This window comes from Nicotiana tabacum, chromosome 20, assembly GCF_000715075.1.
Source record: "Nicotiana tabacum cultivar K326 chromosome 20, ASM71507v2, whole genome shotgun sequence".
In the NCBI taxonomy this organism is placed as follows: Eukaryota; Viridiplantae; Streptophyta; class Magnoliopsida; order Solanales; family Solanaceae; genus Nicotiana; species Nicotiana tabacum.
This window is the reverse complement of record NC_134099.1, coordinates 132,100,479-132,172,567: the sequence shown is the minus strand read 5'-3', so window position 1 is coordinate 132,172,567 and position 72,089 is coordinate 132,100,479. Positions and strand designations below refer to the sequence as shown.

The 72,089-nt window shown below is 38.0% G+C and overlaps 1 long non-coding RNA gene across 2 annotated transcripts; it reads left to right on the top strand.

The window, feature by feature from the left end:
- The first annotated feature begins 50,562 nt into the window (after positions 1–50,562).
- Positions 50,563–56,983, top strand: LOC142174922 (uncharacterized). 2 transcript variants are annotated; one of them, XR_012704033.1, is made up of 3 exons: positions 50,572–51,055; positions 54,542–54,611; positions 56,755–56,983. It is a non-coding gene; the product is annotated as an uncharacterized LOC142174922 (long non-coding RNA). The 2 variants fall into 2 exon arrangements; XR_012704034.1 differs by lacking the exon at positions 54,542–54,611 and having other exon boundaries at positions 50,563–51,055.
- Positions 56,984–72,089: the final 15,106 nt, after the last annotated feature.

Genomic DNA, 72,089 nt, shown 5'->3' with positions numbered 1-72,089 from the left:
ATCCGAAGAAGATAGAGGCAGTCAAGAACTAGCCTAGACCAGTATCAACTATAGAGATCTAGAGTTTCTTAGATCTGGCAGGCTACTATTGTCGGTTCGTGGAGGGGTTTTCGTCCATTGCAACCCTGATGACCAGGTTGACCCAGAAGGGTGACTAGTTTATGTGGTCGGACGAGTGTGAGGTTAGCTTTCAGCGGCTCAAGATAGCTCTGACTACGGCACCGGTGTTGGTCTTGCCCATAAGTTCAGGACCTTATACGATTTATTGTGATGCATCTTGTATTGGACTTGGTGCGGTGTTGATACAGGATGGCAATGTCATTGCATATGCTTTGCGGCAATTGAAGATTCATGAGAAGAACTATATGGTTCATGATTTGGAGTTAGTAGCCATTGTTCACGCATTGAAGATTTGGAGGCATTATCTGTATTGCGTGGTATGTGAGGTGTTCACGGATCACAAGAGTCTTCAGTATTTGTTCAAGCAGAAGGAGCTAAATTTGAGGCAGAGAAGGTGGTTGGAGCTATTAAAGGACTATGATATCAACATCTTATATCATCCTGGAAAGGCCAATGTGGTAGCCGATGCTTTGAATAGGAAGTCAGCCAGTATGGGCAGTCTTGCATATATTCTGGTCGGTAAGAGGCCGCTTGCTTTGGATGTTCAGGCTTTGGCCAATCAGTTTGTGAGGTTGGATGTTTCTAAGCTCAGTCATGTGTTAGCTTGCACAGTATCTCATTCTTCATTATTGGAGCGTATCTGAGATCGGCAGTATGATGATCCTCATTTGTGTGTCCTTAGAGACACGGTGCAGCACGAAGATTCTAAGCAGGTCACCTTAGGAGATGATGGAGTTTTGATATTTCAGGGTCAAGTTTGTGTGCCTAATGTGGATGGACTCCGAGAATTGATTTTAGAGGAGGGACATAGTTTCCGGTACTCTATTCATCCGGGCGCCACTAAGATGTATCAGAATTTGCAGCAACATTATTAGTGGAGGAGAATGAAGAAGGACATTGTTGCTTATGTGGCTCGGTGTTTGAATTGTCAGCAAGTTAAGTACGAGCATCAGAGGTCTGGTGGTTTGTTTCAGAGGATTGAGCTTCCCTAGTGGAAGTGGGAGCGGATCACTATGGACTTCGTTGTTGGACTCCCACGGACTTAGAGGAAGTTCAATGCAGTGTGGGTTATTGTTGATAGGCTGACCAAGTCAGCACATTTCATTCCGGTGGCAGTCTCCTATTCTTCCGAGAGGTTAGCTGAGATCTATATCCGGGAGATTGTACGTCTTCATGGTTTGCCCGTGTCTATCATTTCGGATCGAGGTACGCAGTTTACCTCACATTTCTGGAGAACAGTTCAGCGAGAGTCGGGCACACGGGTTGAGTTGAGCATAGCGTTTCATTCTCAGACGGACAGGCAGTCCAAGCGGACCATTCAGATTTTGGAGGATATGCTCCGAGCTTGTGTCATTGACTTTTGAGGCTCGTGGGATCAGTTTTTGCCTTTAGAAAAATTTGCCTACAACAACAGCTACCAATCGAGTATCCAGATGGCTCCTTATGAGGCTTATGACTCCAGTGTTTTAAAAGGCGAGGGCGTGAAGCGGGGTGTTTTACTTAATACGGGGCGAGGCGAAAGCCTCGAGACATGAGGCGTAAGCCCTACTGATCTTTAATTTTTTAAATTTATGAATTAATAATATAGTATTATAATACAATAAAATATAAAAGATGCATTAAAAGTTCAAGAAAACTAAAAAAAATTAAAAACTCATATAAAATAAAATATTTAGCATATTTTACATGTATAAATAATACTACTGTTAAAGTTACTACGAAATATAAATTAACTCCAACCTATTAACTTTCAATCAATTAAAAAATATAATTTCTTAAAAAATATTATCAAACTGCATATATTACCTCTTTAAAAGTAAATACACAATAAAATTTTCAATACTGTAATTTAAAATACTACTCCTTCATGAATAATTACAAATTATTTTTAAATAGTAAAATAAAAAATGTACGATAATTTTGAGAGACACATATTTAAGACATGAAGATCTATCATGTAAAGATACAAATTTTGGTTATCTATTTTTAGAAGAAATATTCACCCTTACGATGTTCTCAATTAGTAAATTTGTATGCAATAATATGTTTCATTATTTGAGTTATTCACAATTTTCATATTTCTATAGATAAAAATAACTTTAATCATTCATTTATTAAATAATTTTGAGAGTTAACAATATAAATTAGTGAATTCAACACATGATTTATATAGGAATTGTTGGGCGAGTCCCGAGCGTTAGGCATGTTTAGGGCGCATCGTCGGGTGCTTGGGGGCGTAAGCCTCAGAGAACTAAGCCCCACAAATGAGTCTCAAGGTGTTTTGATAGTGCCCCGCCCCAGGGCGAGCCCCTGAGGTGAGTCCCAGACTAGCCTTTTAAAACAGTGTTTCTAACTCGTTTTCTTCAATCTTTAACATCTTTTCACATGATTTCAACTCAAAATCAAAGGTTTTCATGAGGGAAATTGGGTGTTTTGAGTAGAACCTAGGTTTTTCAAATTTCGGGGATTTGGACCTCGATTTGAGGTCTGATTTCAAAACAAATTATATATTTGGGTTCATGGGGGAATGGGTAATCGGGTTTTGGTTCGAACCTCGGGTTTTGACCATGTGGGCCCGGGGGCAATTTTTGACTTTTTGGAAAAAACTTTAGAAAACTTACTTTCATGCATTAGAATTGATTCATTTAGCATTTATTGATGTAATTAAGTAACTTGTGGCTAGATACGAGCGAATTTGTGGTGGAATCAAGAGGTAAAGCGATAGTTGAGACTTGAATTGTGTTCGTGGCATTGAAGTAAGTGTTTGGTCTAACCTTAGCTTGAGGGATTAGGAGTTGTGTCCTATTTGTTGTGTGTCATTTGTTGAGTACAATGTATAGGTATGGTGACGAGTATCTATACGTTGTTATCAAGCATGCCCGTGAGTCTTAAATTGAAATCGTTGTGTTCTTAATAAGTACTACGAATGCCTAAGTTGTTGATTTTCTGTGTTGGGCAAGAATCATGATTATTCTCGTGGAAGTTGCTTATGGTTGAGTATTGGTGCTAGTTGAGGTTCTTATTTGTTGTGAAGTTAAATGTTGGAACAAGATTGGTTATAGCTTACTCCCTTGCTGGGACGTATTTACTTATATTGTCGATTCCATTGTCGGGATAATGTTGTTTCCTTATTGTTCCCTTGTCATGACTCTTTTTGTGATTAGTGTTGATTTGTATATTGGGATCGGGTTGCATGCCACAACAATATGATATTTGGATCGGGTTGCACGGCGCAACAATATTATATTTGGATCGGGTTGCACGCCGCAACAATATTATATTTGAATCAGGTTGTACGCCGCAACAATATTATACCTGGATCGGGTTGCATGCTGCAACAACATTACAATTGGATCGGATTGCACGCCGCAACAGTATTTTTTTATAATTTGGATCGGGTTGTGCACCGCAATAATAAATGATAAAAGTGGTTATTGATTGGTTACAGTATCCTTATTGTTTCTTCCGCAAATTTTAGATTGTTCTTTATGCTTTTCTCCTGAGTTACTGTTGGTAAATGATATTCCCTCGCGGCATGCCCCCTACCATCCTTAATTGTATATTTCTATTTTATTTTCCGTTGTATATGATATAATTGCCCAGGTTTATTTGGTAGTCTGATCCTAGCCTCGTCACTAATTCGCCGGGGTTAAGCTAGGCACTTACCAGCACATGGGGTCAGTTGTGCTGATACTACACTCTGTACTATGTGCAGATTCTGGAGCAGCAGCATTCGAACCTTAGCTTGGGTGGCTGCCTTCAGTCCAGTCGAAGATTCCGAGGTAGTCCTGCAGGCGTCCGCAGACCTTGGCGTATCCTCTTATCCTTTAATTTGTTTCTTTACATATTTCAGAGACAATATTATAATAAATCTTTCAGACTTCTATATGTAGTAATCTTAGACAGTCTGTGGAATTGTGACACCAGTCTTGGGTAGTTTGTATGTTTGGATTGGTATTGACATCTTTTTTAACTTATTATATTTCCGTCTTCCGCTTATTAGATTTTTCGTTGTTATCAATTGTTGTCTATTAATTGTAAAAGGACTAAAAATGGGGAAAAGACAAATATTTTCAATGGTTGATCTGCCTAGTTTTCACTAGTAAGTGATATCGCGACTTTCAAGGATGGAAAATCCGATCGTAACAGTGATTGACAAGACTAAAAATAACTATTCCAAGATGTGCAAACGCAAAAAAGAATATAATGACGTATAGTATATACTCCCACCTTTAATTTCTAGTAAGAGAAGGAGAAACTTTTAAGTATACAGTAGTTACTTGAGGAAGCCATGTCAAGGAACAAGGCTATATTTCCAATTCCATAAACTGTACTAAGTGGACCTTTTCCATTTCCCATGTGTTGTAAGTGAAAGATTGAAGTGAAACAACATACAGCATTGGGAAAAGACATAAGAATGACAATAACCTGCAGAACCAATCATGATGCATTGTGCAGAAGAAAGAATATTACATTTGTATTTGAAAGCAGGAACTCAAATGAAGAAGGAATCTGGAATCCAATTGTGGTTCTTTTGGAGTCAAAATACATAAATAGGTGGAAACAAAAGATGACATTTTTATATATAGTGCCAAAATATTTGGCGCTATACATTAAAGTTAACTGTGTCGTTAATGTATAGCGTCAAGTATTTTGGCACTATACTGAAAAAGCTGACACGCCCAGATATAGCGCCAAAATACTCGGCGCTATACCCCTTTTTAAAAATCGTACCGTCTTCTTCATTGTCGTTCTGGTTCTTCTTCCTCAATATTTTACTCCTTGTTCTTCTTGGTCCCCCCCCCCCTCCCATACCCGCTGCCCCACACATAATTAGTAATTTGTATAATTAAGTTATTAAAAAATATGAATTTAAATTATAAAAAACACATAATTATTAATAATAGTTTGGTGCTACTGGGCCTCAAAATATCGAGCCCGGAACCCATAGGTATATATATATATATATATATAATTTGTACAATTAAGTTATTAAAAAATATGAATTTACAGTTGACGACATGGACACGACTATACATCATGGGCCTCAGACGTTGGATCTATTAGCCCTACAGCCCCAGCGTAGATCCGAGTATATATGGGACGAACAGTTGCTTACGCAGACTTTTCGGGCCAGGAAAGTGGATCTATTGTGAGAGTTTTTGAGTCCTCCTCGCGTTCTACATCCCCGCGTGGTCCATTACCTGAGGAGATGGGATTATATATAGGATTATTAGGATTGGCCGGATACAACTCGACTATGCTTTGATCACGGCCTTGATTGAGCGGTGGCTACCGAAGACGCACACTTTCCATCTGCCCATCGGCGAGGCCACCATCACACTCCAGGACGCTGAGATTTTATATGGCCTGTCCGCTGATGGCTTGCCAGTTTTACTGCCTGCGACCATGAGATATTTTTTGCGGAAGGCATATTGGGATATGTTGCACATGCTCATGGGTTTCACGCCGGAGGACGAGGAGGTAGCGTCTGGGTCCAGTCGTATGCAGTTGGTCCCCATTAGAGACCACCTGGTGCAGATCCACCATACTATCACCGATGAGTCAGCGGAGGTGTATGTACAGCAATATACAAGGTTGTTGTTGCTCCTTCTATTTGGGGGGGTCTTGTTCCCAAACACTTCAGGAAACCTAGTGAGCCTCTGTTTTCTGCATCATATTGCCCGGTTCGAGGATACAACCATTTACAGCTGGGATGGTGCTGTCATCTCATATTTGCACAGGCAGATGTGTCGGGCTTGCATAGGCACACAAAGAGATGTTGGTGGCTTTCTGCCGCTTCTACAAGTGACAACATATTCAAATAATATGTCCATTAGTTACAATTCTACGTAGTTATAGTTAATTTTATACTTTACGTCAACTTTGTATGTTAGGTTTGGGTCTGGGAGCGATTTCTGCAGTTTTGGCCACCTCTACCACAACTACCGGCTAATGTAGAAATTCCGCAATTCCCTCTAGCATGTAGGTGGGTTATGCGTCGTACTCTTGCACGAGAGTATGATGCCCATCATAATCTCCCCCTTTGCAGGGATGTGTTGGATCTGCTGGAGGATGCACAGGTGAATATCTAATTAAACTTACCTGTTATAGATTAACTTAGTATTGCGCATACTAACTGTTTGTGTTCTTATTTGATAGTTCATCTGGGCGTCGTACAACGATGAGGTGATAGGTACCCTGCCAGCGTATTGCACGTTCGGCCGACATAGTTGGAGGGCTTCTGTCCCGCTCATATGCCTCGATAGTGTCGAGCATCATGCCTCCGAGCGGGTATTTTATCTGTTTGGCCTGCCGCAGCCTATACCGATTCCACCTGCATGGCATGCTTTACATTATGAGACGGATAATCGGTCCAGGGCGGATGACACATTTATGGCATGGCTTAACGAGCAGTTGGGTACTTGGGACAGACGAGGGGACTTGACCCCACCTCCGCAGCACTTTCCTATTCAACGTTATATGGCATGGTACCGCACTGTTTCCTGACTTTTTATCAGGAACCCAGTTCATCAGGCACACGTTCGGTACGTCCCATACGCCGGAAGACACGAGGCCCTGGTATGTTTTCTGTTATTATTAACTATATACCTGTAATTTAGTGCCAAATATGTAGTTTATATTTTTTACTTTGTGCAGGCGATTGGATTGCATACCGTCTATCATATGGGGCAGCAGATGCAGAGCCATGTCCACGATCCTGTGGCCATGCAGGAGTATAGTCGTCGATTCATGGATGTGGCTGCCCAGACACTACAGCCTGCCTGATCGGATCAGCGTTTGGTACACGAGGCTGATTATATGGACCCAGCGCAGTACCATTGAGGTCGTGGTATCCCACGAGCTGGTGGTGCCCGACGAGCTGGTGGTGTCGGACGACGTGGTCGTGGGCGGAGAGGAGGTGGTCCCCGGCAAGGGGGCGTTGAGGCTCCTGCTGATGATGTCGCTGCTGATATGGCAGGTGACATGTATGAGACGGACATGCCGTCTTACAACCTTGGAATTTATCGCACTCCAGTGCCATCGCAGGTGACCCCATCGGGTCAATTATTGATCACGGGCTTGGATATTCAAGAAGTGGATTGGGGTAGATACTTTCGAGGCCCGTCTACTACTGTTGAGGATCGACCGACCCGAGATTTTTATAGTGGGCGCCGACTGAGTTATGGCTCCACATCACATGCGCAGGTATGAGTTTATTAGTATTGAATTTGAATTTGATTTAACTTTATTAATTTCCTTTTTAAGGATTCATGTGATGCTGCGACAGATGACTACATTCAGGATCTAGACACGATGATGGTAAGATAATATAAATTGTTGTGAATTGTTATGTAGTTTTCTATACTAAGTTTCATATTATTATGTAGCCTTCTACTGGAGCTGACAGCACCACCGATACATGTCATCATGAGCCGCATCCGGCTATAAGGAGATTACTTGATGATGATGATCCTGATAGCGTACCCGGGCGGGAGGGGATGCGCCTCAGGCCAGCGGCTGCATTGAGACACACCGAATGTGCCTCGTACACTCTTCATCTAGGGGGGTCTCTCTTCAAATCAGGTCCTTCCTCCTCATCCTGGTCATCACCATCCTCACAAGAAAAGGGTGTCTCGTCTCCGGATTCATCGGCATTGTTATCGTAATCACTGTTCTGTTCCTCACTCTGTGCATCTGCCAGATCCCGATGTAATACGTCATTTTCGGTCAATTGAGTGAGTACGGGTGGTTCAACTTGCTCGTTTTCACTGCACAACCAACAAAAATATAAGCTACTGAATTAATAAATGATTTCCATATGGCTATATCACTTCACTTACAAGTCGTAATGTGATGAAATTCCATGATGGACGTTTTCAATTAGGTGATGACTACCGGATGGGCCACTTGTAAAATTCATATCCGGTCGGTACCCCTATTAAATATATGAGCGTTAATACAAATTCAATAAGCCAAAAATATACATAATTAACACAAATGAAAATTGAAGTTTACCACTCGTCTTGTGAATTATGGAAAGCAGGGTATAAATTATTTTCTCGCTATTTATTCGCCGGCGGTGATAAGTTTAAATCAAGGAAAACTTTCATCCGGAACCTGTCCGGCAAAAACTGCTCCAGAATAACCACCCGATGACTGGGGGTTATCTCTACTACGCACAACCTCTTTTTTGGAATGTCTTCGACCTTCACGTACATCTCCAACATTGTGATTACAAGAAATTCCTGGCATTCGTCCGGAGTTTTCAGAAAATCACTCAAAGTTTCATCATCGTCGATGTTAAACTCCGAGTAAAAAGCAAACCCTTGCGGAGTGACAGAATACAGATATCTTTCGGTTACTTTAAGTATCACTGAACGTTTTCTCACACTCATTTTTTTGTATAACAACGATATCAGTTTATCGTACTCCATTGTAAGGCCCAATTTAACATGACACCGAATAGGTAAATTGTAGCCCACAGAGTTATTCTCCATCACAACCTCACAACCTCACTCCCCCAATATAATGAAACTCTTATTCTACGCTCTTCAAACATAATGGAAAAATGCTGGAGAATTTAACAACAATAAACGTTTCAACAAGAGTTAAAAATTTTTTTGAATGAATTTCTATACAATCCTAACCTCTTTATATAGGAAATGGCTAGCCGGGATTTGTTTTTTATATATAGCGCCCAAAAAGTGGGCACTATACGCTTTTGAATTATTGAAGTCAAGAATTATTGTTGGGGCCAGGAAAAAGGAGTATAGAGCCAAAATAGTGGACGTTATACCTGGGCGTGTCAGCTTTTTATATATAGCGCCGCGTATTTTGGCGCTATACCTGGGCGTGTCAGCTTTTTCAGTATAGTGCCAAAATACTTGCCGCTATACATTAACGGCACGGTTAACGTTAATGTATAGCGCCAAGTATTTTGACACTATATATAAAAATGTCATATTTTTTTCCACTTGTTTATGTATTTTGAGTCCAAAAGAACTACAATTGGGTTCCAGACTCAATGAAGAAGGGGGAAGCAAAAGGACAGTAGGCATGTGGGCAGTGTTGTTTATAGTCTGTTTGGCCAAGCTTATTTTTGGCCAGAAGTATTTTTCTTTTTTTTTTTTGCCAAAAGTACTTTTGGTCAAAAATTGAGGTGTTTGACCAAGCTTTTGGAAGGAAAAAAAGTACTTTTAAGGAGAAGCAGAAAAAAGTAGTTTCTCTCTAAAAACACTTTTTTGAGAAGCACTTTTGAGAAAAATACACTTAGAAACAGTTTTTTTAAAGCTTGGCCAAACACTAATTGCTGCTCAAAAGTGCTTTTCAAACTAATTAGTCAAACACAAACTATTTCTCACCAAAAGTACTTTTGAAAAAAACACTTTTGAAAAAAACACTTCTCAAAAGCCAAATGGGCAATTACTCTTCTAGCAAAAGGAGATATCCAAGACAGGATGGATTTAACAACTGAATGCATATGCGCATAATAATGACTTACTTGAAGAAAATAATTCAGTGTACTTTTTTTGAATAAATAAATTTCACTTTTAATAGCACTTAGTTACTACTTTTATTAAATTATGAGTAATTAGTAAGTATATTTTGTGAATGTAATATCTCGATTTACAAAATAGGATATATTGTACGATATAGAGAAATCTATTGGGTATATATGTCTCTAAATTATTCCTACAAATTAACTAGTTTCGAAATATAAAATAGTGTCAACTTTCTTGTGACTGGCATAAAATGGAGAGTATTTATATTCTTGAAATGACAGTACTCTTTCAATATATTGCAAATGTTTATATTTTAATTTTTTTATCCAATTATAGTAATAACCCCTTTATTATTGGTTTCTGAATTCTAATAACCAAAATGTGGTTCTTTTGGACTCAAAAAACAAAAATATATGAAAAAAATATAGTGACAAAAATATGTATAGCGCTTTTTTGAAAGACGCTATATTTGAATTAAAAAAAGCGGGAATAAGACGTTATACTATAGCGTCTTTTGTTAAGACGTTATACTATAGCCCACCCGCAAAACAGAAACGGTCCCCCCAAAATTAAAAAAACAATCTGCCCCCTCCCCTCCATTTTTAAAGTCAAAAAGCTTGAGTAGAGCCCACCCGTCTCACATAAAGTAAAGATTCTCGGTCTCACGTGCTAGCTAAGGAATTATGATCTCGGATGTTGTTGGTTGTTTCGGCTCAAAATCACAAAATTTTTGACTTTCTAAAAACCTTAAATTGAGGTATTTCGACTTAGTTTTTGATAAAACTTGTATAAGAAATTCATATTAGTTATTTTTTATGTGCTCTATGTTATTTTGTGATTGTTTTGTGATTTGATTAATTTGTTGCTTTTTATCCGGACTATAGTGTTAGAGTGCTAAAAAAATTTGTAAAATAAGGAAATTGCTATTAGTTTTTAAAAAAATGCTAATTAGTTACTTTTTACTATGGTATATGTAATTTCGTGATTGTTTTGTGATTAATTGGTATATTACTTTTATCCGATTTAGATTATTAAATTGCTAAAAGACTAGTAAACTAGATAAATTTTTACTTTAGTACCTGTAGACATGTAATTTTTGACCCGCCACGTCTTCAAGCTATATTAGCAGTTTCGCATATTTTATATATTTATTTGAGTTATTTGAATTTTTCTAGGATTCTAATACACTAATTTTATTGTTATTTAGTATACAAAAAATATCAAAAAAACACAAAAATAATTTCAAATCCATTTAATTTAAGGTTAATTAGTACTTAATGTAGTAATGTTATTTTCACCCATTTTTATCTATTTTTATTTTTTATTTTTACATAAACTTGAAAAATATCAAAAATAGTTCCACAATATAATATTATTATTTTAACTAATTAGAGTTAGTTATGTATTTTAGTATAGCTTTTACATTAATTGTAGAAAAGAATTAAGATTTTGGATTAGAAATGTCCAATTTCAAATAGCCCAAAACATTGAGCTCATACTCATTTCTCATTTTACCTAACCTAATTCCTACTCACTATAAAAGAAGTCTTAATTTCCTAAAGCTAGGAACGAACTCCCATTTTTCAAGAGAAACGGCAGAAAGCTGCTGCCTTCTTCTACATTTCCTTCACTTCCAAATACTTCACCGATTCCCAACAAACCCATTTTCACATTCACTCATTCTTCTGACTTTTCATCCTTCAACTCCACCTCCCAGAAATCGGTCTTGTTCCACTTTGTCAATCAACTTTCAACCCCTTACATCGTCCCTTCTTCTCCCTATCTCTCCAAAACACCATCATCTCAGCTCAAAAATTCAGCAAGATCAGCCTCTGAATTGCAGCTCGAAACAGCCCCATTTCACCCAAAAGACTGGTTTCATATCCTTCAAAAAATAGCAGCAAAAATCCATAAAAACTGCTCCGAAAATAGCTCAAAACAAACCCATAAAAGCACAAAATGAGCAGCTCCAAAGTTGAGTGAAGCGAAGTCGTCGAGTCTTCCGATCCAGGTCTTTATTTGATGCTTATTCAAGAATTAGAAGTTGTTCCTGTTTAAAAAGGGTTTATTTCTTAAACTCTTAAGTTTTGGATATTTATTTTGGCATATGACTCTGTTTTATCCATTTGTTCTTCACTCTTATCATGTTAATTTATTTCTAATATCATTTCTTGTTTGGGAGCGTGATAGCTTAGCAACTTCTTTTTGCTATTGTTGTTTTCATTCTTAGTTTTCATAGCCAGCCTATAATTTAGTTAGATGTAGTTTAAATCTTAAAATGTGCTACTAAATCTTATAAGTGTGTTATTACATTAATATGCATAGTGGACACTTGGTTTGGAATTTAGGAAGATAATAATTAAATTACACATATACTTAGTTGCCTATGGTCCACTAGAAGGGAGCTATTCCACTGTTAGACCAAATTCACATGAAATCTGAACTCAACAATTCGAGGTTAATCACTATGTTAAGCATTCAATAGTTTGACTAAGAATCACTCCTGTTATTATTCTCATAAAAACAATGAATGAGTTGAACGTATAGCAAAGACAATAAAAGAAAAAAAACTAAATTTTGTTAAAAGCATTTTTTTCCACGTGAATGTGTTATCCTTAATTCAATAGCTTCACCGGTAATCTCAAAGATTAGTAACATAATTTAAGTGTGTTAGTGGCTTTAGGCATGATTAATATTAAATCTTCACAACTATGGGTATAGTTCTCGTGGTATAGTCGTGATACGTAAATCTTCAAATTCGGGTGCGCATTTCATATGACCCGACTTCAATTTCCAACAAGGTTAAATACAACGTGTCGTGAACCACAGGTGCATTTCATGTAGCGTGGCTTACGATGTGTTTTAAATAACCTTGAATTTTTTCGAAATATTAAAAGCGGCTAAAAAGTTAAAAAAAATGCACAATAGGTTTAAAACGTGTAAAAATCAGATAATTAGGCCAATAATAATAGTTGAGCGACCGTGCTAGAACCACGGAACCCAGGAATGCCAAACACCTTCTCCCGGGTTAACAGAATTCCTTACCCGGATTTCTGTGTTCGCGGACTGTTATACAGAGTCAATCTTTTCCTCGATTCGGGATTTGAACCGGTGACTTGGGATACCATAAAATTATTCCAAGTGGCGACTCTGAATTTTAATAAAATGATCTCGTTTCGATTGTCACTTTAAATTGGAAAAACTCCCCTATACCCTTTCGGGTAGGTAAAAAGGGAGGTGTCAAGCTCTGGCGACTCCGCTGGGGATCGAACACAGAATCTCTAGTTCAGGGTTCAAAAATTCGAGCTTAGAATATTTATTATATTTGGCTTTATTTATTATCTGATTTTATTTACATGTTTGGGCCTAATGTGCTAAATGTTGCTTTTTACCGCCTTGATATTATCTGAATTGTATATATAAACTACTACGAAACCCCTCTCTTCTCTCTCTTGAGGTGTGCATGCTGGCGTGACTTCTTTCTGTTAGTGTCATATCCCAAATAGAACGAGGTTCGGGCAAGCTGCAAAGTCGGATGATATTTTGGTTACCGGTACGCAGCTCCCTCTCGGCTCGAGTTTTTCGCTCGAGTAAGCCAGGTCTAGGACAATAAACCCAGGTTTTAAACCTAGTATAACTCAGCCTCATGTCGGATCCCTAGTAGGAACGCTTGTTTGCATCATGTGCATTTGACTTTGGGGAACCAACACAAGAGTTGAGTCCGTCTAGGACGGGTGTACCCGAATTAAAAGACCATCCTGATGCATCTTACGTGCTACTTGTGTATCTGTCTGTTTCGGCTTGCATGTTGACTGGCTTCTAGAATAGGGAAAGAAATGAAAAAAAAAAGAGAAAAAAGGAAAATCAAAAAAAAAGGAGAAAGAAGAAAAAAAAAGAGAGTGAGAGGTAGGTATTTGAAATATCCTGAAACTCTTCCGAAATTTTGAAAAAAGAAAAGTCATTTCAAAATAAGTCATATTTTTCTTGTTCCGTCAAAACGGGCGAACTACGCGAGTCTGATTCTTACCGGATGTGAGATACGTAGGCAAACCTCATCGGTTCCGGCCCATAATTTTCAAAAATCCAAAAATATTTTCCTTTACTTCCTTTCTAGAAAAGTATTTTTTTTTGAGACCTCAATTTTCAAAAAATCCAAAAATATTTTCCGTTACTTGCTTTAGAAAGCCTTTCTTTTAGACCCTAATTGTTTTTTAAAAAATATACAAAAATATTTTCTTTTAATTTCTTCCAAAATCCAAAAATACTTTCATTCTTTTTTCAAAATTGAAAAGAAATTCAAAATTCAGAAATATTTTCTTTTTTAGAAGTATTTCTTTTATAAATTCAAATAAAATTCCAAAAATATTTTCTTTCTTCTTTAGAAGTTTTTCTTTCAAAATTCCAGAAAAAAAATTCAAAAAAAAAATTATTCTTCTTTAGAAGTCTTTCTTTGCAAAAATGCTGAAGAAAAATCAAAATCCAAAAATATTTCCTTTCTTCTTTATAAGTCTTTCTTTCGACAAAATAAAATAAAAAATTCAAAAAAAAAGTTAGTTTATTTACTTTATTCATGATCTTCCCGAACTACGCAAGATTTGATTCATGTTCCCACATGATACGTTGGCAACCCACATCAGGTTCGATCACCACTAAAAAAAATGAAAAAATATTGATAATAATAAGGACCGACTGAGTCCATTCTAACATGTCTTTTGTTTTGAATTGTGAAGAAAGTTTGAGGTGGTCGGTTTGTGGTAAGCGGCCAACACAAGATCTAAGGAAAAATGATAACTGACATCGAAGCTGTTACAAGTGCTCAAGAGACTCAGGGTCAGAGGGTTCAACAAGAGTCTACTTTGGTTGAGGAAAATAGAATACTGAAATAGCAAATGACCAAAATGTGCCAAGCATGGGCCAATAACCAAAGACAGCCTTGTCATGAGTCACAATTTGCTACTCGGCAAGAGCAGTACCACTTTCCTGAGTACCACTCATACCTATTTGATTTTCCTGCAAATATTGAGAAGCCTGCCCGAAAGATGGTACATGAAGAAATGACCCAAAGAGTGAAAACTTAGAACAACGGTTGAAAAACATGCAAGGATTGGCAGGTCAAAAGAGTGTTGCCTTCAAAGATCTATGTATGTTCCCCGATGTCCAATTGCCGCATGGTTTCAAGATTCCCAAATTTGAAAAGTATGATGGACATGGAGATCCTATAGCCCACCTAAAAAGGTATTGCAATCAACTGAGAGGTGCGGGAAGAAATGAAGAATTGTTGATGGCTTATTTTGGGGAAAGCCTTACAGGAGTAGCCTCCGAATGGTTTATGGATCAAGACACGTCTCGCTGGTATGTCTGGGATGACATGGCACAGGCCTTTGTCAAACAGTTCCAATACAACATTGACATTGCCCCAGACCGCAATTCCCTTTCAAACTTGAAGAAGAATCCAACTGAAAGTTTCAGGGAATATGTCATTAAATGGAGAGAGCAAGCGGCCAGAGTTAAGCCACCCATGGATGAACACGAGTTAATCACCGACCTAGTGTCAATCATCTTGAAATCCAAAAACCTTGCAGCCACGAACTTCTTAAGTCCGGCATCCTCAGTCTTGTACTTCTTCTCAAGCGCATTCCATAATGCTTTTGAAGTTTCCATGATACTATAGACATTGTACAAGCTATCTTCCAAACAACTCAAAATGTTTCCATGCTTCAGTTACCACAAATCGTTCGTCATCTAGAGTGCCTTCAGCCAGGACCGGAGGATCTTCCTTGATGACGCTGCAAACTCAACGTAGTCAGATAGAAGAGCATCTTCATTTGCCAACGTTTGAAGTCAATACCGGAAAACTTTTCGGGTTTTTCTGCTGGTTCCATAGCATGAGCAGGAGTTGAAGGCTTGACGAGGCAGCAACACTCGTAACAGTAGCACCCATTCCCGCAATATTTCCATTAGTTTGGTTTTCATTCGACATGTTTCTGTAGAGTTGGAAACAAAACAGAACTTTGTTAAATCAGTGAAGTTTTGATATCTTCAAACTGAATACCAAACCAAACACACAACACGTAACAATGGTGAAGTTTTTATATACTTTAAACCGGACAGAACAATTATTGGAGTAGAAAGCACAAAGGCTTTAGTCTCCAAACCAGTATACAAAATATAGATAACAGTTTAATATATATATATATTTCAACACAGAACCGTTAGATTATTAAAATTCCTTAAGCTTGTTATTAATTATGTGTGGAAACACAAAATTAGGAGGAAAATAAAGAAAACTGTTAGAAGAAAAAACTGGAAAAAAACAGTAAACTATAAGAAAATATTCCGAGTCCACAATTTGCTTGTGCGTCCTTAAGGAATTTAACCCCCTCACACGTTGCCAAGGTAATGGATTAAATCCTCCCAGGATGAAACGGAATAAACCTTCCTGCAATAGTGGCAATACAAACTGCAGGATACCAACGAACTCAAAGAACGGAGCAAAATCACACTTACGAATTTGAGAGAGAGATACTGTGAATCAGAATGTAGTATTTTCAAAAAGAAGAAAGTTATGTAATGTTTTTGGTGTCTCAAAACCGACACCACAAAATTAGGAGGAAAATAAAGAAAACTGTTAGAATAAAAAACTGGAAAAAAATAGGAAACTAAGAAATATTCCGAGTCCACAATTTGCTTGTGCGTCCTTAAGGAATTTTAACCCCCTCACACGTTGCCAAGGTAATGTATTAAATCCTCCCATGATGAAACAGAATAAACCTTCCTGCAACAGTGGCAATACAAACTGCAGGATACCAACGAACTCAAAGAACGGAGCAAAATCACACTTACGAATTTTAGAGAGAGAGACTGCGAATCAGAATGCAGTATTTTCAGAAAGAAGAAAGTTTTGTAATGTTTTTGGTGTCTCAAAACCGAAGCCATGCCTCAGAATTTATAGGCAATTATTGGAAGAGGTGTGATGTTTGTTCTGGAAAAAGTGCCTTTTCAGAAGTTTACGCCGCCTGCCGCGGTTATGCCAGGACCGCGGCCAGAGTGGCCCTCTGAATCTGCAGAAGGGTTCTGGCGCGGTCCTACCGCGGTTACGCCAGGACCGCGGCCAGACTATACTTCTGAATCTTCAGCAGTGATCTGGCATTTGTTCCAAAAATAATCTTATCGATCCATCATTTGACAAATCCAAATCCAAAGCCAAAGCCAAAGCCGAGCCGAGCGAGCGACGACGACGGCGCGAGGGTTCATTCTCTTCAACTCCTTTTAAGAGCTCTAAGAAGTGATCCTATATTTATACACACAAGTGTAGTTGTCTTTCACCAATGTGGTACAAAGTTCATGACAAAAGCTCACTTGATTCAAATTTTCATTTCCCTCCATTTTATTTCCCACCATTTCCCAATTCACACTCTTAGACTTTAAAGCCCAATGCTTAAAGTCTTTAAAGCCCGATGCGTAAAGTCCAACAATCCCCCACATGAATGGGAATGGCTGTAACAAGAATGATCATCGATGAAAGTTATGTGATTTGCAAGTAAGGATTAATTGTATCTGGATAAGTAGGTTTCCCTTTGAACTTTCTGTAGTGAGCATATGTCGGATATACTCGGTCAATCGGTAGATTTGATATCTTTGAACCGTCGAACTTTAGTGTATACCTAGACAACCATATGTCACACAATCAACACTTAACCGTCTTTTGGTTCTCATTGTTGTGTTTGTTTCAGCCATGAACACCTCCTGGTTTCATAAGTGCGTAGAGAATTGGCCTTACAGAATTCTCATTGAAGCGGCTTCCACTTCACACTTACATAGGTGATTCCTAAATATGTAATCCTCTAGATTGACACTATTTGATAAATACCACATCAAACTTAGGTAATCATTAAAGAACGTGTAAAGTTCTATCCTTGTTACTGAACATTGTCTTCATCACGAGAAGGGACCAAAGACTTTACTTTGACAATGTTGAACCGGTCAATCACAACTTTGTTTGAGCTCCTTGAACCTAGATCTCGGAAAATCCAAAATTCTAGGTAGAGTTACCGCCATGTTGACTTGTCCTCGGCCATAGTCCCATTCCCTTAGATGATTTCTCAACTCCCTCTCTAGTTAAGCCTTTTGTAAGCGGATCCGCCACATTATCCTTTGATCTTACATAATCAATAGTGATAATTCCACTAGAAAGTAGTTGTCTAACGGTGTTATGTCTTTGTCGTATATGACGTTACTTTCCGTTATACATAACGTTCCCTTCCCGTCCTATTGCAGCCTCACTATCGCAATGTATGCATATAGGAGCCAAAGGTTTTGGCCAGAACGGAATGTCTTCTAAGAAATTTCGAAGCCATTCAGCTTCTTCGCCAGCCTTATCCAAAGCTATAAACTCTGATTCCATTGTAGAGCGAGCGATGCACGTATGTTTAGAAGACTTCCAAGATACTGCTCCTCTACCAATAGTAAAAACATATCCACTTGTGGACTTTGTTTCTGTTGAGCCGATTATCCAATTCGCATCACTATATCCTTCGATAACCACAAGATATTTATTGTAATGTAAAGCGTAGTAGTCTTGGGTATATTCCAAATATCCCAGAACTCGTTTCATTTCCACCCAGTGATGTTTGTTGGGATTACTTGTGAATCGACTAAGTTTACTTATTGCACAAGCTATATCAGGACGTGTACAGTTCATGATATACATTAAGCTTCCCAATACACGAGCATACTCCAATTGAGACGTGTTTTCACCTTTATTCTTTATAAGATGATGGTTTAAGTCAATTGGAGTTCTTGCACTTCTAAATTCCAAGTGTTTGAATTTTTCAAGTACCATTTTCACGTAATGTGATTGAGACAAAGCTAGACCCTGAGGAGTCCTCTGGATTTTAATTCCTAGAATTACATCGGCAACTCCTAAGTCTTTCATATCAAACTTACTAGCAAGCATACGCTTAGTAGCTTGAATGTCAGCAATGTCTTTGCTCATTATTAGCATATCATCAACATATAAGCAAACAATTACTATATGATTTGGAATGTTCTTAATGTAAACACACTTATCACATTCATTAATCTTAAAGCCATTTGACAACATTGTTTGGTCAAATTTCGCATGACATTGCTTAGGTGTTTGTTTTAGTCCATAAAGGGACTTAACAAGTCGACACACCTTCTTTTCTTTTTCTGGAACCACAAACCCTTTAGGTTGGTTCATGTAAATTTCTTCCTCTAGATCACCATTTAAGAAGGCTGTTTTTACATCTATTTGATGGATTTGAAGATCATACAAATAGAAATTTATAACAAATTATTCTGTATGCAGTATTTATAGGCAATTATTGGAAGAGGTGTGATGTTTGTTATGGAAAAAGTGCCTTTTCAGAAGTTTACGCTGCCTGCCGCGGTCCTACCGCGGTTACGCTAGGACCGCGACCAGACTATACTTCTGAATCTTCAGCAGCGATCTGGCATTTTGTCCAAAAAATAATCTTATTGATCGATCATTTGTCAAATCAAAATCCAAAGCCAAAGCCAAAGCCAAAGCCAAAGTCGAGCCGAGCGAGCGACGGCACGAGGGTTCATTCTCTTCAACTCCTTTTAAGAGCTCTAAGAAGTGATCCCATATTTATACACACAAGTGTAGTTGTCTTTCACCAATGTGTTACAAAGTTCATGACAAAAGCTCACTTGATTCAAATTTTCATTTCCCTCCATTTTATTTCCCACCATTTCCCAATTCACACTCTTAGACTTTAAAGCCCAATGCTTAAAGTCTTTAAAGCCCAATGCTTAAAGTCCAACACCTGCTGCTCATATACTTCATGTCTAGCCATACATGTGAAGCTTAGAGGAATAGTAAACTATTAAAGGGCGGGGAGCAAAGCATCTTGCATTTACGCAGGGTTGGGGAAGAGCCACATCCCAAAGGATAATAATGTAGACAACCTACCTTAATGCAATTATTAGTGGCTGCCAAAACCTATCATTCGCCATAGGGGGATTTGCATTTATACCCGCTTTTTCGGTCACGTTTTAACTCGTGCCCGCTTTGGATAAACAATTGCAAACGTGCCCGCGTTTTCGCGTAACTGCAGCATACGGGGCTGAAGTAGCAAAGGCAATCACGCAAAACTTCAACATTCTAGTAGACGGACATGAAGTAGCAAGTGTGTTGAACCAAGTGTACTGAAGTTTTTGTTTGTAATTGTTGAACTTAAGCATAGTAGCTGAAGTTTTATTCTCTATTTGCTGAAGTTTTTGTTTGTAATTTCACTAAATAAGCTGATTTTTTTTATCATGGATTCATTAGTTTTGTCATTAAGCTTTTTCAAAAACTTCAGCAGAAGATGCTGAAGTTATTTAGTTCATTCATAAAAACTTCAGCACTAAATAAGCTGAAGTTTTTTTGTCCTGGATAAGCTTTTTCAAAAACTTCAGCAGAGATGCTGAAGTTATTTAGTTCATTTGTAAAAACTTCAGCACTATATAAACTGAAGTTTTTAAAAAAGCTTTCTAACATACTAGCCAGATTGAAACACTAGTAACTCATGGTTCAATTTTCTTAACACAGGATTATTATGGTGTCTGTACCCTACTGGTGCAGAAGCTATATTGTAAAAACAAATTAATGATGAGCAACTGAGAAAGGGAAAGATACAATACAGAAAGCAAAAAGAAGAATAAAGAGAGAGAAGCTTCATAAAACCCTCATTAACTTAATATACTAGTCATCAGGATCCAACATATATCTGTATTACTGTATATTCATAGCAGCACCAACAGCAGTAGAAGAAAGAAGAAGAAGAAGAAGAAAAAGAAAAAGAAGAAGAAGAAAACGAAGGATGAGAAAGGGGGATGAAGTTGTTTAAAAAGTGGGTACAAGTTAAAATATTTTTTAAAAAATGTGTATAGGTTAAATGGGGGCGACCAAATAGGGCGCTCCGTGCAATTTTTACTTCGCCATAAACTCCGAGCCTTTTGTTTTAATCTACGGTCTATATTTAAGCTAAAAATATACTCCTTCGACGTGGTCCTTCTCAGATTATAGATTTCTAGCCTGTTTTCACTTGAATGAAATAATGAATGTTATTTTTTGGTCTTGGAATGCAATTAACGAACTTGTTAGCAATACCATTTTTTGAAAAACTTTTGTGTTAGTTAGTGTGGGGCTCAACCAGCCTAAAGATACTCTTAATATAATGTTATATTGTTCATGTACGATTTTTTTCCAAAAGGTCTTACACCATTAAGAGATTCCAATACCTTATATACTTATTCGGACACCCAACAATCTTCCCCTCGAACTAAGTTCTACGTAGCTCACTACCACGATTCACCGGTCTCCTCCTCGAACTAAGTTCTATGTGACCCATTGACACGACCCATCAGTCAATTTTTGAGATTCACTGTGTGCCACCCACAATGTTAGAGTAACATGGCAAACGAAGCCCGCAACTAGCTTCTTCTTGTGTGTGCACTGCCCTACCCCATCACTTTGTCATCTCCATACTCGTCCTGCCAAACTTGGGCTCTAATACCAGTTGTAGGACTAAAACGGTCCAAAGATATCTTACCATGGTATGATATTGTCCTCTTTGGGCCAAGCGCGCACGGTTTTTCCCAAAAGGCCTCACACCATTAAGAGTAATCCACTTCTTATAAGTAGCTTATTTTTCTTTTTTTGCTTTTCATGTGAGACTTTGTTCACACACTCCCAACAAACTCCCCCTTGAACTAAATTCCACATGACCTTTCACTGTTTATGGGCTAATTTGGATATTAACTGTGTGTTGTCACCCACATGATCCGAGTATTTACGGTTACCGAAGCCCAAAGAGAGGTTGTGTATGCGTCTTTGAAGCTATGGGTAAAGGTAGTAAACCCGCCCATATACGGGCAAAGACAGTAAGCCAGGCCCTATGCCATCAACTCGCCATCTCCATACTCGTCTCGCCAAACCATTGGCTTTGATGCCAGTTGTTCGGCTCATCAGCCCAAAGATACTCTTAACATGTGGGACTTTGTTCACACACTCCCAACAATCTCCCCCTTGAACTAAGTTCCACGTGACCCTTCATTGTTTATGGGTTAATTTGATGATTAACTGTGTCGCCCACATGATCCAAGTATTTACGGTCACCGAAGCCCAAGGATAGGTTGTGTATGCGTCTTTAAAGCTATGGGTAAAGGTAGTAAACCGTCCCATATATGGGCAAAGGCACTAAGCCGGGCCCTACGCTATCAACTCGCCATCTCCATACTCGTCTCGCCAAACCATTGGCTTTGATACCAGTTGTTCGGCTCAACTAGCCCAAAGATACTCTTAACATTGGGTGATATTGTACGCTTTCGGTCAAGCCCGCACGATTTTCCCCAAAAGGCTTCACACCTTTAAGAGATCCCTACACCTTATATGTAGGCTCCCAATCTTTTCGGTTACCAATGTGATACTTTATTTGCATACCTAACAATCAGTTCCTCTAGTTTTTAATTATTTTTAGGTTTCAAAAGAGCAATTTAGTTTACTTTCCAGAAGCTTTTTTTTTCGGTTTAGGTTTTTGAAAGAAAAGAGAGGACTTTTGTAAACCAAATGGCCCTAGAGAATAATATAATTGAAACAAGGACAAAGTTCAGCAGGGTATATGAGATGAATGTTGCAGAGTAAAGGATTGGAACCAACTATGCAGGTGACGACCAATATGCATGCATATTCAACACAAAAATCATTTTTTTCCGGATAGAATTTACAGTACCCTACCCTAGCCATTTTATGCCCTTAACTTCATCTCCTTGCTTTTTTCTCATTTTCTTTTATGTGTTTCCATTTTTCCTTTTTGTCATTTATGAAAATCATGTCTTTGGTGTATTTCTTTCTCTTAGGTAAATTATAAGCATTGGGGAACAAATAAAAACAAAGGGCGATTTGGTGCAGGAACTATTTCGTATTCACTCAGAATCCGTAAAGGGCCGCATCCTAAAGGGTAAGATGTAAGCAGTCTACGTACCCTATTATTGGGGCACAAATAAAAATAAAGGGTGGTTTGATGCATGAAATATTTCGTATTCACTCAGAATCTGTAAAGAGCCGCATCCTAAAACGTGTGATGTAAGCTATCTACGTGCCGTACTACTGGGGCACAAATACTAACTACAAATACCACCACCTCTTGATTTGAACACTACTAAAAAATTAGGTTTTAGTGACGAACAAAATTTGTAGTTAAACAGAAAAATCCATCGCTAATCTCATTTAGCAACGGATTATCAAAAGATTCTGCTAGCTACGAGCATTTTAGCGACTGATTAGCGACGACGTTCGTAGCTAATTCCAATTTTTTTTTTGTAGTGAAAACATTAATCAAGTCTATGTTACAAATTACATCAACCAAACACTTATGTCGATCTAGAAAACAACAAATAGAAGAATTATTCCACTAAGATTGTCTAAGACCATCTCCAACCCAACATCAATTTTGACATCAAACGCCATTTTAGTGTAAGATTTGATGTTTTGATACTCCAACCCAACACCATTATGGTGTGTGAATAGTGTTACACCAACTTTGATGTAACACTATTCATCAACACCATTATCATTCATCATTATTTTATTATTATCTTTTATTATATAATATTTTTAATTTAACATATTATAAATTTTATAATTACTTGTAGTTTTTATATAATAGCTTTATAATATTAATTTTATATTTTAATTTTGGTGAATAATTTTAATAATTTTCATTTATTTTATTTTTATATAAAATTGTAAGTTAATTTTATCATAAGTTATAATTGTATAAAATATATACCATCAAAAAAAATAAAAAGTGCAAATCTGAATATAATATGTTGTTAATAAATAAAACAATGTTTATTGATTATCATAAAAGCTAATATTTAATATAGTAATGATTGACATAGATTAAAATTGAAAATACATTAAAAAACATAATGGGATAAGAAAATTACAATAATAATCTAGTACTCTGGAAGGTCGCTTCCGGATCCACCAATATCATTAAAATATTAAGTGTATGGGACAGAGGATTGTTGTGGTTGTGACTGTTGAGGATGAACGTAATCTTAATGTGCCAATTCAAGATGTTTGGGAAGGTCCATCTCCAACAGTAGAAATAGTAGTAGAGGAAAACTACTGATTTGAATAATTTTTAGCTCGGCACAAAAAAAATTAAGGACAAAAATGCTCATTTTGCACTTTATAATGCATTAACAGAGCATTTATGGGAGCAACATACTAATCTTGTAAGTTGAATATTTATGCAAAAATTAAATTAAATTTTACCATAATGTAATATTTATTTAATTATATCTTATCACTGATTTTATTTTTATTTGAACTATACATTAACATGTATAATGTATAATATTTGCTTATAATTTATATTATTTAAAAATTAAAGGTATAAAATAATTTTATATTAAATGGTTATACAAGAAAGAAATATGAATTATATATGAATTATATGGAATAAATATGTAAAAAAGAAAAAAGAAAGGATTTGTTTTATAAAGAAAATAATATAATATATAAGAGAGAAAAGAATATAAAAGGAATTTTTTTTTTTGGTGTAAAGGATAGTGTAATGGGTTGGAGTTAATTTATACTCCTTCCGTTCCAATCTATGTAAACTTATTTCCTTTTTGGTCTGTTCCAAAAAGAATGACCCCTTTCTAAATTTGGAAATAATTTGGCTTAAACTTACAATTTTATCCTTAATGAGAAGCTTTTATGACCACTCAAATACTCTAGGTCCCTTTTTGACTTGGTTAGGACCATAAATTTTAAAATTCTTCATTTTTTCTTAAATTTCGTGCGCAATCAAATAGGTTCACATAAATTGAAACAAAGGGAGTACCATTTTAATGTTTACACCATTTTGATGTAAAACAATGGTGCAAGGTTGGAGATGTCCTAACACTTTAATGTTTTCCATGAGTTAGTTGTCCATCACTATTCAAAAAATACAAAAGATAACGGACGTTAACATGCCCCAAATCTTACCCCTAAAACTTAGATATGATTTAAGTCGAGGTATGGACCGGCGAAAGCTAGAGCAATCACCGACACCTCAAGAATTCATGTAAAGTTTAAAGAATTCCCCAGCAAAAACGGATTTATGATTTAAATTTAATAGGATTTACCTCACACTAAATTTATTATGCTGTTAAAATTATGAATTCAAATAATATATTTGTTAAGATTTAAGGAGAAAACTATATACATATATACACTTTTCATGTGTCAAAATTCTAGGTTTAGATAAATCCACGACCAAAAGGCTACATTCGCGTTTGCTCCCTAGACATGTAAGAGGAGCTTGGCTTACGTTGTGGAAAAAGCTGACTTTGCTAACTATAGAATCCACACAAAAAAAGGAATTGTTTTAGGTCAGTAAACAAATCAGTTAAGGATTAAGAGTCAAATTTACCCTTTTACTTACAATGGATGGTGTTTATATTTAACTTTGTTATACTATTAGGCCAAAAAAAATTTGGCAATAAAAGATATTTTATTACCAAAGCAAACTTTACAGCTCAACGGAAAAACAATAGATATAGAGCGGGAAAAACTAGACATCAAAATTGTTACTATACTAGTAGGCCAAATTTATTTCTATTATTATACTATTTCGTCAAATTAACTTTTAGTATCGTTATTCGTTTCTTTCTTAAACTTCTTATCTTATCAAAGTGGTTGTATAAATTGAAACGTATATATGGAGCAGAAAATTGTTAGGCTACGGACATAATTGATTCAACTGGTGATTGTTAGAATTAAATCCTGTGTTCCGAGGCCTTAAAAACCTCTTTCTGTCTCACCTCGATTTGCGTACGCAGTCCGGACACATTGTCGGAAAGCCATTATGTGAAATCTGTGAAAAATGATAAAATTTACCTTTAAAATGAGTTTAAGTTGACTTCGGTCAATATTTCGGGTAAACGGATCCGGACTCGTGATTTGACGGTCCCGGAGGGTCCGTAGGAAAATATAGGACTTGGGCGTATGCCCGAAATCGAATTCCGATGTCCCAAACCCGAGAAATGAATTTTTAAAGAAAATTATTTTCTCGAATATTTATAAGTTTTTGGAGATGAAATGTATTTGAAATTTCATGGTATCGAGCCCGTATTCTGGTTCCGAAGCCCAGTACAGGTCCTATATGTGATTTAAGTTGAATTTGTGAAGTTTGATAAGAAACGGACTTGAAATGACGTGAATCGGACCTTATTTGAGAAAATTAGAAAATTTGACGTTCTTAGGTGATTTCATGATTTTGATGTTAAATTCATAATTGTTGATGTTATTACGGTGATTTGAATGCACGAGCAAGTCCGAATGATGTTTTTAGGTTAGTGTACATGCTTGGTTTAGAGCCCCGAGGGTTCGGGTGAGTTTTGGATAGACCACGGAGCGAAATTTGCACTTAGGAAATTGCAGGTTTTTCAGCTGGTATGATCAGGTCTGCAGGCTTCGCATTTCGCAAATGCGAAGTCCCATCGCAAATGCGAGGACGACCTGTGCTGCCTTGGGTCGCAAATGCGACGACTCTATTGCAAAAGCGACTTCGCAAATGCGAAGAAGCCCTGAACTCCCCAGTGGTCGCAAATGCGACGAGTTTGTCGCAAAAGCGAGTACGCAAATGCGAACTTTTGTCGCAAATGCGAGAATAGAAGACTTCTGGGTTCGTAATTGACGCAATTGCGATATTTGCAACCTGTAAATTCATAACTTAGACACATTTCAACTATTTTTCACACTCTTTCAAAACCAAAACACTCTTGGGCGATTTTCAAAGATAGCTTCTCTTCCTAAGCGATTGTAAGTCATTTCTAACTCGTTTTCTTCAATCTTTAACATCTTTTCACATGATTTCAATTTAAAATCAAAGGTTTTCATGGGGGAAATTGGGTATTTTGGGTAGAACCTAGTTTTTTTTAAAAATTTGGAGATTTGGACCTCGATTTGAGGTCCGATTTCAAAACAAATTGTATATTTTGGTTTGTGGGGGAATGGGTAATCTGGTTTTAGTTCGAACCTCGGGTTTTTACCATGTCGGCCCGGGGATGATTTTTTACTTTTTGGGAAAAACTTTAGAAAACATACTTTCATGCATTAGAATTGATTCATTTAGCATTTTTGATGTAATTAAGTAACTTGTGGCTAGATACGAGCGAATTGGTGGTGGAATCAAGAGGTAAAGAGATAGTTGAGACTTGAATTGTGTACGTGGCATCGAGGTAAGTGTTTGGTCTAACCTTAACTTCAGGGATTAAGAGTTGTGTCCTATTTGCTGTGTGTTATTTGTTGAGTACGACATATAGGCATGGTGACGAGTATCTATATGTTGGTGTCAAGCATGCCCGTGAGTCTTAAATTGAAATCGTTGTGTTCTTAATAAGTACTACGAATGCCTAAGTTATTGATTTTCTGTGTTGGGCAAGAATCTTGATTATTCTCGTACAAGTTGCTTATGGTTGAGTATTGGTGATAGTTGAGGTTCTTATTTGTTGTGAAGTTAAATGGTGGAACAAGATTGGTTATAGTTGACTCCCTTGCCGGGCCGTATTTACTTATATTGTCGATTCCCTTGCCGGGATAGTGTTTTTTCCTTATTGTTCCCTTGTCGAGACTCTTTTTGTGATTGGTGTTGATTTGTATATTGGGATCGGGTTGCATGCCGAAACAATATGATATTTGGATCGGGTTGTACGCCGCAACAATATTATATTTGAATCAGGTTGCACGCCGCAACAATATTATATTTGGATCGGGTTTCACGCCGCAACAGTATTATACTTGGATCGGGTTGCACACCGCAACAACATTATAATTGGATCGAGTTGCACGCCGCAACAGTGATAAATGACATGGATCGGGTTGCACGCGCAACAGTGTTTTTTTTATGATTGGATAGGGTTGCGTGCCGCAACAATAAATGATAAAAGTGGTTATTGGTTGGTTATAGTTTCCTTATTCTTTCAGCCGCAAATTTTAGATTGTTCTTTATGCTTTTCTCCTGAGTTACTGTTGGTAAATGATATTCCCCCGCAGCATGCCCCCCTCCCATCCTTAATTGTATATTTTTGTTTTATTTTCCGCTGTATATGATATAACTGCACAAGTTTATTTGGTAGTTGATAACGCCCAACTATGCCTTTTAAAGGACAAAGCGGTCGCTGCAAATATAATCCGGTTTTAAGTCCGGAATCGAATCCTCAGGGAACTAACTTATCTATTACGCTCTTCGGTAATGTTATTATCAACTCAATCAATCTCTAGATGCAAGATTTTTGATCAATAAAGATTGGTTTTTTTTGTTTAACTACTTCAACTACTATTAAAAACAACAGTAAGCTAAAACAAGGAGAATTCAATCGTGAAGAGGTCTAGGGCAGTGATTTCCCCAATTGCTAGTTTAGGTCTTGACTCTTCGGTTATAATCTCGCTGTAATACTCTATGAGGATTAAGAGTTATGGGCTATCGTAATTATCTCTCGATCAACTACAATAATTTACTGGAGCATTCTCTCGAACTACTCTAGCTGACAATGGGTATGCAACTCTAAATTATCCTACCAAAGTTTTGTTATCTCTAAACCCACTTTTAAGTTCAAGTAATGAATCTCTTCAATTACCCAAAAGTGGTGTTGTTCAACAGCTATCGAACCTAATATTCTTTCTCAAGCAATATAAGGTAATTAGATACGATTAAATAAGGGCTCATTCAATTAATCACCATACAAAATGTAGTTGAACAATCATATCATAAATCTAGCTAGATTATAACAACTTGAGTCAAAACTTCAACCAACAATTGGTTCCATCAACCCTAGATAAGTGTTTAGCTACTCATAACAAAAGAAGAAAGAACTACTAAATTGTTCATAATGTAAAATTGCAAGAATTAAAAGGAAATAGAAAAACTTTAATGTTGGTTGATCTTCTCACACTTGTTCTCCCTCCAAAAGTAGTCTAAAATTAGCTTTTTTTTTCCAGTTGGGCGAGTTTCTAAAGCTTATAAGGGTTTTACAAAAGTTTTCCCGAAATTACACTTTGGTCCTCAAACTTCTAGCTGCGTGAACAGTGCACCGCGTTCGACCGCGGTGAACGCTAACTTTTCTGCCTCACTTCATTAATATGCCGCGGTTCACCGCGGTCGTGGTGGCCTTCTTGCCCAGGCCATTTATGCTTCTTTGTGTTCGAGTACTTCTCGAGTGGGTGTATTTCTTCACATTATCGCCTCAAAACAGTCCATGTTGCTTCCTCTCATATATTATTCCCTGCTAAACAAAAGAACACTATTTAGAGCATTTTGTTGGCAAATTATCTATAAAACTACAACAAAGTATGGTCATATTAAGGTGTAAATATCGACTATATAGCCTACTATCAGTAGTCTGGTCCTAGCCTTGTCACTACTTCACAGGAGTTAGGCTAGGCACTTACCAACCAACACATGGGGTCGGTTGTGCTGATACTACACTCTGCACTGTGTGCAGATCCCGGAGCAGCAGCATTCGGACCTTAGCTTGGGTGGCTGCCTTCAGTCCAGTCGGAGATTCTGAGGTAGTCCTGCAAGCGTCCGCAGGCCTTGGCGTCTCCTCCTATCCTTTAGTCGGTTTCTTTACATATTTCAGAGACAGTATTGTTATAAATCTTTCAAACTTCTATTTGTAGTATTCCTAGACAATCTATGGAATTGTGACACCAGTCTTGGGTAGTTTGTTTGTTTGGATTAGTATTAGCATCTTCTTAACTTATTATATTTTCGTCTTCCGCTTATTAGATTTTTCGTTGTTATCAATTGTTGGCTGTTAATTGTAAAAGGACTAAAAATGAGAAAAAGGCAAATATTTCAAATGGTTGGCTTGCCTAGCTTTCACTAGTAGGCCCCATCACGACTCCTGAGGGTGGAAAATTCGGATCGGGACAAGTTGGTATCAGAGCTCTAGGTTACATGGGTCTCACAATTCGTAGACAAGCTTAGATGAGTCTGAGGGATCGGTACGGAGACGTCTGTATTTATCCCCTAGAGGCTACAGAGTTAGAAAAACTTCACATCTATTCTTTCTTATCGTGCTGTTTGGTTTCTCAATGGTAATTGAATTTCTACTCTATTCTTTCACAGATGGCAAGAACACGCGCTTCCTCATCTACCGATCAGCAGCTCGAGCCCCCGGCAGCATCTCCCACGAGGGGCAGAGGCCGAGGCTGTGCTAGAGGCCGAGGTAGGGGCAGAGCTCAGTCCAGAGCAGCAGCACCAGCGTTGGAGCCTCAAGTTGACTTTGATGATGAGGTTCCGGCCTAGACCGTTCTGGTAGGCCCAGCTCAGGTCCCATAGGGGTTTATTGCTAGCCCAGTACTCCAGGATGCTTTGGACCGTCTAGTGGGCCTTATGGAGAGTGTCACCCGGGCAGGCTTGCTTCCTGTAGCACCAGCTGTCTCTCAGGCTGGAGGAGGAGCCCAAACTCTTGCTACTCGCACTCAGGAGCAGATGGCTCCCCAGTTTCAGACTCTAGCAGCTCAGCCAGTTGGATCAGTTCAGCCGGGTATGGTAGATCAGACCGGTGATGGAGCAGTTATGTCTACCGATGCTTTGTGGAGATTAGACAGGTTCACCAAGCTCTTCACTACTACTTTTAGCGGTGCATCGTCTGTGGATCCCCAGGATTATCTAGACAACTGTCATGAGGTTCTCAGGAACATGGGGATAGTGGAGACCAATGGGGTCTACTTTGCTACTTTCCGCTTGTCTAGATCCGCCAAGACTTGGTGGAGAGATTATTGTTTGGCTAGACCAGCCGGATCACCAGCTTTGACTTGGGAGCAGTTTACTCAGCTATTTCTGGAGAAGTTTCTCCCTATCACTCATAGAGAGATCTATCGGAGGCAGTTTGAGTGTCTACAGTAGGGTTCTATGACTGTTACTCAGTACAAGACCAGATTCATTGACTTGGACCGTCATGCTCTTATCATACTCCCCACAGAGAGAGAGGGTGAGGAGGTTCATTGAGGGACTTATCCAGCCTATTCGACTTCAGATGGCTAAGGAGACAGGGAATGAGATTTCTTTTCAGGAGGCGGCAAATGTGGCCAGGAGAGCTGAAATGGTTCTATCGCAGGGGGGGGGGTGGTCGGGGGTCCGACAAGAGGCCTCGTCATTCAGGCAAATTTAGTAGTGCCTTGTTTAGAGGCAGGGATTCGTATGGTAGAGGACATCCTCCTAGGCCTTTTCAGTCATCACTCCAGGTGGTCGTGGTTCTCATATGTAGTATTCTAATCAGCAGCCCTATAGTGCACCACCAGCTCCTATCAGGGCACCGCCGCTCCAGAGTTTTCGGGGTGGTCATTCAGGTCGCCAGGGTCAGTCTCAGTTTCCTCAATCGCAGCCTTCAAATGGATGTTTTGAGTGCGGTGAGTATGGTCATATCCGGAGGGCTTGTCCGAGATTAGTGGGTATTCAGTCGCAGCAGCAGGGTTTCCATGCTATGGTTCAGGCATCGAGTGTTCCACAGCCCGCTCAGCCAGCTAGAGTGGAGGTAGAGGTGCTAGAGGTGGAGGTAAAGGTATTAAAGGTGGAGGTCAGGCCGCTAGAGGTGGAGGCCAGCCAGCAGCAGGCCATCCCAAAGATGTAGTTCAAGGTGGTAGGGCCCAGCCCCGATGTTTTCCTCTACCAGCTAGGCCTGAGGCTCAGCTTCCGATGCAGTTATCACAGGTACAGTTCTAGTTTGTAACAGAGATGCTTTAGTTTTATTTGATCTAGGATCTACATACTCCTATGTGTCATCTTATTTTGCACCGTATCTGGTCATGCCTAGTGATTCTTTGAGTGCTCATGTATATGTGTCTACACCGGTGGGTTATTCTACTATGGTAGATCGAGTCCATCATTCGTGCAAGTTGTGATTAGGGGTCTTGAGACTCGTGTAGATTTGTTACTTCTAGACATGGCTGATTTTGATGTCATATTGGGGATGGACTGGTTATCACCTTACCATGCTATCTTGGACTATCATTCCAAGACTGTGACCTTAGCCTTGCCAGGTTTACCTCATTTAGAGTGGAGAGGGACTCATGGTCATTCTACCCGTAGTGTTATCTCTTATATGAAGGCTCGGCGTATGGTCGAGAAGGGTGTTTGGCCTATTTGGCATATGTTCGTGATTCTAGTGCCGAGGTTCCTTCTATTGATTCTGTGCCCGTTGTTCGTAAGTTTCCTGAGGTATTTCCTTTAGACCTGTCGGGTATGCCATTCGACAGGGATATTGACTTCTGCATTGATTTGGCTCCGGGCACTCAGCCCATTTCTATTCCGCCGTATCATATGGCCCTGCCTGAGTTGAAAGAGTTAAAGGAGCAGTTGCAAGACTTGCTTGAAAAAGGTTTCATTAGACCTAGTGTTTCGCCTTGGGGTGTGCCGGTGTTGTTTGTTAAGAATAAGGACGGATCGATAAGAATGTGTATAGATTACCGACAGTTGAACAAGGTTACAATCAAGAATAAGTATCCATTGCAGAGGATTGATGATTTATTTGATCAGCTTTAGGGTGCCAAGGTATTTTTGAAGATTGACTTGAGATCTGGCTACCATTAGTTGAGGATTAGGGCATCTGATGTCCCTAAGACATCTTTTCGCACTCAGTACGGGCATTATGAGTTCCTGGTGATGTCATTCGGGTTGACAAATGCCCTAACAGCTTTTATGGATTTGATGAACTGAGTGTTCAGGCCCTACTTGGATTTGTTTGTGATAGTCTTCATTGATAATATTTTGATCTATTCCCGCAGCCGGGAGGAGCATGAGCTGCATCTGAGAGTGGTTCTTCAGACTTTGAGGGATAGTCAGTTATATGCTAAGTTTTCGAAGTGTGAGTTCTGGTTGAGTTCAGTTGCATTCCTGGGTCATGTTGTATCAGCATAGGGTATTTAGGTTGATCCGAAGAAGATAGAGGCAGTCAAGAACTAGCCTAGACCAACATCAGCTACAGAGATCCAAAGTTTCTTAGATCTGGCAGGCTACTATTGTCGGTTCGTGGAGGGGTTTTCGTCTATTGCAACGCCGATGACCAGGTTGACCCAGAAGGGTGACTAGTTCATGTGGTCGGACGAGTGTGAGGCGAGCTTTCAGCGACTTAAGATAGCTCTGACTACGGCACCGGTGTTGGTTTTGCCCATAAGTTCAGGACCTTATACGATTTATTGTGATGCATCTTGTATTAGACTTGGTGCGGTGTTAATACAGGATGGCAATGTCATTGCCTATGCTTTGCGGACAATTGAAGATTCATGAGAAGAACTATCCATTCATGATTTGGAGTTAGCAGCCATTGTTCACATGTTGAAGATTTGGAGGCATTATCTGTATGGCGTGGCATGTGAGATGTTCACGGATCACAAGAGTCTTCAGTATTTGTTCAAGCAGAAGGAGCTAAATTTGAGGTAGAGAAGGTGGCTGGAGCTATTGAAAGACTATGATATCAACATCTTATATAATCCTGGAAAGGCCAATGTGGTAGCCGATGCTTTGAATAGGAAGTCAGCCAGTATGGGTAATCTTGCATATATTCTGGTCGGCAAGAGGCCGCTTACTTTGGATGTTCAACCTTTGGCCAATCAATTCGTGAGGTTGGATGTTTCTAAGCCCAGTCGTGTGTTAGCTTACACAGTCTCTCATTCTTCATTATTGGAGCCATCTGAGATTGGCAGTATGATGATCCTCATTTGTGTGTCCTTAGAGACACGGTGCAACACGAAGATTCTAAGCAGGTCACCTGAGGAGATGATGGAGTTTTGAGATTTCAGGGTCGAGTTTGTGTGCCTAATGTGGATGGACTCCGAGAATTGATTTTAGAGGAGGGCCATAGTTTCTGGTACTCTATTCATCCGGGCGCCACTAAGATGTATCAGAATTTGCAGCAGCATTATTAGTGAAGGAGAATGAAGAAGGACATTGTTTCTTATGTGGCTCGGTGTTTGAATTGTCAGCAAGTTAAGTACGAGCATCAGAGGTCTGGTGGTTTGTTTCAGAGGATTGAGCTTCCCTAGTGGAAGTGGGAGCGGATCACTATGGACTTCGTTGTTGGACTCCCACGGACTTAGAGGAAGTTCAATGCAGTGTGGGTTATTGTTGATAGGCTGACCAAGTCAGCACATTTCATTCCGGTGGTAGTCTCCTATTCTTCCGAGAGGTTAGCTGAGATTTATATCCGGGAGATTGTTCGTCTTCATGGTGTGCCCGTGTCTATCATTTCGGATCGAGGTACGCAGTTTACCTCACATTTCTGGAGAGCAGTTCAGCGAGAGTTGGGCACACGGGTTGAGTTGAGCATAGCGTTTCATTCTCAGACGGACAGGCAGTCCAAGCGGACCATTCAGATTTTGGAGGATATGCTCCGAGCTTGTGTCATTGACTTTTGAGGCTCGTGGGATCAGTTTTTGCCTTTAGAAGAGTTTGCCTACAACAACAGCTACCAATCGAGTATCCAGATGGCTCCTTATGAGGCTTTGTACGGTAGGCGATGTCGGTCGCTGGTTGGATGGTTTGAGCCGGGGGAGGCTCGGTTGTTGGGTACGGATCTAGTACAGGATGCCTTGGACAAGGTTAGGATTATTCAGGATAGGCTTCGTACAGCTCAGTCCAGGCAAAAGAGTTATGCCGACCGTAAGGTTCGTGATTTGGCTTTCATGGTCGGTGAGCGGGTATTGCTTTGGGTGTCGCCTATGAATGGCGTGATGAGATTTGGGAAGAAGGGCAAGCTTAGCCCTAGGTTCATTGGCCCGTTTGAGATTCTTGATCAAGTGGGAGAGGTGGCTTATAGACTTGCGTTGCGGCGAGCTTATCAACCGTGCATCTAGTGTTTCATGTGTTCATGCTTCGGAAGTATCACGGTGATCCATCCCACGTGTTAGATTTCAGAACTATCCAATTGGACAAGGACTTGTCCTATGAGGAGAAGCCGGTAGCTATTCTAGACTGGCATGTTCGTTAGTTGAGATCGAAGAGTTTTCCTTCTGTCCGTGTTCAGTGGAGAGGTCAGCCTGTTGAGGCATCGACCTGGGAGTCCAAGTCCAATATGCGGAGCCGTTATCCACATCTTTTCCCAGACTCAGGCACTTCTTTCTTATATCGGTTCGAGGACGAACAATTGTTTTAGAGGTGGAGAATGTGATGACCCAAAAGGTCATCACTCGTTTTAGAATTAAATTTTGTGTTCCAAGGCCTTACAAATCTCTTTCTGTCTTACCTCGATTTGCGTGCATAATCCGGGCGCGTAGCCGGAAAGCCATTATGTGAAATCTGTGAAAAATGATAAAATTTGCCTTTAAAATGACTTTAAGTTGACTTCGGTCAATATTTTGGGTAAACGGACCCGGACTCATGATTTGACGGTCCCGGAGGGTCCGTAGGAAAATATGGGACTTGGGCGTATGCCCGGAATCGAATTCCGAGGTCTCAATCCCGAGAGATGAATTTTTAAAGAAAATTATTTTCTGGAATATTTATAAGTTTTTGGAGATGAAATATGTTTGAAATTTCATGGTATCGGGCGTGTATTCTGGTTCCGGAGCCCGATACAGGTCCTATATGTGATTTAAGTTGAGTTTGTGAAGTTTGGTAAGAAACGGACTTGAAATGACGTGAATCGGATCTTATTTGAGAAAATTGGAAAATTTGATGTTCTTAAGTGATTTCATGATTTTGATGCTAAATTCATAATTGTTGATGTTATTACGGTGATTTGAATGCACGATCAAGTCTGTATGATGTTTTTAGGTTGGTGTGCATGTTTGGTTTGGAGCTCCGAAGGCTCGGGTGAGTTTTGGATAGGCCACAGAGAGAAATTTGCACTTAGGAAATTGTAGGTTTTTCAGCTGATATGATCATTTGCGAAGCCTGGCTTGCAAATGCGAGCCCACAAATGCAAAGTCCCATCGCAAATGCGAGGACGACCTGTTCTGCCTTGGGTCGCAAATGCAATGACTTTATCACAAAAGCGACTTCGCAAATGCGAATGTCCCTTCGCAAATGCGAAGATGCCCTGAACTCCCCAGTGGTCGCAAATGTGACGAGTTTGTCGCAAAAGCGAGTTCGCAAATGCGAGAATAGCAGACTTCTGGGTTCGCAATTGTGAACCCTGGTCGCAATTGCGATACATGCAACCTGTAAATTCATAACTTAAACGCATTTCAACCATTTTTCACACACTTTCAAAACCAAAACACTCTTGGCCAATTTTTCAAGACAACTTCTCTTCCTAATTGATTGTAAGTCATTTCTAACCAGTGTTTTAAAAGGCGAGGGCGTGAGGCGGGGTGTTTTACTTAATACGGGGCGAGGCGAAAGCCTTGAAACATGAGGCGTAAGCCCCACTGATCTTTAATTTTTTAAATTTATGAATTAATAATATAGTATTATAACACAATAAAATATAAAAGATGCATTAAAAGTTCAAGAAAACTAAAAAAATTTAAAAACTCATATGAAATAAAATATTTAGCATGTTTTACATGTATAAATAATACTACTGTTAAAGTTACTACGAAATATAAATTAACTTCAACCTATTAACTTTCAATCAATTAAAAAATATAATTTCTTAAAAAATATTATCAAACTGCATATATTACCTCTTTAAAAGTAAATACACAATAAAATTTTCAATACTGTAATTTAAAATATTACTCCTTCATGAATAATATAAAATTATTTTTAAATAGTAAAATAAAAAATGTATGATCATTTTGAGAGACACATATTTAAGACATGAAAATCTATCATGTAAAGATACAAATTTTGGTTATCTATTTTTAGAAGAAATATTCACCCTTACGATGTTCTCAATTAGTAAATTTGTATGCAATAATATGTTTCATTATTTGAGTTATTCACAATTTTCATATTTCTATAGATAAAAATAATTTTAATCATTCATTTGTTAAATAATTTTGAGAGTTAACAATACAAATTAGTGAATTCAACACATGATTTATATAGGAATTGTTGGGTGAGTCCCGAGCGTTAGGCATGTTTAGGGCGTACCGTCGGGCACTTGGGGGCGTAAGCCTCAGAGAACTAAGCCCCATAAATGAGTCTCAAGGTGTTTTGATAGTGCCCCGTCCCGGGGCGAGCCCCTGAGGTGAGTCCCAGACTAGCCTTTTAAAACAGTGTTTCTAACTCGTTTTCTTCAATCTTTAACATCTTTTCACATGATTTCAATTCAAAATCAAAGGTTTTCATGAGGGAAATTGAGTGTTTTGAGTAGAACCTAGGTTTTTTCAAATTTCGGGGATTTGGACCTCGATTTGAGGTCCGATTTCAAAACAAATTATATATTCGGATTCGTGGGGGAATGGGTAATCGGGTTTTGGTTCGAACCTCGGGTTTTAACCATGTGGGCCCGGGGGCAATTTTTGACTTTTTGGAAAAACTTTAGAAAACTTACTTTCATGCATTAGAATTGATTCATTTAGTATTTTTGATGTAATTAAGTAACTTGTGGCTAGATACGAGCGAATTTGTGGTGGAATCAAGAGGTAAAACGATAGTTGAGACTTGAATTGTGTTCGTGGCATTGAAGTAAGTGTTTGGTCTAACCTTAGCTTGAGGGATTAGGATTTGTGTCCGATTTGTTGTGTGTCATTTGTTGAGTACGACGTATAGGTATGGTGACGACTATCTATACGTTGGTATCAATCATGCCCGTGAGTCTTAAATTGAAATCGTTGTGTTCTTAATAAGTACTACGAATGCCTAAGTTGTTGATTTTCTGTGTTGGGCAAGAATCATGATTATTCTCGTGGAAGTTGCTTATGGTTAAGTATTGATGCTAGTTGAGGTTCTTAATTGTTGTGAAGTTAAATGTTGGAACAAGATTGGTTATAGCTGACTCCCTTGCTGGGACGTATTTACTTATATTGTCGGTTCCATTGTCGGGATAATGTTGTTTCCTTATTGTTCCCTTGTCATGACTCTTTTTATGATTAGTATTGATTTGTATATTGGGATCGGGTTGCATGCCACAACAATATTATATTTGGATCAGGTTGTACGCCGCAATAATATTATACCTGGATCGGGCTGCACGCTGCAACATCATTACAATTGGATCGGATTGCACGCCGCAACAGTATTTTTTTATAATTTGGATCGGGTTGTGCACCGCAACAATAAATGATAAAAGTGGTTATTGATTGGTTACAGTATCCTTATTCTTTCTGCCGCAAATTTTAGATTGTTCTTTATGCTTTTCTCTTGAGTTACTGTTGGTAAATGATATTCCCTCGCGGCATGCCCCTACCATCCTTAATTGTATATTTCTGTTTTATTTTCCGTTGTATATGATATAATTGCACAGGTTTATTTGGTAGTATGGTCCTAGCCTCGTCACTACTTCGCCGGGGTTAAGCTAGGCACTTACCAGCACATGGGGTCGGTTGTGCTGATACTACACTCTGCACTATGTGCAGATCCTGGAGCAGCAGCACTCAGACCTTAGCTTGGGTGGCTGCCTTCAGTCCAGTCGAAGTTTGCGAGGTAGTCCTGCAGGCGTCCGCAGACCTTGGCGTATCCTTTTATCCTTTAATTTGTTTCTTTACATATTTCAGAGACAATATTGTAATAAATCTTTCAGACTTCTATTTCTAGTAATCTTAGACAGTCTGTGGAATTGTGACACCAGTCTTGGGTAGTTTGTTTGTTTGGATTGGTATTGACATCTTTTTTAACTTATTATATTTCTGTCTTCCGCTTATTAGATTTTTTGCTGTTATCAATTGTTGGCTATTAATTGTAAAAGGACTAAAAATGGGGAAAAGACAAATATTTCCAATGGTTGACCTGCCTAGTTTTCACCGGTAAGTGATATCGCCACTCTCAAGGATGGAAAATCCGATCGTGGCAGTGATTGACAAGACTAAAGATAACTATTCCAAGGTGTGCAAACGCAAAAAAGAATATAATGACGTATAGTATATACTCCCACCTTTAATTTCTAGTAACAGAAGGAGAAACTTTTAAGTATACAGTAGTTACTTGAGGAAGCCATGTCAAGGAACAAGGCTATATTTCCAATTCCATAAACTGTACTAAGTGGACCTTTTCCATTTTCCATTTCCCATGTGTTGTAAGTGAAAGATTGAAGTGAAACAACATACAGCATTGGGAAAAGACATAAGAATGACAATAACCTGCAGAACCGATCATGATGCATTGTGCAGAAGAATGAATATTACAGTTGTATTTGACAGCAGGAACTCAAATGAAGAATGAATCTGGAATCGAATTGTTGTTTTTTGGAGTCAAAATACATAAGTAGGTGGAAAAACAAGATGACATTTTTATATATAGTGCCAAAATACTTGGCGCTATACATTAAAGTTAACTGTGCCGTTAATGTATAGCACCAAGTATTTTGGCACTATACTGAAAAAGCTGACACGCCCAAGTATAGCGCCAAAATACTCGGCGCTATACCCCTTTTTAAAAATCATACCGTCTTCTTCATTGTCGTTCTGGTTCTTCTTCCTCAATATTTTACTCCTTGTTCTTCTTGGTCCCCCCCCCCCTCCCATACCCGCTGCCCCACTATTTTAAAAAAAATATATGGGTCCCCCCGTCACATAAAAGGTGAAGAATGTAGGTCCCACATTCGAGTAGAGCTTCGCATTATTGTTGATTCACACTTCCGGAGTCAAAATTTCAATCTATTTGCTTTCCGAAAATTCTAAATCGAGGTATTTCGGTTTATTTTAAGTTGAAACTTTTATAATAATGTATATTATTTGATTTGTATGTGTTCTATTTCGGTTTGTGTTTTTTTTTTTCGAAACTAGCATGTTAAATTTATCCGATTTAATATTAGTGTTTTATAAAAAAATATAAATTTGTCAAATAAATTTGTCTGTTAATATCCTGATTTAGATATATGTATTTTCATGCCGTTTTGTGTTTTATTTGCAATTAAATTTATTTGTTGTTTATGTTTAGTTTAGATTATTTTTTAGCGTAGTAAAATCTAGACCTTTTTAGCGTAGTAAAACGTAGATCCTTTTAGCGTAGTAAAATTTAGAGCCTTATAGTGTATTAATGTGTAGTATTTTAGCTTAGAATTCCTTTTGTTTAAGTATCTAATACTGGTAGTTGAAAATGCAAACTTTGTACAATTAAGTTAATAATTGTACCAACACACATAATTAGTAATTTGTATAATTAAGTTATTAAAAAATATGAATTTAAATTATAAAACAACACATAATTATTAATGATAGTTTGATGCCACTGGGTCTCAAAATATCGAGCCCGGAACCCATACATAAATATATATATATATATAATTTGTACAATTAAGTTATTAAAAAATATGAATTTACAGTTGACGACATGGACGCGACTATACATCCCGGCCCTCGGACGTTGGATCTATTAGCCCTACAGCCCCAGCGTAGATCCGAGTATATATGGGACGAACAGTTGCTTACGCAGACTTTTCGGGCCAGGAAAGTGGATCTATTGTGAGAGTTTTTGAGTCCTCCTCGCGTTCTACATCCCCGCGTGGTCCATTACCTGGAGGAGATGGGATTATATAGGATTATTAGGATTGGCCGGATACAGCTCGACTATGCTTTGATCACGGCCTTGATTGAGCGGTGGCGACCGGAGACGCACACTTTCCATCTGCCCATCGGCGAGGCCACCATCACACTCCAGGACGCTGAGATTTTATATGGCCTGTCCGCTGATGGCTTGCCAGTTTTACTGCCTGCGACCATGAGATATTTTTTTGCGGAAGGCATATTGGGATATGTTGTACATGCTCACGGGTTTCATGCCGGAGGACGAGGAGGTAGCGTCTGGGTCCAGTCGTATGCAGTTGGTCCCCATTAGAGACCACCTGGTGCAGATCCACCATACTATCACCGACGAGTTAGCGGAGGTGGATGTACAACGATATACAAGGCTGTTGTTGCTCCTTCTATTTGGGGGGGTCTTGTTCCCGAACACTTCGGGAAACCTAGTGAGCCTCCGTTTTCTGCATCATATTGCCCGGTTCGAGGATACAACCATTTACAGCTGGGATGGTGCTGTCATCTCATATTTGTACAGGCAGATGTGTCGGGCTTGCATAGGCACACAAAGAGATGTTGGTGGCTTTATACCGCTTCTACAAGTGACAACATATTCAAATAATATGTCCATTAGTTACAATTCTACCTAGTTATAGTTAATCTTATACTTTACGTCAACTTTGTATGTTAGGTTTGGGTCTGGGAGCGATTTCTGCAGTTTTGGCCACCTCTACCACAGCTACCGGCTAATGTAAAAATTCTGCAACTCCCTCTAGTATGTAGGTGGGTTATGCGTCGTACTCTTGCACGAGAGTATGATGCCCATCATAATCTCCCCCTCTGCAGGGATGTGTTGGATCTGCTGGAGGACGCACAAGTGAATATCTAACTAAACTTACCTGTTATAGATTAACTTAGTATTGCGCATACTAACGGTTTGTGTTCTTATTTGATAGTTCATCTGGATGTCGTACAACGATGAGGTGATAAGTACCCTGCCAGCGTATTGCACGTTCGGCCGACATAGTTGGAGGGCTTCTGTCCCGCTCACATGCCTCGATATTGTCGAGCATCATGCCTCCGAGCGGGTATTTCGTCAGTTTGGCCTGTCGCAGCCTATACCGACTCCGCCTGCATGGCATGCTTTACATTATGAGTCGCATAATCGGTCCAGGGCGGATGACACATTTATGGCATGGCTTAACGAGCAGTTGGGTACTTGGGACAGACGAGGGAACTTGACCCCACCCCCACAGCACTTTCCTATTCAACGTTATATAGCATGGTACCGCACTGTTTCCTGACTTTTTATCGGGAACCCAGTTCATCAGGCATACGGTCGGTATGTCCCATACGCAGGAAGACACGAGACCCTGTTATGTTTTCTGTTATTATTAACTATATACCTATAATTTAGTGCCAAATATGTAGTTTATATTTTTTACTTTGTGCAGGCGATTGGATTGCATACCGTCTATCATATGGGGCAGCAGATGCAGAGCCATGTCCACGATCCTGTGGCCATGCAGGAGTATAGTCGTCGATTCATGGATGTGGCTGCCCAGACACTACAGCCTGCCCGATCGGATCAGCGTTTGGCACACGAGGCTGATTATATGGACCCAGCGCAGTACCATTGAGGTCGTGGTATCCCACGAGCTGGTGGTGCCCGACGAGCTGGTGGTGCCGGACGACGTGGTCGTGGGCGGAGAGGAGGTGGTCCCCAACAAGGGGGCGTTGAGTCTCCTGCTGATGATGTCGCTGCTGATATGGCAGGTGACATGTATGAGATGGACATGCCGTCTTACAACCTTGGAATTTATCGCACTCCAGTGCCATCGCAGGTGACCCCATCGGGTCAATTATTGATCACAGGCTTGGATATTCAAGGAGTGGATTGGGGTAGATACTTCCGAGGCCCGTCTACTACTGTTGAGGATCGACCGACCCGAGATTTTTATAGTGGGCGCCGACTGAGTTATGGCTCCACATCACATGTGCAGGTATGAGTTTATTAGTATTGAATTTGAATTTGTTTTAACTGTAACTTATTTATTTTCTTTAACTTTATTAATTTCCTTTTTAAGGCTTCATGCGATGCTGCGACAGATGACTACATTCAGGATCTAGACACGATGATGGTAAGATAATATAAATTGTTGTGAATTGTTATGTAGTTTTCTATACTAAGTTTCATATTATTATGTAGCCTTCTACTGGAGCTGACAGCACCACCGATACATGTCATCATGCACCGCATCCGGCTATAAGGAGATTACTTGATGATGATGATCCTGATAGCGTACCCGGGCGGGAGGGGATGCGCCTCAGGCCAGCGGCTGCATTGAGACACACCGAATGTGCCTCATACACTCTTCGTCTAGAGGGGTCTCTCTTCAAATCAGGTCCTTCCTCCTCATCCTGGTCATCACCATCCTCACGAGGAAAGGGTGTCTCGTCTCCAGATTCATCGGCATTGTTATCGTAATCACTGTTCTGTTCCTCACTCTGTGTATCTGCCAGATCCCGATGTAATACGTCGTTTTCGGTCAATTGAGTGAGTACGGGTGGTTCAACTTGCTCGTTTTCACTGCACAACCAACAAAAATATAAGCTACTGAATTAATAAATGCTTTCCATATGGCTATATCACTTCACCTACAAGTCGTAATGTGATGAAATTCCATTATGGACGTTTTCAATTAGGTGATGACTACTGGATGGGCCACTTGTAAAATTCATATCCGGTCGGTACCCCTATTAAATATATGAGCGTTAATACAAATTCAATACGTCAAAAATATACATAATTAACACAAATGAAAATTGAAGTTTACCACTCGTCTTGTGAATTATGGAAAACAGGGTATAAATTATTTTCTCGCTATTTATTCGCCGGCGGTGATAAGTTTAAATCAAGGAAAACTCTTTCATCCGGAACCTGTCCGGCAAAAACTGCTCCAGAATAACCACCCGATGACTGGGGGTTATCTCTACTACGCACAACCTCTTTTTTTGGAATGTCTTCGACATTCACGTACATCTCCAACATTGTGATTACAAGAAATTCCCGGCATTCGTCCGGAGTTCTCAGAAAATCACTCAAAGTTTCATCATCGTCGATGCTAAACTCCGAGTAAAAAGCAACCCCTTGCGGAGTAACAGAATACGGATATCTTTCGGTTACTTTAAGTATCACTGAACGTTTCCTCACACTCATTTTTTTGTATAACAACGATATCATTTTATCGTACTCCATTGTAAGTGGCAATTTAACATGACACCGAATAGGTAAACTGTAGCCCACGGAGTTATTCTCCATCACAACCTCAACCCCCCCCCCCCAAATATAATGAAACTCTTATTCTACGTTCTTCAAACATAATGAAAAAATGCTGGAGAATTTAACAACAATAAACGTTTCAACAGGAGTTAAAATTTTTTTTGAATGAATTTCTATACAATCCTAACCTCTTTATATAGGAAATGGCTAGTCGGGATTTTTTTTTTTATATATAGCGCCCAAAAAGTGGGCACTATACGCTTTTGAATTATTGAAGTCAGGAATTATTGTTGGGGCCAGGAAAAAAGAGTATAGAGCCAAAATAGTGGACGCTATACCTGGGCGTGACAGATTTTTATATATAGCGCCGAGTATTTTGGCGTTATACCTGGGCGTGTCAGCTTTTTCAGTATAGTGCCAAAATACTTGGCGCTATACATTAACGGCACGGTTAACGTTAATGTATAGCGCCAAGTATTTTGACACTATATATAAAAATGTCATATTTTTTTCCACTTGTTTATGTATTTTGAGTCCAAAAGAACTACAATTGGGTTCCAGACTCAATGAAGAAGGGGGAAGCAAAAGGACAGTAGGCATGTGGGCAGTGTTGTTTATAGTCTGTTTGGCCAAGCTTATTTTTGGCCAGAAGTATTTTTCTTTTTTTTTTTTGCCAAAAGTCAAAAATTGAGGTGTTTGACCGAGCTTTTGGAGGAAAAAAAGTACTTTTGAAGAGAAGCAGAAGCAATTTTGGAGAAGCAGAAAAAAGTAGTTTCTCTCTAAAAATATTTTTTTGAGATGCACTTTTAAGAAAAATACACTTAGAAGCAGTTTTTTTAAAGCTTGGCCAAACACTAATTGCTGCTCAAAAGTGCTTTTCAAACTAATTAGTCAAACACAAACTATTTCTCACCAAAAGTACTTTTGAAAAAAACACTTTTGAAAAAAACACTTCTCAAAAGCCAAATGGGCAATTACTCTTCTAGCAAAAGGAGATATCCAAGACAGGATGGATTTAACAACTGAATGCATATGCGCATAATAATGACTTACTTGAAGAAAATAATTCAGTGTACTTTTTTTGAATAAATAAATTTCACTTTTAATAGCACTTAGTTACTACTTTTATTAAATTATGAGTAATTAGTAAGTATATTTTGTGAATGTAATATCTCGATTTACAAAATAGGATATATTGTACGATATAGAGAAATCTATTGGGTATATATGTCTCTAAATTATTCCTACAAATTAACTAGTTTCGAAATATAAAATAGTGTCAACTTTCTTGTGACTGGCATAAAATGGAGAGTATTTATATTCTTGAAATGACAGTACTCTTTAAATATATTGCAAATTTTTATATTTTAATTTTTTTATCCAATTATAGTAATAACCCCTTTATTATTGGTTTCTGAATTCTAATAACTAAAATGTGGTTCTTTTGGACTCAAAAAACAAAAATATGTGAAAAAAATATAGTGACAAAAATATGTATATAGTTTTTTGAAAGACGCTATACTTTAACGGCCGTTTGGTTGAAAGACGCTATATTTGAATTAAAAAAGCGGGAATAAGACGTTATACTATAGCGTCTTTTGTTAAGACGTTATACTATAGCCCACCCGCAAAACAGAAACGGTCCCCCCAAAATTAAAAAAACAATCTGCCCCCTCCCCTCTCCATTTTTAAAGACAAAAAGCTTGAGTAGAGCCCACCCGTCCCACATAAAGTAAAGATTCTCGGTCTCACGTGCTAGCTAAGGAATTATGATCTCGGATGTTGTTGGTTGTTTCGGCTCAAAATCACAAATTTTTTGACTTTCTAAAAACCTTAAATTGAGGTATTTCGACTTAGTTTTTGATAAAACTTGTATAAGAAATTCATATTAGTTATTTTTTATGTGTTCTATGTTATTTTGTGATTGTTTTGCGATTTGATTAATTTGTTGCTTTTTATCCGGACTATAGTGTTAGAGTGCTAAAAAAATTTGTAAAATAAGGAAATTGTTATTAGTTTTTAAAAAAATGCTAATTAGTTACTTTTTACTGTGGTATATGTAATTTCGTGATTGTTTTGTGATTAATTGGTATATTATTTTTATCCGGTTTAGATTATTAAATTGCTAAAAGACTAGTAAACTAGATAAATTTTTACTTTAGTACCTGTAGACATGTAATTTTTGACCCGCCACGTCTTCAAGCTATATTAGCAGTTTCGTATATTTTATATATTTATTTGAGTTATTTGAATTTTTCTAGGATTCTAATACACTAATTTTATTGTTATTTAGTATTTTAAAAAAAATCAAAAAACAAAAAAATAATTTCAAATAAAATATCCCTCCATTCTATTTTATTTGTTTTATTGAGTCAAAGCCTTCTATCCCTCCATTCTGTTTGTGTGAGTCTTGTCTGTCTGTTCTGTTATTTTTTTCATTATTCGGGTTATTTTAGGGTTGTAACTCGTATTTTAGGTTGCTTGTTTAGTTGTAAAATCCTTTCATCCTTTACTCAATAAAATAAAGTTTGTCCTTTTGTGTCATTCTGTTCCTAGTTCTTTTCTCGCTAGTTTTATGACATGACATGCATGCGGAAATTTTGGCCAGATCTTAGGAACTGATTTAATCTAGAATCCGATAACTAAAAAAAATACTTTTGAGGATGAATAAAGAGTTGGAATACTTTGGAACTAAGGTCGAGTAAAATTCACCTTCAAATCATTGTGAAGATCGGGCTTGAGGATGTTTAATCAATTGATGTTTGTTGAAAAGTTTGTCACTAAGGGATGAAAAAAATATCTTGTGACCACGACACACCAAGAAGACAGACATGTTCGTCAATGCTGTGATCGCAAAAAGATACCATGTTTGACGTTCTTGAGGTTGGGAGGTCCTTTTTCTGCTACCCAAACACTTTATAACCATTGCTACCCCTTTTGAGCCTGTGTTATTTTTCTTTGACTACCCTCTTTTGGAATCAAGTTTAGAGTAAAAAAAAAGAAAAAAAAATCCATGTCCCAAGAGTACAAACTGAGGCAATTCTTAGAAGTTCAGAGAAAGAAAAAAGAATTAGCAAAGGTCCATGCCCTCAAAAATAGAAGTTGGGGCAAACAAAAAAAAAATAAAGAAAAGAAAAAAAAGAAAAGAGAAAAAAAAAGAAAAAAGGAAAAGAGAAACAAAAAGAAAGATAAAAAATAGTTTAGGTCAGATGTTTGAACTATGTTCGACCTGATTCCTTAAAAAAGGACACGTAGGCAGCCTCACGGTTCGGTCCAACCAAATAAGAATTCAAAAAAAAAAAAAAAAAAAAAAATTCAAAAAATCCCCCAATAGCTGAAACTGGGGCAAAGATTTTATTCCATTTTTGAAAGAGTCAATTCCAAGAGTTGTAAGTCTACAACCCCGTCATTTTGAGTCTACTTTGAGTCTAGATGCCGACCCTTCTTTCCAACCCTATCCAAAGAACCTTCCCAATAAGACCTCTCGATAAGCCTTCAAGAATGTCAAAAGATGCATGCAATGAGCAACAGTTGTCACACGACATAGAACACTATTAAGTTGCTCACAAAAGAAAGAGAAAAAGAAATAGAAAAATGAGAGAGTCTTACTAGTGAAAACCCTCACGGGCACTGTAAGGCGACGGTAAGCAGAGATGAATAAATGAGAGAGACTTGTTGGTGAAAACTCCTCAGGGCACCCACTAGTCGAAAGTGAGTCATGAAACTGATGCAAAGGATTGACATGAACAAGCCCGACTTCAAAGGTCATAAGAATGGCAAAAGGGAAGATTGGATTAGTTAGATAGATTATGTCGTTAAGTCCAAAATGCATGTCGTGATCATTAAGGCTAGTTAGCGCAAAATAAAAAATGAAAAAAAAACTCTTCACCTATCCTTCTCGACCGGGGCATTTCTTGTTAATACTTGTTTCTTTTCATCATTGTGTCCTTCACTCCGGGTCAGTCTTTGTCAAACAAGCAAGAAAAAAATTCAAAATCTGCTACCAGCTTTTCAGTTGCACAAAGTAAATTTGTCCAGCGCACTCAGTTGTTACTTTTCAACATGCCTTGAGGATTCATGCAAAAGCTCCCCCCCCCAAAAGACTATTGTCAGCCTGCTTGGCGCAAACAAAGATAACTGGTGATTCTCTCTAACAGACAAGTTGCTCAAAAAGTAGGAAGTCATTCAAGATATCAGAAAATGTCACCTAAGCAAAGATCTCCACTTGGGATAAGGCTGATTGAGCCACAAATACAAATGGTACTAGGTGTAAAACAATAAGGGTTAATGCAGAGCAAAAGTCTCTTGAGACCAACTCGAGCCGATTGAACAAAAGCCAAGCTGCCCAAGACTCAAGGCCACAAACCGACCACCACTTTAAAAACTGACAAAATTTTCTTTGTTTGAATAGGAACAAAGCAGTGCAAGGAAAGTGGTTTCAAAAAAAAGGGAGAAAAAAAAAGAAAAAAAAGAAAAGAAGAAAAACAAGGGAAAAAGAAGAGAAGAGAAGAACCGACAAAGGGAAGTTTCTCAAATCTTTGCCTTTATTTGTCTTGCTAATGTGCATAAAATGTTGTCATTGCACTCACATTTTTCCTCCTAGGATAAAAAGCCTTAGTCTGATGGAGTTTCTCCCAATAAAAAATTTTAGTCTGATAAATCTTTCTCCTAAGATAGAAAACCTAGTCTGACGAATTTTCTCCTAGGATAGAAATCTTAGTCTGATAAATCTTTCTCCTAAGATAGAAAACCTAGTATGACGAACTTTCTCGTAGGATAGAAATCTTAGTCTGATGAATCTTTCTCCTAAAATAACAAATAAAACCCTAGTCTGATGAATCTTTCTCCTAGGATAAATGTCTTAGTCTGATGAATTTTTCTCCTAAGATAGAAAACCTAGTCTGATGAATTTTCTCCTAGGATAAAAATCTTAATCTGATGAATCTTTCTCCTAAGATAACAAAAAAAAGAACCTAGACTAATGAATCTTCTCCTAGGATCGCAATCTTAGTCTGATGAATTTTTCTCCTAAGATAGAAGACCTAGTCTGATGAACTTTCTCCTATGATAGAAATTTTAGTCCGATGAATCTTTTTCCTAAGATACCAAAAGAAGTAGAAAAAAGACCTAGTCTGATGAACTTTCTCCTAGGATCAAAATCTTAGTCTGATGAATCCATCTCCTAAGATAGAAAACCTAGTCCGATGAATTTTCTCCTAAGATAATATTTTTTTTAAAAAAAAAGGGAGGTCTGAATTTAAAAAAAAAAAGGAAAAAAGAAGGAAGTCTGGATTTGAAAAGAAAAGAGGGTCAATTTTTTGTTTTCTTGAAATTCAGGGGTCCCGCCTGGAGAATAGGTTCAGTTTTTACTTTAGTCAAGCTTAGTTTATAGTTTTCCGCAAGCTCAATCACTTTTAGGCGACGTACATCCTAGTCTAGTCTTTAGTTTACTCATCATTGCATCAATAGTATAAGTGGTTTACAATATTGCTAACAACTCACAAATTTTCCTAGTGCAAACTGGGGCAGAAAATTTTGTTTGTTTTGTTGGTTTTGATTACAGGCACCCACATGAAAAACAAGGGAACATAGAAAGTTTTAGCAATCAGGCACCCACCTGGAGAACAAGGAAAAACAGTTCAAGTTTTGAAGGAAGACAGGTCAAGTTCAGTAATCAGGCGCCCACCTGGAGAACATGGGAAGACAACTCAAGTTTCTAGGGAAAGCAGTGTCGAAGGAAGACAACTCAAGTTTCAAGGGAAAGCAGTTTCGAAGGAAGACAGTTCAAGTTTAAAGGGAAAATGGTTCAAGGTGCAAGGGAAAACAGTGTCAAGTAACAAGAGAAGACGGTTCAAGTTCAGCAATCAGGCGCCCACCTGGAAAAAAAAGGGAATTCAATTCAGAATGCAATTCAGGTCAGCAACAAAAGAAGCTCGCGTCAAGAATGTGATTCAGCAGTCCTAGATGATCAACAGAAGTTAGTCACAATCCAGAATAAAAATAAAAAAAAAACAAAAAGAAAGATAAGAAGTGAATCCAAATGCAGAAGTTAATGAAAGATGTGAGCTGCTCAAGACAGGGCTGAGGTCACAAGCTCTGCATGTCCCATCTTGGTTTGAAAAGTTGAAGAAGATTGAACTAACACCTGCGGCTAACAAGCATCAAGATTCAGATCAGGGCCCGCATGAAGAACCTACCAAGACTCAAGATCAAGCTTTAGAAGACTCATAGATAGGAATCTTGTAACTCGTAGCTGATAGGCTTAGTTAGTCTTTTTTATTTTTGATTTTGATGTAATAACGGGACCGCAGACCGGAACCTCAGCAGAACGGCACCTCGACCGGCTCTCCACCTCGGTACTTTATCATCTCACTCACCTCTGAACTACACGTGGCCTGATTCCTTTATAGCCAAGGATATGTAGGCAGCTCAGATACCAGGGCTCGGTCACATTCTCCTTTCTCTTAGTTTTTGATCTCCTTAAATAAGGGTCGGGTCAAAAAACTTGTCTAGTCGTTCTTTACCTAAAAACTCTTCGTGTTTCCAGTCAAAGAGGGGCAGCTGTAGACATGTAATTTTTGATCCGCCACGTCTTCAAGCTATATTAGCAGTTTCGCATATTTTATATATTTATTTGAGTTATTTAAATTTTTCTAGGATTCTAATACACTAATTTTATTGTTATTTAGTATTTAAAAAAAAATCAAAAAACACAAAAATAATTTCAAGTCCATTTAATTTAAGGTTAATTAGTACTTAATGTATTAATGCTATTTTCACCTATTTTTATATATTTTTATTTTTTGTTTTTATATAATCTTGAAAAATATCAAAAATAGTTTCACAATATAATATTATTTATTTTAATTAATTAGAATTAGTTATGTATTTTATAGTACAGATTTTACATTATTTGTAGAAAAGAATTAAGATTTTGGATTGGAAATGCCCAATTTCGGATAGCCCAAAACATTGAGCCCATACCCATTTTCCATTTTGCCTAACCTAATTCCTACTCCCTATAAAAGAAGGCTTAATTTCCTAAAGCTAGGAATGAACTCCCATTTTCCAAGAGAAACGGCAGAAAGCTACTGCCTTCTTCTACATTTCCTTCACTTCCAAATACTTCACTGATTCCCAATAAACCCATTTTCACATTCACTCATTCTTCTGACTTTTCAACCTTTAACTCCACCTCCCAGAAATCGGTCGTGTTCCACTTTGTCAATCAACTTTCAATCCCTCACATCGTCCCTTCTTCTCCCTATATCTTCAAAATACCATCATCTCAACTCAAAAATTCAGCAAGAGCAGCCTCTAAATTGCAGCTTGAAACAACCCCCTTTCACCCAAAAGACTGGTTTCATATCCTTCAAAAAATAGCAGCAAAAATCCATAAAAACTGCTCCGAACCCAGCTCAAAACAAACCCATAAAAGCACAAAATGAGCAGCTCCAAAGTTGAGTGAAGCGAAGTCGTCGAGTCTTCCGATCCAGGTCTTTATTTGACGCTTATTCAAGAATTAGAAGTTGTTCCTGTTTAAAAAAGGTTCATTTCTTAAACTCTTAAGTTTTGGATATTTATTTTGGCATATGACTCTGTTTTATCCATTTGTTCTTCACTCTTCATGTTAATTTATTTCTAATATCATTTTTTGTTTGGGAGCGTGATAGCTTAGCAACTTCTTTTTGCTATTGTTGTTTTCATTCTTAGTTTTCATAGCTAGCCTATAATTTAGTTAGATGTAGTTTAAATCTTAAAATGTACTACTAAATCTTATAAGTGTGTTATTGCATTAATATGCATAGTGGACACTTGGTTTGAAATTTAGGAAGATAATAATTAAATTACACATATACTTAGTTGCCTATGGTCCACTAGAAGGGAGCTATTCCACTGTTAGACCAAGTTCACATGAAATCTGAACTCAACAATTCGAAGTTAATCACTATGTTAAGCGTTCAATAGTTTGACTAAGAATCACTCATGTTATTATTCTCAAAAAAACAATGAATGAGTTGAATGTATAGCAAAGACAATAAAAGAAAAAAGAAACGAAACTTTGTTAAAAGCATTTTTTTCCACGTGAATGTGTTATCCTTAATTCAATAGCTTCACCGGTAATCTCAAAGATTTGGAACATAATTTAAGTGTGCTAGTGGCTTTAGGCATGATTAATATTAAATCATCACGGCTATGAGTATAGTTCCCGTGGCATAATCGTGATACGTAAATCTTCAAATCCGGGTGCGCATTTCATGTGACCCGACTTCAATTTCTAACAAAGTTAAATAGAACGTGTCGTGAACCACGGGTGCATTTCATGTAGCGTGGCTTACGATGTTTTTTATATAACCTTGAATTTTTCCGAAATATTAAAAGCGGCTAAAAAGTTAAAAAAATGCACAATAGGTTTAAAACGTGTAAAAATGAGATAACTAGGCCAATTATAACAGTTGAGCGACCGTGCTAGAACTACGAAAACCAGGAATGCCTAACACCTTTTCCCGGGTTAACAGAATTCCTTACCTAGATTTCTGTGTTCGCGGACTGTAATACAGAGTCAAACTTTTCCTCGATTCGGGATTTGAACCGGTGACTTGGGACACCATAAAATTATCCCAAGTGGCGACTCTGAATTTTAATAAAATGATCCCGTTTCGATTGTCACTTTAAATTGGAAAAACCCCCTTATACCCTTTCGGGGTAGGTAAAAAGGGAGGTGTGACAGCTCTGGCGACTCTGATGGGGATCGAACACAGAATCTCTAGTTCAGGTTTCAAGAATTCGAGCTTAGAATAATCATTATATTTGGCTTTATCTATTATCTGATTTTATTTACATGTTTGGGCCTAATGTGCTAAATGTTGCTTTTTACCACTTTGATATTATTTGAACTATATATAAACTGCTACGAAGCCGCTATCTTCTCTTTTCTGAGGAGTGCACGCTGGCATGACTTCTTTCTGTTAGTGTCATATCCCAAATAGAACAAGGTTCGGACAAGTTACAAAGCCGGATGATCTTTTGGTTACCGGTATGCAGCCCCCCCGGCTCGAGTTGTCCGCTCGGATAAGCCAGGTCTAGAACAAATAAACCCAGGGTTTAAACCTAGTATAACAATCCTCATGCCGGATCCCTAGTAGGAACGCTTGTTTGCATCATGTGAATTTGACTTTAGGGAACCAACACAGGAGTTGGGTCCGTCTAGGACGGGTGTACCCGAATTAAAATCATCAATTTGGAAATGTCAGGATAATTCTTAGTACGTTCAAGGACGAACGTTTGTTTTAGAGATAGAGAATGTGATGACCCAAAATGTCATCTTTAAATTAAATAATCATCTCGGTATTTTAATACATTGAATAAAAAAGCGCTATCAATAATTTCTCGACTTGTGTGCGCAGTCCGTAGAATTTTCCGGAAGGTTTTTGTATGAAAAATCGATTAAATTATGAATTGGAGCTTTAAAACTCAACTGATCATTCCAATAGTTTCGTATAGTGATTTGGGACTTGTTCATATGCCCGAAATCGAATTCGGAGGTCCCTAGATCAAATTATCGCCATAAAACGGAATCTAGAAATCTAAGGCTAAAGATTTCTTAAGTTTGACCGGAGATATGACTTTTGAGCAAACGACCCTGGAGTGGAATTTTGATGATTCAAATAGTTTCGTATGGTAATTTTGGACTTAGGAGCATGTTCGAATTTGGATTTGGAAGTCCGTAGGACAATTCAGCGCATTTTGGCGAAAGTTGGAAAATAGAAGATTTTTGGAAAAGTTTGACCGAGAGTTGACTTTTTGATATCGGGGTCGGAATCTAGTTCTGAAAATTTTTATAGCTTCGTTATGTCATTTATGACTTGTGTGCAAAAATTGAAGTCAATCAGACTTGATTTGATAGGTATTTGCATAGAATATAGAAGTTAGAAGAATTGAAAACTCATAATTCGATTCATGGCGCGATTCGAAATTTTAGTGTTGTTTAGCGTGGTTTAAATCCTCGACTAAGTTCGTATTGTATTCTGGGACATGTTTCCATATTTGGTTTAGACTCCCGAGGGGCTCGGGTGAGTTTCGGAGTGGTTTCGGACCATTTTTAGGCCAATTTAACTTGCTGGATTTTGACAGCAAGGTTCGAAAATTCTGATGCGAGGAGCATAATTTGGAAGCTTATATCTAGCAATCTATAAGGAATCTGAAAATGTACAAAACATGAAAGTTGTATCTCTTGCATTCTAGTTTCCAGAAAATGTAACCATTAAGCATTTGGATATTTATACAGAAAGTTATGGTCGACTAAATAAGAGCTGGTAAAGCTGTTTTGAAATTTCCCAGAAATTTCTGATGCGAGGAGGCTACTTTGGAAGCTTATATCTCGAAATATATAGGGAATCCGAAAATATGCAAAACATAAAGGTTGTAGCTCTTGGATTCTAGTTTCCATAAAGTTAAACCATTCGCCATTCTGACATTTGTAGAGAAAGTTATGATGGATTGAATATGGATGGTAAAGTTGTTTCTGGTAGACTTTTAGTGACAACTTTTAGTGACGAAAATGGACATTTAGTGACGGATGGGTAGAAACTTAAGGACCAAAAATGCTCATTTTCTTCATTTTCGTTTTGGGATTTTTGGAGCTCGGTTCTTGGGCGATTTTGAGGTGTTCTTCACGATTTCAACTCAAGTAAGTGTCCTATACTCGAAAGTGTTTATATTACATAAATCCATGGTTATTTTCATCGTTTAATTCGGATTTAAATGGAAGAAAATCAAGATTTTTGCAAAATCTTCCAAAAATGAAAATTTTAGATTTGGAGGTCAAGTAGTTATCGGAATTTGATAAAATTTGTATGGGTGAACTCGTGGTTGAATGGGTTGTCGGATTTTGTGAGTTTTGTCGGGTTCCGAGACGTGGGCCCCATGAGCGAATTTTTAGTACAATTTCGGATTTTTAATGGAAAATGTAGAATTTCATATGGAATTAATTCCTATAATTTTTATTGACTGAATCGAATTGTTTATGACTAGATTTGAGAGTTTCGGGCACGAATTCGCGAGGCAAAGGCTTGTTGGAATTTTGAATTGGTTGCAAAGCGAGGTAAGGGTTTGGTCTAACCTTAGCTTGAGGGATTATGAGTTGTGTCCTATTTGTTATGTGTTATTTGTTGAGTACAACGTATAGGCATGGTGACGAGTATCTATACGTTAGTGTCAAGCATGCCCGTGTGTCTTATACTTTGATTAATGTGACTCCGTTTCGTATTGTATATGCTCTATTTGATAATTTCTATTGAGGAATATGACTTGTGGAAGTATTATTGTTAATTGAACATGGTAGAGCGTTGGCTCAAATTTAGAATTTAATTGTTGAACATTGTAGAGCATTGGCTCAAGTTGAGAATTGAATTGTTGAACATTGTAGAGCATTGGCTCAAGTTGAGAATTGAATTGTTGAACATTGTAGAGCATTGGCTCAAGTTGTGAATAGAATTGGGAAGTAAACGTGAAAGAAGAAAGGAGAGAGAGAATCATGATATTGTCTCCTTTGCCGGGATGTTATTGTTTTGATGTTGTTTTCCTTGCCGGAATTTGATTGTTGTACTATTGTTCCCTTACCAGGATTTTATTGTGATTTCATTTATTTCCTTGCCCTTACTTCTTGTGATTGTTGTTTGGGTGAGGAAGAGTGTTAAAGCACGAAGGGTGATGCCGTGTATGATTTTGTGAGGAAGAGTGTAATGCACGAAGGGTGATGCTGTGCCGCACGATGTACAATTCTATGCCGATTATATTGATTTTATGGTGAGAAAGAGTGTAAAGCACGAAAGGTGATGCCATGCAGTTTATATTGATTCTTATGGTGAGGACGAGAGTAAAAGCACGAAGGGTGATGTCGTACATTTGTCCTTGATTTTTCCTGATTCTAATTGAGTTATGTTGTCCTGTACGTTTATTTACTGATTTTCCGTTATTAGTTGATTTTATTTCAATGTTATAGATTCCCTTACCCTATTTGCCTTGTGTTTGTTGCTTGGGTGAGGAAGAGTGTAAAGCACGAAGGGTGATGCCGTGTATTGTTTCGGTGAGAGAGTGTTAAAGCACGAAGGGTGATGTCGTGTATTGTTTTGGTGAGAGAGTATTAAAGCACGAAGGGTGATGCCGTGCACTTTTTGTTTGTTGTGTTTACCTGTTATTAACAATTCAAGTGTATTAACTGTTTAGATCCCTTTACTGTTGTGATCCTTTGTGTTGGGATCCATAGTGTTTACAATACCTCGCCTTATTTTTTTTAATATGTTCAATACTTCAAATTTCAAGAATTGTTACATTTTTAACTCAATTGATTTCTCAACTAAAGTTTCCTTAAACCGTTTGAGGTTGTACTTTACTTAAAAAGGAATTTCTACTATGTTTTGATTTATTAATTTCTCGTATTAAAGGTAATGATTCCTTCGATATTGTACTTTAATTGAAAATGATATTTTCTTTATCAAATGATTTCTAAAAATAACTTCATCTTTTCTTGTTGATTTCCTAATTGGGTTGGAAGTTGTACTCTACTTTATGTTAAGTGAATGAGGCTCCTTGAACATTCTTAATTGTATTGGGTTATGGAACCTATGAGCTGAGTAACATGAGAATATCGTTGTGCAATGTGAGACAGAAATATGTGGGCACAAGGTGCCGGGGAAAATATTATGGTTTTATTTAATGACACGTGAGTTGTCCGTGCGGTTGTGACATAAATATAGGCACGAGATGCCGTGAAAATATGAAAGTAGGTTGAAACCTATATTATTTATTATTATGAAATGAGGTGTCACAAGGTGACCTTTACTCGAAAGAATTATATTCGAAAGATGTTTATCTGAAAGATATTTATTTGAAGGAAATATATTCGAAATATATTTATTGAAAAGTATATTATCGTAGAGATTATTACTTGAAGGATTTATAGGCGAAAGATTTATATTTGAAGGACTTTATTAATTGATTGCACTTGTATTTATTATTTGTTGAGAAACATTTATGGTGTTCTGGTTGTCTGCTATTTATACCACTGGTTGATCATTGTTGCCATCATTGTTATCTGCTTCCTATTATTTTTGTATGCTATATAGCACAGGTTTATTTGGTAGTCTGGTCCTAGCCTCGTCACTACTTCGCCGAGGTTAGGCTAGGCACTTACCAGCACATGGGGTCGGTTGTGCTGATACTTCACTCTGCACTCTATTGTGCAGATCCCAGTGCTGTAGATTTCGGACCGCAGTGAGATTGATGTTTCTTGTTCATCAGGCGACCCGAGGTAGTCCTGCAAGCGTCCGCAGGCCTTGGTGTCTCCTTCTATCTACTATTCCTGTTTCTTTCATGTATTTCCGGAGACAATGTTGTATTTATTTCTTTCAGACCTTTATTTGTAGTACTCCTAGACAGTCTGTGAAGTTGTGACACCAGTCTTGGGTAGATTTGTTATGGATTGGTATTAGCAGTATTATTAAAACTTTACAATGCAACCTTCCGCTTATTCAATTCTGTTGTTATCTAATTGTTGGCTCTTAACTGTTATCGGATTAAAAATGGAAACAAGGTAAATAGTTCAGCTGGTTGGCTTGCCTAGCTTTCACTAGTAGGCGTCATCAAGTATAAAATATAAAATTATAATATTGAAAATGTATCAATCTAATTAACAATATAGTAAAAATATCGAATAAAATTTAATATTCAAGGTATTGCAATATATTTAAGTAGTGGAAAAGAAAAATAATATAATAAATTTTATTCAATTTACAGTAGTCGTCATGGAGGTTCCGTATTTGCATCCGGGACTTGCCTCCCTAGAGCTACTACTGCTACAGGCTGAGCATATGTCTTCCTACATATGGGAGGGGGAGTTATTGGCCTAGACTTTACGTTCTAGGAGAATAGACGATGTCTAGGACTTTTTAAGGAACACCAGCTCCATCCCCGTGTAGTCAGACTCCTACAAGATACTGGTTTTTATAGGATCATTGAGATCGGCCGGCTGCAGCTAGATTGGTCATTGCTCACGGCTTTGATAGAGCGGTGGCGACCAGAGACGCACATATTCCATTTGCCTATTGGCAAGGCCACTATCACGCTGCAGGACGTGGAGGTCCTTTATGGGCTGCCGATTGATGGACTTGTTGTTGCTTTGCCGCGAGGTATGAGAGATTATACGGGAGCTTAGTACCTGGAGACTTTGCAGCGGCTCACCGATTTCCGGCCAGAGGATGAGGGTGTATTGGTTGGGGCTAGTCGTATTTTGTTAACGCCCATCCGGCAATATATGGAGGCCATGCATGATGACATTGCTTATGATACACCAGAGGTTCACATTAACCGGTACACGAGGTTGCTACTGCTTCTTATGTTTGGAGGCGTATTGTTCCCGAACACTTCAGGAAACCTAGTCAGCTTGAGATTTCTTTATCATCTTGAGTTGCTAGATGGTTTACCTTAGTACAGTTGGGGTGTTGGTGTTCTTGGTTACTTGTACCGGCAGATGTGCCGGGCATGCATGGGCACCCAACGAGACGTTGCAGGATTTATGCCACTGCTACAGGTAAAAACATAGTCAAATACTCTCTTCATTATAACATACATCATAAGAATATACCTTAAATTTTACGTCCAAATTATATATTAAGTTTGGGCCTGGGAGCGGTTCCTGTAGTTTCAGCCACCTCTACCACCCATAGCTCAGGATGCACCACCTCCACCGTTTCTCCTTTTGACTAGGAGGTGGGTTGAGATGTGGGGATACGGATGCGAGTAAGAGGCTCGACATAATCTTCTGTATTGTAGAGATGTTAGATTTGCTGGAGGACGCGCAGGTAATTCTATACTTAAGTTTACTTGTCTTGGATTTATATGTGTTGCGTATACTCACGGTTCCTACTTTTACGTGATAGTTCATTTGGACGCCCACAACAGCGCGCTAATAACTAGTTTGCCCGATTATTGCTCGACCGGGCGACTTATATGGAGCTCTTCCGTCCCGTTGATATGTCTCGATATTGTTGAGCATCATGCCACCGAGCGAGTCCTTTTCCAGTTGTGTCGACCGCAGCATGTACCTCCACCGCCCGCTTGGGTTAGGACTCATTACCAGCGGGATGATCGTTCGAAGGTTGACCAGGCATATGAGGCATGGCTAGAGGCGCAGATCGAGAGTTGGGACCAGCGGCGTGATCTGATTCCACCACCCCCTCCAGCCTATCTTATGGATAGTGAGAATGCACATATCGGCTAGTACCACAACATTACCCGACTTATCATCGGGAATCCACTTCATTGTGTTGGCGGTCGGTTCGTTCCATACGTCGGGAGGTATGAGGCGTTGGTATGTTATTTGGTAACATTAGCATTTAATGAATACTTAGTTATAACTTTAACATTACCGTTTCGCAGTTAATATTTTATATGTTGTGCAAGTTATTAGACTACATATGTTCCACCAGTTGGGACTGCAGATACAGCAACATGCCGGCGTGGGAGTTGCTGTTTTGCACGACTATGGTCGGCAAGTTATAGATTTAGCTGCCCAGACATTGCAGCGAGCCCAGGATAGTGAGCGCTCAGCATACGAGGCTGATTATATGGCGCTAGAGCAGTACCATCGTGGGCCAGCAGTGCAGCCTGAATGTGGTCGACATGGCAAGGGTGTGCCACAAGGCGGGGGTGTCCCACGAGGTAGGGGTGTCCCACGAGGTCATGGGGGTCGACGAGGAGGTAGGGATCGGCGAGGAGGTGCTCCCCATCAAGGGGGCGTTGAGGCACCTGTTGAGGATGTTGGAGTTGATCAGCCAGGTGACCACCCTGATCCTAACGATATCCCGTCATTTAGCCTGGGCTTACCTAGGGACTTTGCAGGTAACCCCATCAGCTCCACTGCCGATTGTGGGCACGACCTTTACCTCACATGACTGGGATGCGTTGTTTGCTGACCATCCAGAGGCATCGACGGTTGCTGATGCTCGTCCGGTACGAGATGTGGATAGTGGGCGCCGACTTAGTTAGGCTCGTCACCGAGGGATGCTAACGATCTTCCACATGATTTGGTTAGCTTGTACTACTATTACTTAATTTTTGTGTTTATCTCATTGATTAGTCATAAATATCTAAAGCATATATTTTTTAAGCCATCATCCTCGCCCGTCACAGAGGCCACTAGGTGCGACACTCACATGCCTGAGACACATGAGTATATTCAGGAGCCCACTACGACCATTGAAAAACATTTTAATTATTTTTATGCAATCAACCCCTAGATTTCTATTACATATTTCATATACTAAATATGTCATTATTGTTTAGGTTACTGCTACACCAACGACCCCTTCTATCGAGCTTGCCAGCCTTACTGACGATCATGCTGCAGCTCATCCTCCGATAAAGAGACATCGTGATGAGGATGATCCTGATAGTATAGCTGGGCTGGATGGGATGCGCCTCAGGCTAACGACTGCATTAAAGCATACATGATGTAGGACACATTGATTTTTTTTTAATTTGATGTACATATAACATTCAGTAAATAATGAAAACTATTTTTATTGTTTACATTATATGTGCGTTATGTTTTTATTTCTCCAGTTCTTCATTATTTTAATACTACGACACAAACACAAACATAGCAACTTAACATAATTTAATTCAGTACAACTAATGAAAATATAAGACACGGAAACCATAAAGATAAAATACTACACTCAACACATACATGTCATTGTTTAGTCATTACCGCCTAGTATTCTCTGCTCCAACCACTTAAATTTCTCTTCCAACTTATTTTTTTCTTCTTCTGCCTCTTTTAATTTTTCCTGCAATGTCGCAATTTCTCATTTTATTTTAGACTCACGGTGTACAATTCATATTCCAAATATACTGCAAAGATTCTTTTTAGCATTCCTGCTCAATGGGTTCATCATACCATTCCTCAAAATCGCAATAATTTTCGTCATTACCTCCAAACATGTTTACACACATCCAGTATCTGCGCCTAACATGACCATCAAACCAACATGAGTTCATCATACATCATTTGCCACAATAGCACATTGGTTGATCATTGCGTCTAGACATTTGTTAATGGAAAAAACCCCCTGCTTTTATGGAAAGTGTTGCTATTTGTTTTGGTTAAGCGCAGATAATAACTAAATGTGCTAGTTATTTATAGGCAAGGCAATACAAATAACATGGTATGTAACCTCCCTATGATTCGTGTGCTAATGATTCTTTACGATACAATACAACTTTTCCACGCGAGCCGCTTTTGCAGAACGATAGCTTTATCAAGTTGACAAGACAATACACGTAACGTGGTATGTAACTGCGCTATACTTCGCGTGCTAATGATTCTTTACGGTACAATACATCTTTTCCAGAAGACAGCTTTTGCAGAATGGCATCTTTATCAGGTCGACAAGACAATACACATAACATGGCATGTAACTGTGTTATGCTTTGCATGCTAATGATTCTTTATGGTACAATACAATTTTTCCAGGCGAGCAACTTTTGCAGAACGACAATTTTATCAGGTTGACAAGACAATACACATAACGTGGTATGTAACCACGCTATGCTTTGCATGCTAATGATTCTTTACGGTACAATACAACTTTTCCAGAAGACAGCTTTTGCAAAATGACAGCTTTATCAAGTCGACAAGACAATATACATAACGTGGTATTTCACCGCACTATGCTTCGCGTGATAATGATTCTTTCGGGTATAAGATAACTTTTTAAACTAAACCAAGTCATATGTATTTCAAAGACCTTTTGAATAAACATTACAACATTCATTAAAAAAATGCCACTAACATTTAACAAGTAGTTCAAAAAGAGGCAAAAGGGTGAAGGTTGTTCAACAGATCCCCACGGATCACGTCTTAACACTATCGATCCCTACCTTGAAAAAAATATGCTAGGTTGCTACACTGATCTGAGTGATGACAAGTGGTATGGTGTTCTCCGTACCTTGGAAAATCAGCCTATCAATATACACACTGATCTCAAAGTCGCAGGGCACATTATTGAGAGCGAAGCACAATCTACAAAGCCTTAAGGTATGCGAATTTGGGGCAAAAAACTACAATGGATTCCCCCTTTACTCAAAATGGTGTGATTACGAAGTACTGTGTCACAGGCATGAGCTTTTTGTGCCACACACACTGTCTGCGACCTTCCAAACAAACACACATAAAGATGAACCAGAAGTGATTGGGCATATGAAGGAGATTCTAGAGATGGAAAAGGCACTTGTTGTTCATCATGCAATGGATGATCTTACTTCTTGAGAGGAACGGGGGATCAGTACTGGAATTTATTAGAAAATGATAAATTTCATAGAGACAATGATTATCCTATTTTCCCAACAGTTGTCGAGTGGGAGAGACTACCTAAGTTTCTACCACAGACATTGGGCGTAGGTGTCCCATATTGTTGTAGAAATCACGCAAGTGGTCTTCTTGATGATATCAATGAAATGCGAGAAATGTGTATCAACTGGGGCCTAGATTACAATGCCCTCGGTCCCGAAGGGTACATACACAATGTTGACGAAGAAGTTGAAGACAATGATAATGAAATAGTGCCAGACAATGACGATAATGGCGAATGACAATTATTTTTTTATTTAAATGGATTTATATTAGATTGTTGTACTGAAGTATTAATGTTAAATATCAAAAAGATATAACAGCAATGGAAACATAATTTTTTTTCATACATTCTGCAAGATAAACAAGTACATACACTTATTACAAAAACATTACGGAAACAAAACACTACGTGTATCCTTGATAGTTGGGCACATTAGATCAACTTCCACCAGAAGCTGGATTACCACCGCCACCCAAACTAGCTGAAGGACATTTACGACGGTCGTGTCCTATTTGCGAGCATATGCCACATTTACACGCATAAACGGTATCACCAACATCTATTTAGTTTCGTATATACGATCTTTTTTTGCACTTGTAGCTTAGTAAATAGTTATTGTTACACACTATTTTAAATGGTTCCGGCGACCAATAATGCTCAGCACCCACTGGCTGCAACTGCCCACAATATGTGTTTAAGTATGCAACAACACTATATTGCTTATCAATATAGTTGGTTGGCCTTAAACTTATATGTTGAAAGCACTTGATGGCATGTGATCACGACATGTAGTAGATGGACCATTTCTCACAAGAACACAACCTACTGGCTTCATTTACGGTGTGTATATTATTCCCCCGATTTTGATGGAAAGTGGTGCGAACTTCAAAAATATTCTGCTCGTTGCAATACTGTAAAAATGAATGCCAATGTGCTCTCCTCCTGTATTTCTCAAATCATTTCATTGATATTGGCATAAATTCAACACCCCTCTCCATCAATTCTGATGCACCTCTATGCCTTTCAATAAACCTTTCCGCCATCTGTTTGAATAACATCTGCACTATGGCAGTGACAGGAAATCCACGTGCAGACTTCAATAACCCGTTGAAAGTCTCTGACACATTTGTAGTTAGGGTTCCCCATCGTCTGCCACCATCCGCATGCAATGTCCACTTGTCAAGCTCATGTCGCATCAACCAATGGCAGGCTCTTCCTGCCTGATCGATTCCATGCGCCTCCTGAATTTGCACTCATGGTGATCAGTTGCAGCCATCCACACTAAATCATACAACTCCTTGCTGGGATATTTCTTCTGGAAATTGGCCTTCAGGTGCTTTACATAGTAACTGTGGTATGCATACCGTTCCTGTCATTCAGCAAATGCTCTACAGAACGTAATATACCACCATGCCGATCAGATATTAGACAAATACCTGAACGTTGTTTGACAACATGCCCCTTCAAGTGGTTCAAATATAGTGTCCACGTCTCTTGGTTTTCATTGGCACAAATGGCAAAAACTAGGGGAAATATTTGTCCATTGGCATCTACTGCAACGACGATCAACAACTTAATATCACACTTTCCATAGACATGAGTATCGTTTATGAATATTACCGGCCGACAATTCACAAAACCATCAATTGCTGGTTTAAATGCCCAGAACACGTATTTGAATATATATTCTGGTATGCCCGCACTCCGCTCAAGCTTCCATTCAACAACAATCCTGGGGTTAAAGTGTTGCAATGCGGCCATGTACTTGGGTAGAGATGCAAATGACTTATCCCAGTCACCATAAACAATTTCAAATGCACATTGCGCCCGAGATATGCCTTTCTCTTGGTAATGATACTCCCATATTCCTGGTGGACGGATGTAATACACTCTTTGATCTTATACCTTATGGACACTTCAATGTGTAGAATCAAGAGAAAAGAAATCAAGTCAACATCCAAGTTGAATTGATTCCCACTGAATGTGTCCATTTCACAATTGTGGGTGCTAATGTATTTACCCACTTTTCACATATTTGTTTTCTTCTTTATCGCACGCAGCATCCAATTACAACTCGTGAACCATCTATAGTAAACAACCTTGTATACATCCGAAGATGACTCCCATACCATCTTCTTACGACACTCTTTTACGTTGTATATTTTCACAGTCTTGCTTAGGCGCGTGTTATTAGGAAAAAGCATGCACTTTGACAACACCATTGGTCTAGATTCATCCCACATTGCTGTCCGAAGTTTGTCAATATCCCTTGTGAGGGCATCCACATCCGGTGTACTTGGCAAATTACCAAGGTAGGGAATATGCCTATGAAACGACACGTGGGACTCGTACACTCTTGGTCTAATGGGAGGTGGAGCATGCTCCCTCGTCAAATCAGGTTCGACATTCTCTTCCTCCTCATCATCACCCTCGTCAGGGAAGGGTGTGTCATCTCCAGACTCATCGACATTGTTGTCATAATCACTATTCTCTTTGCGGCTCTGCACATCTGCCAGATCCCGAGTAAATACGTTGTCTTCGGGCAATTGAGTGAGGACAAGACCATCAAGTTGCTCGTTTTCACTGCACAACCAAAGAAATAATGAGTTACTGAAATTGGTCCAAATAATACATATAACTTTATATATTCACTTACAAATCATAATGTGTTAATATCCCATGATGCACATTATCTTGTTGATGCTGACTCTCGGATGGACCACCATGATCCAACACACCAAAATTAGGCATATTTCAACTGGCCGTCGGTTCATAACTTGTAAAATTCATATCTGGTCGGTACCCCATATGGAATAATCAATGTTAATACAAATACAATACACAAAAATATACATCGTAACACAAAGGAAAATTGAACTTTACTACTCATCTTGTGGATTATGTATACTAGGGGAGAAATTATTTCCTTGCTCCTCATTCGCCCGTGGAGATAAGTTTAGATCTGGCCAAACTCCTTCAGCCGGAACCTGTTCGGCTAAAACTGCTCCAAAATAACCACTCGATGATTGAGGGATTTTCCTACTTTGCGCAACCTCATTATTGCGAACATCTTCAGCCTTGACGTACATTTCCAACAGTTTTATCACAATAAATTCTCTGTACTCATTCGGAGTCCCAAAAAAATCTCTCAGTATTTCATCATCTTCGACGTTAAACTCAGCATAACAAGGAACTCCTTGCAGAGTCATAGAATACGGATATCTTTCGGTTATTTTAAGATTCACCGAACGTTTGCTCACACTTATTTTTTTACATATCAATGATACCAATTTATCGTACTCCATTGTAAGTGACAACTTAACATGAGACCGTGGAGATAAGCTATAGCTTACTGAGTTATTCGCCACCACAACCTCACCCCCTCACCCCAATATAATGAAACCCTAATTTTTCGCTCTTCAGACATTATGACAAAATGCAAAACAACTTAACAAAGAAAAATTTCAGAACACTTGAAAAATGTCAAAACACTTGAAAATTTTTAGAATACTTGAAGATGTTTATGAATGGATTTTTACAAAATCCTTCACCTCTTTAAATAAGACAAAAACCAGCCTGGGGGTTCAATTATTTGAGGTATAGCGTCTTTTAGAAAAACGTTATACCTAGTTGAATAATTGTTATGTCAATCAAAGAAGAATTATTTGTGGGCCCACTTAATATGTATAGCGTTTTAGTAAATAACGCTATATATATATGTATATTGTTTTGGTAAAAACGCTATATATATGTATAGTGTTTTAGTAAAAAACACTATATATGAAAAAACGCTATACCTAACTGGCCAAACGGCCGTTAAAGTATAGTGCTTTTCAAAAAAGCGCTATACATATTTTGATCACTATATTTTTTTCCGTATATTTTCATTCTTTGAGTCCAAAAGAATCACATTTTGGTTCCGGACTCCTATTATAACCAAAGATAAAGCCAAATTGCACAATTGGTTCTTCAAAAAAAAGGTAGGGAAGAGGGAGGTAAAGATATACTTCTCCAGATACTTTGTGGCCAACAGAGATATGTGGGAATTCAGAGATTCTAATAGATTTTTTTAACTTCATTTATATTTGTTCTTGACAGGAATAATGCATGCTTTATGGAGAAATATATATTCAATAGATCCAGGCCAAGGGATAATACAAGTGATTGAAAAATTATTAAAATAAACAAAAAATAGAAAATTTTATACTTAAGAGGAAAATATATTTCCTCTTTTAATAGAAAAAAAACACTTGAGACTTGAAGCAATGCCAATGAATGCTAAGAAGCATGGGAGAGCTAGAGGGGAGGATACGGTCAAAAAAAATTATGTATACATAATTAGGGGCGGATCTATGTATATTCGGGGTAGTACGTCACCCGCAAGCTTCGACGAAAACTATATATATATATATGTAAATATGCATAAGAAATAGTATATATATTTAAAGTGCCACCCACAGAACAAAAATGGCCAAGGTGCCAGCGGCAAAGGTCCATCTTTTCCTTCTGCTTGGCACCCAAAACTCTCAAATCATGGATTTGTCTCTGTACATAATTATACAAAGAATTATTTAGTGAAAATCCTATTTCCGTCATTATTAACAAGAGGTGATGAGAGCTGTGATTAGAATATGAGGAAAAGAGAATTATTTGCTTCACGAAAGGAAGAGCTTTTGGGTTGGATCAACAAGAGTAGTGGTGGCAAAATGGATAAAAGAAAACAGTTATCCACCAATTATCCGTTAAAATATGAGTTGGATAATGAACTATTTAAAAATGGGTCAAATATGGATAAAACTGTTATGAATAGTTTGTACATTGGATACTACATTGGATGTCCATGTTGTGAATAACTTAAAGATTAAATTTCCTACTTTATGTCCATCATCTTTACTTTTTATGCCTATAAAAAGCCATGTAATTGCAATGGAAAAATACACCAAAGTGAAAGAAGAAAACACTTCTCCCTTCTTTCTATCTCTTCTTATTTACATTTTACTGCATTACTTTTATTTTATTACATGTTATCAGCACGAAGCTCTAATTTTATTCTTAGCTCCCGCTAAGTTGAGCCATATTTTATTAAGGTATGTATCATTATAATCATCTTATTTATGGCAGTACATATCATATGCTCACTGTTTGCAGATTACTTGTGCGCTTGAGCATCTTAAATAGTTTAAGTACATTGCAGTGATTAAATAACTATTTCCTTCCATGCTCAACTCTTATAGGACCTCAAAGTCATCAAACTAGCTATGCACTAATGTCATGGACTCCCTGAATCAAAACATATCTTTAAGGCATTTTGAAGAACTGTGAGAAATGAATTGACAAGCAATAATTTTTTTAATTACTTTATATTTATTGGAACATATAAATAATGTTAGTCATATTCAATTCTATTAACACATATATATCAATAATATAAAGTGAAATGAAATAAGTATGTAATTTCTACTTTATGGCAAGAATAAAATAAAATAGTAGATTGTTAACATGATATAGCTCTATTTTCATTTCTTTTACCTTAATCATTTTGTTTTCATTAATTGTTTATTATTATAATTATTTCTCTAACTTATTCATCTTTTATGATAGTTTTCACTATGTCAAATTTATCAAAACTTGACACTTGACATCACCGGAAGGAACTATTTATCATGGGTTCTTGATGCTGAAATTCACCTTGACGCTAAAGGTCTTGAAAATACTATTATACAAGGAAATAAAGCATCAAATCAGGATAAAGCGAAGGCCATGATTTTCCTTCGTCATCATCTACATGAAGGGTTAAAAACTGAATATTTAACCGTAAAAGATCCACTTGAATTATGGATTAATTTGAAGGATCGATATGACAACCTAAAACTTACGGTATTACCAAAAGCTCGGTATGAGTGGATACATTTAAGGTTGCAAGACTTTAAAATCGTAAGTGAGTATAATTCTGCTATCTTTAAAGTAAGTTCTCTATTAAAATTATGTGGAGGCACTATCACAGATGAGGATTTATTGGAAAAAACATTTTCTACTTTTCACGCTTCAAATGTGGTGCTACAACAACAATACCGTGAAAAAGGTTTTAAGAAATATTCTGAGTTAATCACATGCCTACTAGTGGCTGAGCAGAATAATACTCTATTAATGAAAAATCATAAAGCTCGTCCCACCGGGTCAGCTCCATTTCCGGAAGTGAATGCTGTAGCAACATATGATAAGTTTGAAAGAAAATAAAATAATTACCGTGGTCATGGACATGGTCGTAAACGTGGACGTGGCAAGGGGCGAAACAATTATCGTCATTATGGTGGAAATAAATTAGAGAACAATAAAGGTTCTCAAATTAATCATTCAAAATTTAAAGCTAGTATGTGTCACCGATGTGGTATGAGAGGTCATTTGGCACGCATTTGTCGTACGCCAGAACATTTTGTCAAACTTTATCAAGTCTCCCTCAAGAAAAAAGAAAATAATGTGGAGGCACACTTGACCTTTCAAAATAATGATGATGAAGCAGGTCCCTCAAATAAATATGATTCTAAGGCACATCTTGCATATAAAGATGATGATTTTGAAGGCCTAACAAATATTACTCATTTAGAAGTTGGAGACTTCTTTGAGGATATTGACTGAAGAACTAATCATCTTACTGGGAATGAAGCTATAAAAATTGTTATTTTTATGTTTGCAACTAGTTTATTTTTCTTGAGTGTATTTTCCTAATGCATTATGTGTTGCTAGTTTCTACATTCCTAATGTATTTCTTAATTTTTTTTTCCGCTTGTCTTTCATATTTCTTATGATGTATTATTTTTTTTTATGAAGAATATGAAAATTCTCCAGTCTTCAGTTGGACTCAAGATTAATAAAGATGATATATGTCTTCTGGATAGTGCTACAACACACACTATTTTAAAAGATAAGAGATATTTCTCTTATTTGGTAATGAAAGAAGCGAATGTTAATACAATATCCGGTAGTACAAGATTAATTGAAGGTTCTGGAAGAGCCAATTTATTACTACCAGGAGGAACAAATTTGGCTATTGATGAAGCACTATATTGTAGTAAATCTCAAAGAAACTTATTAAGTTTCAAAGATATTCGCCAAAATGGCTATCATATTGAGACTACAAATGATGAAAAGATTGAATATCTTTATATTACTACAATAATGTCCGGTAAGAAATATGTGCTTGAAATGTTACCTGCTCTTTCCTCCGGCTTATACTACACAAGTATTAGCAGGATTGAAACACATGCTATAGTAAACGAGAAATTTACTAATCAAGATAATTTTATTATTTTGGCATGACCGGTTGGGCCATCCTGGTTCTAATATGATGCGTAAAATAATTGAGAATTCATATGGACATGCAATGAAGAATCAGAAGATTCTTCAATTTAAGGAATTCTCTTGTGCTGCATGTTCTCAAGGAAAATTAATTATTAGACCATTAACTATTAAAGTTAGGATGGAATCCCCTGCATTTCTGGAACGTATACATGGTGATATATGTGGGCTCATTCACCCTCCATGTGGACCATTCAAATATTATATGGTTTTGGTAGATGCATCTACAAGATGGTCACATGTGTGCTTACTATCAACTCGCAATATGGCATTTGCGAGATTGTTGGCTCAAATAATAAAGCTAAGAGCACAATTTCCAGATTATGCAATTAAGACAATTCATCTTGATAATGCTGGTGAGTTTATATCCCAAGCCTTTAATGATTATTGTATTTCAACTGGGATAACAATTGAGCATCCGGTTGCTCATGTTCATACACAGAATGGTCTAGCAGAATCATTGATCAAACACCTCCAATTAATTGCTAGACCAATGCTTATGAGAACAAAACTTTCCATTTCAGTAAGGGGTCATGCTATTTTGCACGCAGCAGCACTTGTGCGGATAAGGCCCAAAAGCTATCATAAATTCTCCCCATTGCAATTGGCTTTTGGTCAGGAGCCAAATATTTCCCATCTTAGGATCTTTGGTTGTGCGATATATGTTCCAATTGCTCCACCACAACGCACAAAGATGGGTCCTCAAAGAAGGTTGGGGATATATGTTGGATATGAATCTCCTTCTATTATAAAATATCTAGAGCCGATGACTGGAGATTTATTTACGGCAAGATTTTCTGATTGCCATTTTGATGAATCAGTATATCCAACATTAGGGGGAGAAAATAAGCAGCTGAAAAAGAAGATAGATTGGAATGCATTATCACTGTCTCATTTAGATCCTCGAACAAATCAATGTGAACAAGAGGTTCAAAAGATTATTCATTTACAAAATATTGCAAATCAATTACCAGATGCATTCACTGACCTACTAAGGGTGACTAAGTCACATATTCCAGCTGCTAATGCACCAATTCGAGTTGATATCCTGGTAGGACAATTAATTAAAGCAAACGAGTCTAAGCCATGCTTGAAACGTGGTAGACCAATCAGTTCTAAAGATAAAAATCCTCGAAGAAGAAAAGGATCAAGTGATCAAAGTGAACATAACACAGAGGTAGTGGCTCAAGAAGAGCCCCAAGATGTAACAAATGATAAGACCTTAGGAGAGGTCCAGGTATCTAAAAATAATGAAAATTAAGAAATATCAATAAGTTATGTCTCAACCGGAAAAAGATGGAACCGAAATAATATTGTTATCGATAACATTTTTGCTTATAATGTTGCTGTTGAAATAATGTAACAAGATGAGGATCTTGAACCAAAATCTGTCAATGAATGTAGACAGAGAAATGATTGTCCAAAATGGAAAGACGCTATCCAGGCAGAGTTAACTTCACTTGGAAAACGTGAAGTCTTCGGACCCATAGTTCGAACACTTGAAGGCATAAAGCCAGTAGGGTATAAATGGTTTTTTGTGCGAAAACGAAATGATAAAAATGAAGTTGTTAGATATAAAGCGCGACTTGTGGCACAAGGGTTTTCCCAAAGGCCTGAAATTGATTATATGGAGACATATTCTCCTGTAGTGGATGCTATCACCTTCAGGTATCTCATAAATATGGCAGTGCAAGAAAAACTTGATATGTATCTAATGGATGTTGTTACAGCCTATTTGTATGGATCATTAGACAACGAAATTTTTATGAAAGTACCTGAGAGATTTAAAGTGCCAGAAGCATATAAAAGTTTTCGAGAAACTTGTTCAATAAAGCTTCAGAAATCTTTATACAAATTGAAACAATCACGTCGTATGTGGTACAATCGCCTGAGTGAATACCTGTTGAAAGAAGGGTAAAAGAATGATCCAATTTATCCTTGTGTCTTTATAAAAAGGTCTGGATCTGAATTTGTTATAATCGTCGTGTATGTTGATGATTTAAATATCATTGGAACTCCTGGGGAGCTTCCAAAAACAGTAGACTGTTTGAAGAAAGAATTTGAAATGAAAGATCTTGGAAAGACAAAATTTTGTCTTGGTCTACAAATTGAGTATATGAAAGATGGAATATTTGTCCATCAATCAACATACACCGAAAAGATTTTAAAGCGATTCTATATGGATAAAGCACATCCATTGAGTACCCCGATGGTTGTGAGATCACTTGATATAAAGAAAGATCGATTCCGACCTCATGAAAATGATGAAGAGCTTCTTGGTGCCGAAGTACCATATCTTAGTGCAATTGGGGCATTAATGTATCTTGTCAATAATTCCCGACCAGATATAGCTTTCTCAGTAAGCTTATTGGCAAGATTTAGTACTTTGCCAACAAAAGACACTGGAATGGTATTAAACATATATTCAGATACCTCCAAGGGACCATTGATATGAGTTTATTTTATTCAAATGAATCCAAGCCATCATTAATTGGCTATGCAGATGCAGAATATTTGTCTGATCCACACAAAGGTCAATCTCAGACAGGCTGTTTATTTACAAGTGGAGGTACAGCCATATCATGGCGTTCGACAAAACAAACTATGGTTGCTACTTCTTCAAATCATGTAGAGATAATAGCCATTCACAAAGCAAGTCGAGAATGCATTTGGTTAAGATCTATAACTCAACACATTCAGCAAACATGTGGTCTTTCTTCGAAAGAGAATATTCCAACAATATTGTATGAAGACAATGCTGCATGCATAGCTCAATTGAAAGGAGGATATATCAAAGGAGATAGAACAAA